This window comes from Trachemys scripta, chromosome 1, assembly GCF_013100865.1.
Source record: "Trachemys scripta elegans isolate TJP31775 chromosome 1, CAS_Tse_1.0, whole genome shotgun sequence".
Taxonomy (NCBI): domain Eukaryota; kingdom Metazoa; phylum Chordata; order Testudines; family Emydidae; genus Trachemys; species Trachemys scripta.
In genome coordinates this window covers 233,962,548-234,031,649 of record NC_048298.1, presented here as the reverse complement: position 1 = coordinate 234,031,649, position 69,102 = coordinate 233,962,548, and the positions used below count along the sequence as shown (strand labels likewise).

The 69,102-nt window shown below is 40.1% G+C and overlaps 1 protein-coding gene across 1 annotated transcript; it reads right to left on the bottom strand.

Annotated features, from left to right (window-relative positions):
- Positions 1-8,462: 8,462 nt before the first annotated feature.
- Positions 8,463-52,854, bottom strand: MRPS9 (mitochondrial ribosomal protein S9). Its single transcript, XM_034758035.1, has 11 exons — positions 52,661-52,854; positions 44,229-44,408; positions 33,111-33,173; positions 32,998-33,028; positions 28,822-28,901; positions 21,163-21,248; positions 17,314-17,389; positions 14,520-14,688; positions 13,094-13,202; positions 12,076-12,245; positions 8,463-8,675 (listed from the first exon to the last, which is right to left on the bottom strand). Exons 1-11 carry the CDS (start codon positions 52,742-52,744, stop codon positions 8,584-8,586), a joined length of 1,140 nt encoding a protein of 379 aa, XP_034613926.1. The 5' UTR covers positions 52,745-52,854; the 3' UTR covers positions 8,463-8,583.
- Between the last annotated feature and the right edge of the window lie 16,248 nt (positions 52,855-69,102).

The window sequence follows — 69,102 nt, the reverse complement described above, 5'->3', positions numbered from 1 at the left end:
GTACCACTGCTCCAACATCAGGTTTCAAACATCAACCTACATATCTCTCAGAAGAGAAAGTGATTTCATGGGTTCAGGGACCTTTAAAGAAATTATTTATAAATGGAAATGAGTCTGCTGAAAACTAGCCTTATTGCACAACATTATTTCAACAATTAGGGAAAGTTACCTGCCAAAAGCCTTAGAAACAAAAACTGAATCAATCCATTAATATCTCCAAGAGATGTTTACATTTGCATTAATCTTTCATTGTACTTTCAGTAAGTGGAAAATTCATCATTATTTTCTTCCTGAATACTTAAACATTCCTTTTGGAAATGCCCTTGGTTTCATTAGGTTGTAAACTGCTCCATCTTGTGGCAAAAGAGTGGTACTAATGGAGAGCAAAAAATGTCTCATCCTCATACAGTTCTGTATTAGGAATCAGTACTTCCCTACAGAGAAATGTGAAAGTTACTGGAACTGGACTCTAATGAACATTCATTTTGTCTTGGAGTAAAGCTAATATTTGCTGTGTCAACATCTGTTTGTTTCCCCCCCCCCCACACCTTCTGAGGGTAGGTTCAGGAAGGGTTGGAAAAGGCTGTTTGTTACCGATACATTGTTAAGCAGAAGGCATGCCAAGCACATTTATATTTTTAGGCCCAGAGTCAGGAAAACCATCAGGCATATTCTTAAATTTAAGCAGCTGCTGAAGTACCTTTCCTGAATAAGGATGCTTTCCTGAATTAAAACTTCTCTTTTTCCCCATCAGTTTAAAATATTTTCACTCTGTGATTTCAGTTCAGCTAGCAAAAGACAGGCAGTGGCAGCAACACTGGCTCCATGGATTTGAAGGGGAGGGATTGAATACAGTGGGAAAGTTTAATGCTGAGTTACATAAACTGAGTAAATAGGCCTTTTTCTGAAGTGAAGGAGTTTTCCTCATTACCACAGATACGATTTTGTCACAGTAAAATTAGGCAAAATTCACAGAATAGTCATGGTAAAAACGTACAAAATCAAGGTATGGTCACAGTGGGGCTGAAGCCGGAGCCCGAGCAGGGCGGAAGCCAAAGCCGAAATAATTGCAGACATCTGTTAAAGTAATGGAATCCATGACCTCTATGAGCAAATCATATCCTTACCCATTACCTATGTGCATCTGTGCCAAAGGAAAAACAATAGTTACAGTAACTATGGCTCTTTAAAGGTTTGTGGCTGCATGGATCCCATTCTCAGTGTGCATGTGCCTCATACATATGGAACAGGAATCTTTTGAATAGCAGTGTCCATTGGGGCCATGCCTGTGGCCAACTTGTCCTCCTAGCCCCCCAAGGGCATAAAGAGCAGAGCAGGCACAAACATTCTTGTTCCTTCACCAATTCAGAATCCCAGGAGACACAGATTCCAAAGGCGCAAAGATGGAGGGTGTGTCTGATGCCTCCAGGGAGCCCAGGACTGAGACACACCTTATTACCCCCCTGCCTCCAGCAAAACGGATAATTGCTTGTGTTTAATTGGCTGTCAGCTCCCTGACATCACCAGCCTGTTAGCCACCCAAACACTCTCCTCTGGGCAATGCCAGCTCTGCCTTCGCTTTGCAAGTTAACAGTAGGTGTACCCCAGTCCCCGAGCCCTTTGAAGCGTTCCTCTGTAGTGTCCAACCCCTTCTCCACTGAACACTCACATATATGCCAGGTCTTGGACAACCTCTGGGAAGAGATTAACTGACTTTCACAGCCTTCCCCAATGCCACAAATAAATTTCCTGAATGGGTTTATCCTGTCTAAACACTAATGAAGGGGTCTTGAGCCAAAGTGTAGCCCTTAGATTTTCCCAGATTTGAGTGGGGTTTGGGGAAGAAAATGGACAGATTGATGGTTTGGTTTAAATGAAAATCAGACACCATCTTTGTCAGAAACTTAGCTTTGGGCCTCAGCATTACCTTATCTCCAGTGGTTAATTTGTGCCAGGACTTGCCAGGGCTGAGCCTGGCAGCTCAAGGCTTCGTAGTTCATAGCCCTGGCACTTATGGGCTTGTTACATCAGTTATGAATGTAAAAAATAATTACTTGAGCCCCAGCACCTCTTTCATTACAAGTTAAGCACTGCTTATCTCTGTGGCAGATAGTATAAAAAGAGTCTGCAATTAGTGCTTGAATTTTGCTAACCTTCCTAGCTGAGGAGATAGCTACCAGAAAGGTGGTTTTGAGTATGAGGTGGTGCAGAGAGCACATGGGTAAGTGTTTGTGGGGCGGGGAGGGGGAGATGGGGATGGGGAGAGGGGAGGTCCGTAAGAAAAACATTAAGGGGAAAGGGGAGACTCCCAAATTGGGAAACAAGCATGAACCCATCCTTTTAGAGTTCTTTAAATTGTGGGATAAGAGAACCCTGCATAAGTTTGAAGGGGTGTGTGAGACATGCTGAAATGGCAACCAAAGGACCCAGATAGAGCTGGTGGTGTGGCCTGATATCTTGAACTAGAATATTTAATCCAGAATTTTAGGAATAGAGGCGTGAAATGGGGTGAGACCATGCTGTGAAGCCCCGCTGGAAAATAGATTGATCTTGGAGAGGGCTTCCTTCACTCTATAAGGATTTCTGAGATGTCTGTGGAACAATCCCTGTCTGTTGTACTCAGCCAGCCAATTTCCAGGCAGTCAGGTGTAAAGATGTGGGATCTGAATGGAAAACCTGTAACCAGTTCTGGTAGACTGGGGAGAGAATCAGCAACTGTGTGGACAGACCAGGTCTGAGAGTCAATGTCTTACCCAGTAAGGGGCTACCTGACCGTCAGGGAGAAGGGGAAGAAAAATACAAAGATCTTCAGACTCTTTGAAGGACCGTATGCATCGAGTCTTTAGGTGGCTTATGTTGGCTCCCCAACCTGCTGTGAAGGCAACTATAATAAGTATCATCATGGGGCTAGGGGTGCAGAATGGTACCCCTTTGTAGACCATCTGGGGATTTGTCCAGCAGTCTAGGGAGGATAAAATAGGATTTGGTTTCATGAGATGAGTTGCCACATGGTGTTTGGTGGGCTGGTAAACAGACCTCAGTCAGCATTGGAGAAGGCAGAGGTGAAGTCTGGCAAGAGGTGTCACAATATCATGTGCCATAATAGTTTGAGGTATTTTCTTGCTATTGTTGCTGGGTTCTCCTTGACTATGGAGGCCAGGAACGTGATTGTCTGAAACCTGTCTAGACAGGGCTGGCTCTAGGTTTTTTGCCGCCCCCGGCAAAAAATTTGCCGCCCCAAGTGCCGAGAACGCAATTGCCAAAGCAAAAAAAAAAAAAAAAAAAAAAAGAATGGCCGGAATGCTGCCCCTGGAATTGTGCCGCCCCAAGCATGTGCTTGCTTTGCTGGTGCCTAGAGCCGGTCCTGTGTCTAGAGGAAGATATGCCTTTGCTGATTTGAAATGAGAAGAGCCCCTATAAATCCTCCGGCCTGGGTTGAAGTAAAGGGATGATTGACTCTCAATCCTAAGGCATGGAATAATTTGAGGACTGTAGACAGCACACTGGAAACTTCCTGTGTGGATTTCCCTCTCAGAAGCCATTCATCCAAGTATGAGTAGATGTGTCATCTCAGATGTGCCGCCACTATTGCCAAGCATTTTGTGAATATATTTGAGGCTTTAGACAGGCAGAAAGGCAGCACCTTGTATTTGGTAGTGTCCCACTAGAAATTGGCTGAATGAATAGCTAAAAGTGAAAATAAGCTTCCTGAAGGTCAAAAGCCATGGACTAATCCTTGAGCTTCTGTGAGCAGATGATGGAGGCTAGTGTCTATCATCCCCTGCCTCCATTTGAGTCAGTGTATAAATTTGTTTAGTTCCCTCAAGTCAAGGATAGGGTACATTTCCCCTTTTCTTTTGCGAATAAGGGAGTAGTGACAATAGAAACCTTCCCTCTGAACTCCTGAGGTACTTCATCTAAGAACCACAAAAAATGTAAGCTACCCATTTCTCCCCTCAACTGTCCCTCATGAGATGGGGTCCTTTGGTGCCAGAAGGGACTTAGCTCCACACAAAGCAGGTGAGCCAAAGAATCAGTCCCACCGCTCTGTCAACAGTGATCAGGCTTCAGGACTTGCGGTTTAAAAGAATCAGAAGGCCTGTGGCTCTCTTTAAAACTTTTGTTCTTTCTAGTTCTGGGGAAGAGGATTGGTGCCGTGAATCACCCTTAGAGCACAGCTTAGATTTTCCCTGCCACAGTATGGTGGAGGCAGCACCAGACTTTGGCACTGAACTCCCAGTCAAGGCCAAATTCAGTTTGGAGGCATAAGGACAGCTGCCTAAAGAAGTTGCTGGCCCCTTCTCAGTACCGGCAACAGGAGAGGCCCTTCCTGCAGAAGCATTGAAGGAATGGTGTCACTGGGAAGAGAGTCCTTTTGGAGTCAGAAACATCTTTTGGAATCTGATGCTTCCCTCATGGACTGCTCCAGTAGGTAGAGCTTTAGCAAAGTATCTCCAGGGCAGCAAGTTGTGGTGGAGAAGGGCTGGTATACAAAGCAACTGCAATTTGTGCAATTCAATATAGATATTTTGTCTAGTCACTCGTCTCTGATTTTGACTAAATATGTCCCATTTATTATTGAGCCCAACTGGTTAATCTTAGATCTATACACTCAGAAAGGCTAATGTATTGGTAACTGGTTAAAAGATAGGAAACAAATCGTAGGTATAAATGGTTAGTTTTCAGAATGGAGAGAGGTAAATAGTGGTGTCCCCCAGGCGTCTGTTCTGGGACCAGTGCTATTCAACATATTCATAAATGATCTGGAAAAAGGGGTAAACAGTGAGGTAGCAAAGTTTCCAGATGATACAAAATTACTAAAGATAGTTAAGATCCAGGCAGACTGCGAAGAGCTACAAAAGGATCTCTCAAAACTGGGTGACTGGGCAACAAAATGGCAGATTAAATTTAATGTTGATAAATGCAAAGTAATGCACATTGGAAAGCATAATCCCAACTATACATATAAAATGATGGGGTCTAAATTAGCTGTCACCACTCAAGAAAGATCTTGGAGTCATTGTGGAAAGTTCTCTGAAAACATCCACTCAATGTGCAGCAGCAGTCAAAAAAAGTGAACAGAATGTTGGGAATCATTAAGAAAGGGATAGATAATAAGACAGAAAATATCATGTTGCCTCTATAGAAATCCATGGTACACCTACATCTTGAATACTGTGTGCAGATGTTGTCACCCTATCTCAAAAAAAGATATATTGGAATTGGAAAAGGTTCAGAAAAGGGCAACAAAAATTATTAGGGGTATGGAACAGCTTCCATATGAGGAGAGATTAATATGACTGGGACTTTCCAGTTTGGAAAAGAGATGGCTAAGGGGAGATATGATTGAGGTCTATGAAATCATGACTGGTGTAGAGAAAGTAGATAAGGAAGTGTTGTTTACTCCTTCTCATAACACAAGAACTAGAGGTCACCAACTGAAATTAATAGCAAGTTTAAAACAAATAAAAGGAAGTATTTCTTCCACAGACTGTGCATTGTGTGAACTCCTTGCCAGAGGATGTTGTGAAGGCCAAGACCATAACTGGGTTCAAAAAAGAACTAGATAAATTCATGGAGGATAGGTCCATCAATAGCTATTAGTCAAGATGGGCAGGAATGGTGTCCCTATCCTCTGTTTGCCAGAAGCTGGGAATGAGCAACAGGGGATGGATCACTTGATGATTATCTGTTGTTCATTCCCTCTGGGGCACCTGACATTGGCCACTGTTGGTAGACAGGATACTGGGCTAGATGGACCTTTGGTCTGACCTAGTAGGGCCGTTCTTATGTTCTACTGAGCTGAGATTTAGAAGTGGCTGCTCTTCCTGATGTTGCATGTTCTTGTGAGAGGGATCTCTGAAAAGAGACAGGGAAGGTGGATGATGGTTGGGGAAGGTTTGGAATTGGAGGTAATATTTCATCTCTATGATTTCCAGGGCCCAGAAGTCTTTAGTGGTGGTGCTCCAAACATCATAGAAATTGTGTGTGTGTGTGTGTGTGTGTGGGGGGGGGGGGGGGGAACACAAAAAGGTTACTTACTTGTACAGTAACAGTTGTTCCTCAATATGTGTTGTGCACTGCAGGTGTGTGGGCACCCAATGTACTCGAAGTGGACTTTTGCCAGCAATACCAATGGATAGCACATGTCCCTACTCTTTTTGTGTGCTGAGTTGAGGACATAAAAGCAACCTCCCTCTGTTTAATTGTATATCTCATGGTAAGTGTTTGAGATGGTTCCCAGATTGAAGAACCTCTTCCACTTTGCTACAATATGCAGCTCTAGTGTATTGTTTTCTGCTGCTCATTAAGATGGCTTAGATATTTTGGAAGCATGACCTTTCCTGAGTATTCAACAGAGATCATCTGTTCAGAGAGGTGGAAAGATTGGAGGCTGGGAAACAGACTTGCCCTGGTTCTGAGTAGAACTCTAGGGGCAAAGATATTTGTGACTTGATGTAGGTCCGTGAACCGGTACTGTTTTGGCCAACCTAGTGCCATTGGAATGGTCTGCCTTATCCCTTTTCAGTCCTCTTGGGATGAACTGAGCTAGTGGGAATGTATATTGGAGGTAGAGTGGACTGGGGAGAAAGAAGGCATCTGTAATGGAACCCAGGCTGCAGATCAACCCGGAACAAAATCTCTGTTGTTCAGATTGGTTGCAAATAAATCTATTACTGTCTACTCCAACTGGTGGAAGATCTGGAAGAGTATTACCTTCCTGATTAACCTCTGAAACCTTCCTGATTGACCACACTTGTTGGTATATGAAATCCCTGCTGAAGATAGCTGCAGTTGTGTTTCTCACCCCTGGAAGGTGGAAAGTTTCAGAGATACCTCTTTTCTTATGTCTAATTTCTTAGGCTCCTTGGCTGAGTTGATTTTTGTTGACTTTACTAAGACCTCCCAATTGGTGACAACTAGTGACCCCAAGGTGGGGTGCGTATAAAGTTCCCCGAAGCCCTAGAAAGGCACTTGATAGTGACGATCTTCCCCTTTTGATGTTGGTGCCAAAGCAGCAGGCATCTGCCAGAGCAATTTAGCTGGCTCTAAATATCCCTTGGTGATGGGCATTTCAAGAGATCCAGGAACAAAGATGTACAGGATGTCTAGGAGCTTGTGTATTTTTCCTGGACCACCTCCACTGGAATCTCCAGTGTCCCAGCCCAATCAGGAGATGATATGGGAGCCAGCATGAGATTGTCCTCAGTCTGTGATTCCTCAGAAGAGCCATTACTAGTCTATTCAGCTGACAGAAAGAGCAGATTGGGCTGGCTGTAAAGCTCCCCTGTGAGGTGGTGGTGAAGGGGATCTAGCGCTAGATTGGAATGTAGACATTGGTCTTCTAACATGATGCAGCCCAATAAAGACCCAGGTGTTCATAAGTATAAGGGACAGATTAGTCAAGGGGGAAGATAGTAGAGAGAGTACTCTCCTTTAAGCTTCCACGTCCAGGGTAGTAAAACTCAGCCATCAGCTCCATCTCAAGTTTCTACTGACCTGAATACTTAGACCCCAGGGAACAAATTAGTGAAACCTTACTACTGCCCTCTGAACCGGAGGACTAGAATGAATAATGCTGCCCCAGACTGCCCGTGTGCTGCTTCTGGTCAGTACTGCTGATGTGCTCAGTATCAGTGTAAGGCCAGCAATCAGTACTGAAGGATGTACCTTTATTACTGCAAATAGTGAGGAATCTGGTAGATATCAGTAGGTCTTTGGACTCCATATAGGATTTCGGTACTGAATCAGTTGGTGCTGAAGTCAGACAGGAAGATAGCATTGGTACCAGAATTGACAGTACTGGGGATCTTAGTACTTGGCAACTTTCGCAGTACCAAGGAAGTTGGTTTAGAGGCATGGTAACTGCTACCTGTCTGTATGCCAAAGGGATCCTTTTGGGACCTTGTACTAACCTTTTCAGTTGAGGATTGAGAGGATTTGTGGCTCCTAGAGGAAGGACCTGGTGAAAGAAACTTAGATTTGTTCTGTGTGCGCGCTCAGTGCTCTCTCCTTCCCATCCCCCCGAGATTTTACTGGAGGAGGAGGATAGGTTTTTAGGAGCAACTCTTTCTACTTCTTAAGTAGAAGAGCTAGCGGGCATGCTTTTTGATGATGAGTGCTTAGAAATTTCTGCCCCAGGCATTCTGGGGTCTAAAGAGGGATGCACTGATCTCTCCATCAAGAACATTTTCAGAGAAGACTCAGTAGCTCTCTGGATTCTCTTAGAAAAGGCTCTACATATGGCATCTCTCTCTCTGTTATGTGCTCCTCACTCAGGCACAGTAAGCATCTGGTATGTCCATCATTTAGGGTATGTCTACACAGCAGCTGGGAGGTGTAACTATTTTGGCCTCATAACTCAGACAAAAGACTTTACAATTTGCAACTTTTAAAATCTTTTAACAACTGACTGCAACTTAAAAGAAATTCGTTTTTTTAAAAGAGGAAAAACACAGTAATTAGAAACCAAAAAATGTATTACCAGATATATTTACACAACAATGATTGTAAAGAAATCATACAGTTGGTGATGTTTTGAAACTGTTGTAACACAACTTTTAACATCTGCTCCAGTTAGATTCAGCGTTTTTTCCAGGTGAACTTCCTGCGGGCTCCCTCTTGACCAGGCTTCTTTCGTTCCTTGATACGTGGATCAGGTGTCAGTAGTCCAACTACAGGACAATATGAAGACAGTCATTTCATGAAGTACAACATACACTAATTGTGTGTGTGTGCGCTTCAGAACAATTGGTGACTTTGCATACCACATGAATTGCAACATCTAGGCCCAAAAGGAGGACAAAGGTACAGCTTGAAACCAACAAAATGGAATTTAGTTTAGTCAAACCCCATAGAATTTTAACACTATTACAGTATTTGAATTTTGTACATTACAAATCTTATAAAAATCACCCCAGTGATGTAAAGGACATGTTATTTGTTCAAATATTTGAATTCACTTTTAGACAGCTGTAAAAAATTATATAACAAATGGAAGAAAGAGGAAGTTGATTGTAATGAATATAAATCAGAAGTTAGGAATTGTAAAAAAAAAAAAAAAAAAAAATCAGTAAGGGAAGCAAAGGGACACCAGGAGAAATCTATGGCTAGCAGAGTTAAGGACAATAAGAAGGAGCTTTTAAATATTTTAGGAACAAAAAGAATCCTGACAATGGTATTGGGAGAATTATCAATAATAATAATAATAATAATAATATAGAAAAGGCAGAAGTGTTCAATAAATATTTCTGTTCTGTATTTGGAGAAAAACAAATGATATAGACTCATCATATAGTGATGATAATACTCCTTCCATTCTACCAGCATCTCTGGAGGATGTTAAACAGAAGCTACTAAAGTTAGACAATTTTTAAATTAGCAGGTACAGATAACATGCATCCAAGAGTTTTAAAAGAGCTGGATGAAGAGCTCACTGTACCCCATTAATGTTAATTTTCAACAAGTCTTGGAGAAATGAGGAAGTTCCAGAATACTGGAAGAAAGCTAACGTGCCAATTTTTAAAAAGGGTAAATGGAATGACCTGGCTAAATCTAGGCCTGTAAGCTTGACATAGATCCCAGGCAAGATAATAGAGTGGCTGATATGGGACTGGATTAATAAAGAATTAAAGGAGGGTAATGTAATTAATGCAAATCAACATGGGTTTATGAAAAATAGATCCTGTCAAACTAACTTGACATCTTTTTTTTATGAGATTACAAGTTTGGTTGATAAAGGCAATAGCGTTGATGTAAAATACTTAGACTTCTGTAAGGCATTTGACTTGGTATAGCATGACATTCTGATTAAAAAAACCAAGAACGATATAAAATTAACATGGCACATATTAAATTAATTAAAAACTGACTAATAAGGTCTCAAAATGTAATTGTAAGTGGGGAATCATCATGCGGGTATGTTTCCAGTGGGGTCCTGTAGGGATTGGTTCTTGGCCTTACACCTTTTAATATTTTTATCAATAACTTGGAAGAAAACATAAAATCATCTCTGATAAAGTTTGCAGATGACAAAAATTGTGGAGTGGTAAATAATGAAGAGGACAATTCATGGATACAGAAAGATCAGGATTGCTTGGAAACGTGGGTGTAAGCAATATGCATTTTAATATGGCTAAATGTGTGTATACATCGAGGAACAAAGAATGTAGGCTGTACTTATAGAATGGGGGACTAACCTAGGAAGCAGTGATTCTCATCGGCGCCGACTCTGTGGGTGGTCCAGGGCTGGAGCAACCACGGGGGAAAAATGGTTGGTGCTGAGCATGCACCATCAGAACCTCCCACCAGTGGGACCTGATGATCAGTGCCAACCCTTCCCTCCCTGCGCTTCCCGTCTGCTGCAATCAGCTGTTTCGCAGGGCGTGGGAGACTTGGGAGGGGGAAGGAGTGAGGATGTGGTGCGCTCGAGGAAGGGGGCAGAACGGAGCGGGAAAAGGCGGGGCAGGGCAGGGATGGGAAGAGGTGGGTGGGATTGGGGCCTTAGGGGAAGGGATGGAGTGGGGACGGAGCCTGGGGTAGAGCTGAGGGTTGACCCCCGGCCCCATCCCCGGCACACTGAAAAGTGGGCACTGGTGGTGACTCTGAAAAAGATTTGGGGGTCATGCGGGATAATCAGCTGAACATGACCTTCCAATGTGACACTCTGGCCAAAAGAGCTAATGCAATCCTGGGATATATAAACAGGGATTTCCTGAGTAGGAGTAGAGAGGTTATTTATTTTACCTCTGTATTTGGCACTGGTGAAACCACAAGTCAAGAAGGATGTTAGTTAATTAGAGAGGGTTCATAGAAGAGCCATGAGAAAGATTTAAGGATTAGAAAACACGCCTTCTCATGGTAGACTCTAATAGCACAATCTAGTTAGCTTAACAAAGAGAAGATTGAGGGGTGACTTGATTACAGTCTGTAAGTACCTACATGGGGAACAAATATTTAATACTGGGCTCTTCAATCTGGCAAAGAAAAGGGTAGCACAATCCAATGGCTGGAGGCTGAAGCTAGACACATTCAGACTGGAAATAAAGCATAAATTTTGAATGATGGGGGTAACTAACCATGGGAACAATTTATTAGGGTTGTGGTGGATTCTCCATCACTGGCATTTTTAAAATCAAGATTGTTTTTCTAAAAGATATGTGCTACAAATTATTTTAAAGAAGTTTTGTGGCCTGTGTTAAACAGAGGGTCAAACTAGATGATCCAAATGGTCCCTTCTGGGCTTGGAATCTAGGAATAAGTAATTCAAAAGCACGTTAAGCAAGACAAAAGCTTGCTTAGAATTATGCTGCCTTCATTATTATTAGGAGTTTTCAACATATTTCCCTCTAGTCTATTTAAAAACTCAGTGTTTAATTCTGTATTGTTGCAATAGTGTGGTATCTTCTACATATAGGAAAATATCAGTTACTGCAGCTACCTAGGGTGCTGGTGGTTTTATTGGTGCCTTCTGAATAAGGAAAAGAGGAGGAACCTCTAATCTGGCCTATTTAAAGTAGCCTACTTATACTTATGCTCCTTGTCATCCCTTCAGATCAAGTTGAAACTAATCTACTGGTAGCCCTAACATTTGGTGCTTGAATACAGGAACAAGAACCTTTAGAATATAGGAGATGTGTTTCTATTCAACTGATTAGCAATCTTGGAATCTTTTCCTCCCACAAAATTTGGACTCAAGGTTTTTCTCTGACTTGATATATTACTACATATTGTGTTTCTGCACTGACAGGATGCAGCCTAAGCAGGTTCTCAGGCTGGGATTGTGACCCTAACATCTCATGAACAGGTGCAGAGACTATTCAAACAGGAAATACAGTTGGGTCATTTGAAAGATGTCAGGAAGACTGACTATTAAAACTATTCATGACTAAAGTCTGGGTCCTGAAAATACTTGTGCACATGAGTAGTCCCACTGATTTCAATGGAATTACTCACTTCTGTGTTTTCGGAGAGTCAGGCCCTTAACAATCTTATTAATCTTCGTCAGTTACTGGAAAAGTGTGTAAATACATATTACTATTGGAATTATGCATTCTTTCCTACTTATGTTCATACCTTGCCTCATAAATTCCACTTCATTTTCACTGATGAAACTACATAGGGCTCTCGCAGAGGCTAAACGGATCGCTCCAGCCTGTGAGGACCTCCCTCCACCAGAGACGGTACAGACCATATCATGTATTCCAAGTCTATCAAGGAACTGGAACGGGAACATTAACTGTTCTCTGGAAAAAATATAAGATACACACAGTATTTAATTTTTATAAATTACAGATTATATATAACATTGCTAGTTTATGAGACAGTTAAATGATGACTTGACATATGTAATCTAAAGAAATGCAAGCTTCCCTGTACTGCTTGGTCAATGCATTAAACCAGATGTGAAAGGACTATTATGCATTTAGATTATTGGAATATACAAGGTGTTTGAATTGTATAGCCAACATTAGGAATAAAATAACGCCACATTGGCTTGTTCTAAGAAAACTTTTTATAACTTATCTTCAGAAATCTTATCAGTGTAAGATGAACTGAAATTGTGTGTGCAGTCCGTGCAGTCTGAAATTTTAGGTGAAGTGTCTTGAACTACATTGTTTGTACTCTACTGATATATGTTGGAGTACGACGGTGTCACTACTGCCCCGGGACACTCAGGAAACAGGTGTATTGCATTCCAGTAAACACAAGATTTTCTTTAAGGTGAGCAGATCCCATAACTGAAGTACCAAAATGATCTGTGTTCTTATTCTTTGCAATCCTCCTTGGAAAAAAAAAGGCAGATGACAGACAGCTCTCAGCTGATACACTTTGAGTTCTCATAATCATGAGGAAAAATGGAAACAAGGTGAAGTCTTCTTAAACTAGATACTTATACAGGAACAGGAGACAGTGTCAGCTTCATAGAGCTAAAGATCCACGCAGAAACATCAAGAAAAAAAATCAGTGATCAAGTTATAATAATAAATAATATTAGCTCTTTTTGATGTTTTGAATACTTGAAATGCTCTACCAAAGCACAATGGTTTCTGTTTAGGTTGTTAATGTTAAAACAGATACATGGTGCTCTCACCTGTCTTGCATCACTGGAAAATAACATAAATAATCTACTCCGTTCACTGTAATTTTTCCGCTTCCATGGTCATAAACTACTGCAGTTGCTCGCGAAGTCTTTCTTTTGCCTTAAAATAAACAAAGCACCCTTTTGTTATTGTGGGTTCGTTATTTTTCAGCATATCAAATGCAAAAAAGCCAAGTAGATCTTATATTTTCATACAGCAGCAATGATTTTCTTTTTGGAGGTAAAGGGGGTAGGGTGGGGGATAAACATAAGCAACATTCAGCATGCTACTGCACTAAATAGATTTTATCATTTTGTTAATGTTCATGGAAATAAGAGAAAAAGGACAAAACCCATCAGTATATCCCACACAGTACAACTTTGAACAGGTTTTACTTTAGAAGATGAAAAGTAACTGTGAAAGATGACTGAATGCGGTAATGATACACGAAGTGCTAAAGCAGTTTGTTGCACTTGTGCATGTTCCGTATCTACCACCTCATATGAAGCATCATTGCAGGAGCTAATAATAAACAAGATAAGATACTTTGTTAAAAAATGTACCATAGAACATCAGTTTAATAAAGAATGTTCATATGAAACTGAATGTACAAATTAATTATACTGGGATGAACAGTGCTGCTACAATTTTTTGTCCACATTTAGTAAGATTTCATCGTAAACTACAGGGCCGGGTCCAGGCACTAGCCCTCCAAGCATGTGCTTGGGGCGGCACCTGGAGGGGGAGGGGGCCGGGCTCGCCGCCCTCCCTCCGGCGCTCCAGCCGGCTGGGGAGAGCAGGGCCCCGGCCGGGCTCGCTGCCCTCCTGCGGCGCTCCGGCCGGGGGGCGGCTTTTTTGCCTGGGGCAGCAAAAAAGCCAGAGCCCGCCCTGGTAAACTATCTACAGAGTTTTATATCTCTGAAAACATTAGCTCTGACCTAAAATAGGACATACAAAATCTCAGCCCAGAAGAAATAGTCTGGTTTACATCTCTGAGCTCCGGTAATGTTAAAAAGGTTCTTTGATAAATGAATTTTGAAACCTGTTAGCCTGTGAAACAGATCTGTGCTTTTGTGTATTTAAAAGGGAAAATAAGATAGTTATTGAACTTATGAAAACTGGCTATAATGCCTTTTCTTAAGCAATGCCGAGTACCCATATCTACTAATTTCAACAATTAGTGATTTACTATTATTTTAAAGGCTCTATCGTAGATCATCATGGATCATTAGATAATGGCATTTGTGCCATACACTTCCATTTTGATACCAAAACATCCATGAAAGGATTGTAAAATATCAATACAAGTGTATGAAATAAAGAAATGCACCAACCAATACAAGACTTTGCTGAGTGTTGGGGTTACCAAAGAAATTTCTGAGTCTCAGCTGGAGACCTTCACCACTTCAACCAGACAGACAAACGTGAAATTATTACCTTCCCCAGTGCTGAAGGCGACTCCTTGCTCATCATATTGCAGGGGCTCAATCACCATCTTTTTTAATTGTATAGCTAGTTCTTTGCGAAACTTTAGCACATACTCTTCTTCGATGCCACAACATGGCAACGTCACTAATCTTTCTAGCAGCTGTATACACGTTGAATACTGCAGAGAATAAAAATTCATTAAGAGATGCAGGTGAAATTGCATTTGCTAAAACTTTCTATTTTTATATACTTGATCTTTTCTTCTTTGCTTTTATTGATGATTTTTGACAAGATGACACTTTTGCATCCACATGCTGCTTCAAAAACAGCATGCAAATGCATCATTTTCTGTGTGACTAAAGACATCTAATCCTTTCTTCAGGCAGCAATGAATCTTGAATTCAGAATACACCCAACCTCTTTGTAATACAGGATTATTATATTAGAATTAAGTTCATCTCAATTTTAAAAGAAAACGTCTACTGGGCCTTAGATCTGAATTTTTTTGTTATTAGAATAGAGGAGAAAAAGCTTTCCCACTCATTTCCAATATGTCTATAGAAATGGGAATAATTTTATTTTACTAAACTGCACCTCAATGATTATATTTCATAATACATAAGGGAAACGTATCTCTTCGGCTGTTCAAGCTGAGTTACTTTAATGTTTATGATTTCCTTTAAAACTGAACAATCAAGATATTTAAAAATTCAAGAGACACTTGACTTAAAGGGCAACCTCTTGAAATAAATTATCCTTTGCTCCTGTGTGCTTTTTTCCTAGTTCTTGAACATGTGATTAGAAAGTAAACACCTCAGCATTAACCCCTTTGTGCTGAAAGCTGGGATGGCCTGCTATAAGGCATTACTTGCAGGAGTTTTGGACCACCGGTAACAAAGAAATAAGGATGCCATTGTGTATAAGAAAATTTTTACCCTATAAGTAGGAAAAAGTAGATTTTTAAAATTACTTTTGAGAATTCTTTTTACCTATGCTGTATTTCTAGCATCTTTTGCAGTGGGCTACTTTCTTATAAATAAATTAGCAAATAAATTTTGATATCACTCGGTTTTATGTTTTATTTCAGTCCAATGTTCTAATGCAGATTTCTGTGGCAACGCTTTTTGGGAAAAAAAACCGCATTAGCATAACACGTATGCGCCAAATGCCTTTAAAAGTGTGTGTGTGTGGGAAATCAAATCGTGGAAGCTGTACATGAGGAAAACCTCCGACAGTTCTCTGAGCATGTAGGAAAAAAAAAAAAAAAAAAAAAAAAAAGATCAATTGCTTCCATTTTGTTTAGTACCCTTAATGCAAGCACCACAGAAAGCTTTGCTGCAAAACAAAACATAAGATAAATGGAGCAGGCAAAAGAGTACAGTGAATATCTAAAGGACTCAATATAGTACATGCAAACATTTCAATTTATTTCCAGAGGCTGAGCTTTTGTGCTTTTTTGTATTTATCCAATCCCTAGTATTGTATTTTCTAGCCCACTGATATTTCATAGAAGTGTGAGGTACGGTAGAAAGACAAGCTGTGAGGAACACTAAAATGTCTGGGTATGCTTGTGAATGCGGAACAATTCCTGGGGCTTTGGGAAAATAAACAGGAAAATCCATACCGACCACCATAGTATTACAAGAGATAGCGAAATTGAGGACTGCTTCCATTGCTAGGGAGATGGTCTGTAGTCTGAATCTCTAAGGGATGGTGGAATACACAGCAATGAAGGATGTAGAGAACAACATATCTAGAATGGTTAGACAAAAGGTTGTCAACCCTGTCTGGTGCAGCCCAATTCGAAATTCAAATTCCACTGGGAAATTAAGGTTCCACAGGTAAGGTGTAACTTAGATGGTCATACAGGCAGACTGGATCTGGATTTTTGGACCTCTGTTCTTATTTGGAAAACCTCAGTGTAATAGAAACATCAGCATTATTCCTCACCCATGGAAACCAGCTGCAATAGCGAGTTAATGGACTTGTTCTTGGAGATGCAAGTAGTAAGGTGCCAGATGCAGAGTTCTTCAGAATCAATTTCATATGACGCAAGCATATTGCAGATAATAGTCTGTCTTGTCTATAGTAGGGAAATTTTGCAAAAATTTTCCACCATCACTACCATCAGTTCAACTTCATCAATAATAGTAACATTGGGAGTCCTATAGATGAGCCCTACTCATCAGTGCCAATGGGGTTTTAAGCACTGTGTTAATTAGACCGTCTCTGAGCAGGGTTATATGACCCAGCAATGGCACATCTACACAAGAGCTCCCAATGACGTTACCACTGATGGAAATGGATCATGTTAACAATGGTGGGAAATTTTTGTAGCATGCACGAGATAACATGCCAATATGACAAACATTTACTTAGGGCAGGTCTTCACTACAGGAGGGGGTCTATTTAAGATACGCAAATTCAGCTACGCGAATAGCATAGCTGAATTCGACCTATTGGAGCCGACTTACCCCGCTGTGAGGACGGCGGCAAAATCGACCTCCATGGCTCCCAGTCGACGGCGCTTACTTCCACCTCCGCTGGTGGAGTAAGAGCGTCGATTCGGGGATTGATTGTCGCGTCCTGATGAGACGCGATAATTCGATCCCCGAGAGATCGATTTCTACCCACCGATTCAGGCGGGTAGTGTAAACCTAGCCTTAGGTGAGGAGCTGGAGGGGGGAAAATGGATGATATTTAAAAAAAAGCACCTGCCTCCAAGACATACTTTTTCAGGATGCAGCCAGAGTCTGTATTCTTAAGATACAGGTCCCTTAAATTAAAAAGATTAATTACTCACATCGTGATCTGACAGTTTTTCCACTAACATGTCTTCCAATTCCTGCTTAATCAGCCATCTGCTGCCAATCAGGTTTCTGTTTAAAATATCACATATATTCTCTTTTTAATTAACCATGCAATTAGAGTTATATCACAAAGGACCATACATACAGTGAGGCTTGTATTTGGAAATGTATTTTCTACTGCAAAACAGTATGATATTCACTATGTAAATACGATTTATAATGTTTAAGTTAGTTATAAAAGCTGTTTCTTATGAAAGGAATGGTAACTACACTTATTAAATTCATTGCATCAAGAGTTAATTATGAATTTTACTTAAGTGTCACTCATTATTGCTACTGAAGTTAAAAGCCAATCAGCAGTTCCACGATAAGCTAATTTTCCACAGATTTATAACTCAGTTCTAAAAACTTGGCCCACAAGGTTTCAGCAAAACAAAATGCACACAAAACTAGATTCAAGACAACAACAAGTCCTTGTCTACACCAGATCTTCCCCTGTTAATCCTTGCTCTTACAGGTGCAGCTCTGCTGGTGGCAGCAATGTGGGGGTGCTCATATAGGAAGGGAACTAGTAGCCACTGGCATTTTAACCATGTCATCTAGAACTACTCTGAGCTAGGTTAGACAACGTGACAATGCTGGACTCTGTATCAGCACTCCCACTGTCGCTACCAATGGAGGAAGTGCGCTAGTGGTAGTAATGGTGGAAATTTTAAAGAAAACAGTCCAGTGTAGAGAAACAGCCTTAAGGTCTGAATTAAGTTAAACCAATAAAAGAAAGGAAATTCAAAGCACTGTCCCAAATATGCCCTTTTCATGTAGGTATTATATAAAAAGTGTTCAAACACTGGCTGTTGAAACAGCATACTTCATATAGTAATGGGGGTGAAATTACAAGGTGACCTACAAAAGCAAAAAAATAAGAGTTAAGGCTTCATCCTTAGATTTGTTAGAAACAATAAATGTCAATTAATATTTTTAGTGTCACAATTAAAGGTCCCAATTCCAGGAAGCATCATTATTCAGGAATATACTTAACTTTAGCATGTGTTTAAGTGCTTTCCTGAATCCTAAAATGACCTCCCCTACTGCCTGACAACATTACTGTTTTCACTGGCAGCTGAAGTCAGGATTCTGCAAAGATTTCAATACATGCTTATCTTTATACATGAATAACCTCAATGAAGTCAATGGGATTACTCACATGTGTAAAGTTATGTGTGTGCTTAAGTCTCTGTAGGATCAGGGCTAACCTTGCAGGTATGATTGCAAAATGTCTGTATAACAGCCCGTTTTCAGATGCTCAATTCTCTGAAAAAAAGTATTTCTTCTTCATTTTAGAGTTAAACTATCTATTCTGGTCCCAGAGGAAGAGGCACATGTTTTTGGAAAACTTGAAAAAAAATCCTTCCAACCACTTGGTTTTTAAAACATGAAAGAAATGTCGACCACCATTATTCACATGAGTAAATCAATTGGCAAAATTCTGGAAGGAATCACATTACATCAGATTATTTTTCAGCAGCATCCACTATGAACTCCAACCCCATTCTCCCCTTGCCTGCTCAGGTTTAGGTATGTCTATGTAGCATTTTGGAGCTAGCAGGACTGAGCCATCTGGCCCGGGTGGACAGACTTGAGCTAGCAGGGATTCACGCTAGTGCTCTAAAACTAGCTATGTAGACAGCACTTTGAAGTTGCAGCTTTGGTTGGAGCTTCTGATTCCAAGCCACAACTTCAAAGCTTTTTCTACACAGCTATTTTTAGAATGCCAGCCTGAGTCTGTCCACCTGGGCAGGAAGGCTCACTCCTGCAGGCTGCAAAAGGCTGTGCAGATATAGCCTAAAGGGCCTCTCCTCGAAAGGCATGATGAATAAACGCTACATGCCATAGGAAACTTTAATCATAAAGGAATGTGAACTTCAGTCAACTAAGAAACAAAGATAAAAAACTAGTGTACCACTGCTAAAGACAAATGTCTCATGCTAACACAACTGTCCCAGCTACCAAAATAGAAAAGCATAGCAAGGTACACTGAAGTAGTTATAACCCTAAACCACAGTGCTGAAAACATTTTTTTTATATATATTTATGCGCTCTTCATTGCAATTTACCCATGAAAAAACAAACAAACACAAAATTAACAGCTAAAATAGAAAAAATTGCAGATCATTATGGAGCATTGGAACACTACATAATGCTGGATTGAAGACACATAGCAGGAACATCATGAAAGAACCGCAGCCCTGAAAAAGCAACCATTTAACTGGGAGAAAAAGGAGTGCACCGTGAGAATATGACACAGATTCCTTGGTTTCAATGAAACCTCTCCAACCCTATAAGCCTTCTCTGAATCCTCACTGCCCACTCAGTCTATGGAGGAATTACTACAAAAAATTCTCAAAACACAACTGGGCTACTGCATCCTAGTTTCTGGATTCCTCAAAAGGAAGCGAACTGCACCCAGGTCTTATAATATTGATTAATTTCAAAGACTGACAAGCAATCTTGACTGCAGCTATTAAAAAGGCTCATTAACAGACAAATGATCATTATGGTCTTCCAGGAATTTTCCGTTGACTTTCAATAGAAATGAGTAACCAATAACCCAGTCAGTAAAATCCTCAAGGAAAATGGCATCGAACATAGAACTATCTACCGTGAAAACCTTCTGTGGGGAAAAAAAAAAAAAAAAAAAAAGAAAAAAAAAAAAAAACTCAAAACACCTTCACCCAACAAGAGTATTTAAATATTGTTCTCCATCCTCTTCTAGTCTCAGTTATGTGCTAAACAAAGGCAAGAAATTAAGAGAGAGGAGGGGGAAATTGTCTCTCTTTTCCCTTTTGGAAGAGAAAGAAGAAAAGGGGTAACGGAAAGTAAAACTACTTAAATATGTTGGCACTGGGAAGAGAAAAAGGAGGAAGTTAAAAATGGAATGGTTAATATAAACACAATAAGGAACCTATTAGATTCCTTGAGTGTTGAATCACTTATCCATAATTAGGAATTATGATCAGAAATGATTGCTCTTATGACTGAAATGTTAACTGTATTGCCAACTCTTATGAATTAATCACGAGTCATGGGATTTTGGCACCTGCAGGACAAGCTCTCATGACATGAGACACTCCTCCATTCCTGCTATCTCCAGGGCTAAACTCCCAGGCAGAACCTAATGCAAGAGCTTGTGGGGCTGACGACACACACCTGGCCTTGCCATTGAGCCCTGCCTTCATGTATGGATTGGCCCACCATCTCAGCAGCATCTCCTGTCTTTGTAGCTCATATAAATCTTTACTGAACAATAATTGAAACACTTGATCTACAGTCAGAATGCTTTGTGTTTCTTGGATGTTCATTGCTTTCTGAGCTCCATTTTATAGCCCTTGTGCAGGAAGGAATATGGTGGGGAAGGTGGGAAACTAAGAAGGAGAGACACTAATAGGAAATGGATGGCAGTTCCCCTATTTTAGGAATGAGGAGAAGCTAAGTGGAGTCTCCATCTGAGCAGTCAGGGAGAGGTGTGCATTTTTTGTGACTTAAGGTTGATGTTCCAACTAGAAATGATCACGCACACATTGGCAGAGAAGTAGATGAGTATACAGGTGTTATAAAGACTAAAAAACATTCTTTTTTTTAATCATCTCATGTTCTTTTGGAGTCTGGTTTTTGATCTCCTGAGGATGGCAATACTGTGTTCTTTCACATGAATTATTTCAAAATTGTATCTCCAAAAATCAAATAAAAAATGTTTGAAACCGAGATTGAAGGAAGTGCTAAAATAATATATTAAAGCAATTTAAGAAAACTGATATCAATATTAGTGCAAGCCGGAAACTCACATTTTTTTTCTGTTCTCAGCAAGTAAGCCTTGGGCTCTCAAGTGGTCTTGGTATTTCTGAATGTCTAGCAGTTTCCCATATATTTCCTAAAATATATAGAAATATGCATTAAAGGGTACAGATATTTTATTTATATGGTTTTAAATAACAAAATATTCACACATTACTTATCTATGTATGTGTATTATCCAAACATCCTGAAGTGTACAAAAAGATGATTGTAAAAATGGTTACAGTATTTAACAGTTAAAAGTACACTGCAGGTTCAAAATGTATACAAGACCTTGATCCTGCACTGACTACTGCTCATAGCAGTTAAACATGTGCGTAACTGTTTGAAGGATTGGTGCTTAAGTCATTCTTAAAACGAAAAAGGAGGTGGACAATATATCTATATAAAAAACAATTACTGGCTTGAACTTTGAACTGCCTTTTTAGAAAAAGTAAGTATTTATATAGTGTATTCCATGAAACTCTGTTAATTTTGGTGATGATATTTATTATATTTGTATTACGTAGCACTTATAGGCCCCAACTGAGATCACAGCTTCCTTGTGCTTGGGGAAGTGCATAAACAAATCTGCTTTTTTAAAATACTAGTCTGTCAAAAACTCAGCAAGCAACACACACAGTATAGCAAGTACATTTTTGTCACTGGTGTATTTTCAAACATGTGTAATAATGAATCTGTTAGAAGTTTCGGTTAATATCAATATATACAAAAATGGTATTGCAAGGGTGAAAGAATTCAAAACTGTTTTAGTTTCAGTGCTACTATGTACGTAGAGTTTAGCCCTTTTGTTTGTTGGAATACTATATGCTTATCTAGAGATTCCTTGCACAGATAAAATGAGGGATTGAGGATACACATTTAGATAGGTTTTTAACTTTCCTTAATTGATTTCTTACCCATTTAGTAAAACTTCTACATAAGCCCTGTCTACATTAGGAAAATTTTGTAAAAAATTCCCACCATTGTTAACACCGGTTCACCTGCAGCAATAGATAGTTTGAGTCAGAGTCCCTTCTCCTTTCCTCCCAGAGCATACCCATAGGAGCAGAGTTAAGGCTGTCTGGTTGCCATAGCTGTGCATTTCCATACTTGCAAATGTTAGGGTTAACTTTAATTCTGAATTTCCCCGAGTTTCTAGTGTTTGTTTTTTGATAATTTAACATTTTTGTAATTCTTTTTAAACCCTGAGATTATTGGTACGTACTCTCAATCTTAATTGTTTTCTTCAAGAATCTAGCTTTCGGATGAAGCTAAATTACCCATAAGTTTAGTGTTCACGCTAAAAAGAAACATCAAAATACTTTGAGTTACAGCAGCAACTTAATCCTAAGTAAAACAAGTAATATTTATAAGAAAAACAGAAGTGGTGGTACTACAACTAAATACTGCATATTCCAAAGAACCCATTTAGATTAGCAAGTGCTGACAACAAAAGCCTTATGGATGAGCACTGTGTACTCCCTTCAATTATTTTATGAAATACAATGGGTGCTAGTAAAAACCTCAACATTCACAGCCCCAGCTATCTGCAGCATCAACAGTATCTTCCTATACTTAGAACAGGAGATACTATAGTGCTGCAATTACTGTGGAGTTGCAAGGATTACATTTTTACATTTTACAGACTACTTTACAAAAAGCAAAAAATTTAAAACAGTGAAACAGATGAAATGTAGGAAAGCCTATGAGTTTTTATTAATAACCACTGTACGAAGTGCTAATTGTTAAAATACGCAATATCATAATTTGAAATAAGTGACAAAGATGCTGATGCAACACTTAAATACCACTTAACACTTAAATAATAAAGAACTCCTTACAGTAGTAAGCACCCAATCATGATTTTAAAAGTTTCTTTATCTATAAATATACATTCCCAGTAGGGTAATAATAATAAAATATTAAATAAATAATATACAGATATTTAAAAGTATCAGAATAAGTTAACCATAGGGTTACTGATTTTCTAAAGTTGTTGCACTCACAGCACTTAAATGGTTGTGGAATCAGTTTAAAAGGAATCTGTGATGCAGGCTGGTGCTGAGATTTATAATAATGTAATAAGCAAATTAAATATTTTTAGAACAGCAACATAAGTGTATAGAACCTCTGAAGTACAAAAAAACCCCAGTTGCTTTATAAACAGCACAGACCAGACTGAACCGTAGCGGTAAGCCTTCCAGTAACTTTAATTTTGGGAAGGCATACTAGAAATCAACTAAGTATGATCAAATCTGTGTAGAATTTTCTCCCAATCTGTGGCATTTGTGTGTGTACTTCTATATTTTAACGTCTGATATCCTAAGACACAGGAAACATTATTCAAAATATCTGTAAAACTGAAATAAACTGCTCCTACATCGCAATACCTAGTGAGATACCTCGGTGTGATTACCTGGTCTGGTCTCTCACTTTGTAGGGTAGTGAGGTATGGAAAGTGCTATTCAGAGAGCAAGCATCTCATGCCACTCTGAAGTAACTCGTGCATTTCAGTTAGGAATGGGGTTAAAAGGCAGTCAAACCCGTCAAGAAAACCATTCACAGAGTAGGGTTGGATGGTGTGAGGTTTACCGGAGAATAGATAGAAAATGTTTGCATCTATGGGGTAGAAGTGTCAGGTAAAAGCAAGAAAGCTTAGGTTCTTCTCTGGGGCTAAATGTTTTCCTGATAGCAGGTCAGGTGACTGAGGATATGATTACACTGCAAAGAAAAACCCACGGAACCAAGTCTGAGAGCTTGGGTCAACTGACTCACAGGGCTCAGGCTGCAGGGCTAAAAATAGCAATGTAGACGTTCCTGCTCAGGCTGGAGCCCAGACCCCAAGACGCTCTCCCCTCCGCTAGGTTCCAGAGCACAGGCCACAGCCTAAGTGGGAACATCTACACTGCTATAGCCTCACAGTCTGAGCCCCAAGAGCCCAAGTCAATTGACCTGGGCTGTGAGACTCAATGCTGTGGGGTTGTCTCTGCAGTGTAGACACACGTTATGAGGCTTGTCCCAATAGAATAGAGGGCATGAAGAAGTGGGTTCCTATGAGTGGCCTAAAACTTCTGGAAGTAGAATGAATAAAGCTGGGAATGCACAAGAGATTTTTGGCCATTGAAAGGTTTGACCTAGATAGAGCTTGTCAATTAGGAAAGGGGCTGGATTGGCAGCCCTTGTAAATATATGGGAAGGCTGTTTGCTTGACTCCTGACTCTACGGCTTCTTCTCTTCTCCTGTATAGGCATGCAGTATCTTCGTATCTGGTGAGAAAGCAGATGCACTGAGGCAGCTGGGACACCTATCTACCTCCCTACTGAGCCAAGAGCAAAGTGGATTCTGGAGCACATCAGACCCTGAAGTGAGATTATTAGAGAACCACCCAGGATTTGGAATGCCTTACTCACTGTATCCTAATGTGCACATAATTTATTGGGAAGGTTAGCAGATATTACTAGAATCCTGGGCTAAGTACAAAGACAATTGGGATGAGAGCTGCTGTAAGGAAAGAAAGGGAGTAAATATAGTTGTAAGTTTACTGTAAACTGGCCTTAGTCTGAAGTGATTTTAAATTATAATTAAAATTGCTTTGAGTAATATGCAACAAGTGTAGAGGGAGACCTTGAATAATCATTAGGCTCAGAAGCTCTACTGAGATGAATGAGTGCAGTTCATACTTCTTTTGTTTCACCCTGCCCGTTCGTAGACTTGGAAGTTCATGTCACAACTAAAAATCATTAGAAATAACTTTTCTTTTCTTTTTTTTTTTTTGAAGGAAACTTCAAATTTGCATAAAAAAAGTAGGATTTTCCTGAGAATTTCTGAAAATGCCAGATCCCCTCAATGTATTGAAATTCCATGTATGTGCATTTCTAGTGATTAGAAAGAGTTCCTATTTTCTGGAATGGTTTTATCAGAGTGACTTACTGTCTGCATGAAAAAAAATCTAGACTAGGGAAAAAATGGAATGCCATATAAAAAGTACTTCTCCTACAATTAGTGTACGTCTTACAGTAGGAGAGGTCTTCTCATCGAATACAATTGCCAATACCTTTCGGTTTTGCTTCCAACTTTCATTTCTCTCATGGAGTGAAATTTAGGTTACAAAACTTTATGGACAGGAGTAGTTCTACTACTTCATAGGACTACTCATGCGTAAAGTTAAGAACACATATAAGACTTTGCAAGATTCAGGACTTAAGAGGGTAAGATGCAATCATGATGTTAAATATGATTATTTTGCAAAATAATCATATATAATGCCAAACAATTACATCTAAATCCTCATTTCCCAAAAATTATAGGAAACTACTGTAGAGACTCACTTTTCAGAAGATTTTATCAAGATGCAATAGTCAAACTCATGAATGTACATGTCTGTTGTCTTGTAATATCAGCTATTTTGTTTGCATAATAGCTGAGTTTACAAGACACTAGGCAGCCATAAATGCTCCCACATCTAGTGGAAGGCTCAAATCCTTAATCTGCACTAGGATGCACTCTTTTAAAGAAGGATTTATTCTTATTACTAAATAAATTGAGGACAGGAATGAGTGAGAACTGGATCTTTGAAAAGTATCCTCAAAGTACAAAGCAGCTTATGAAAAACATCTTTGTATATTTTTTGATCTAGTTTTTTTTGGGGGTGGGGAGGGGGGGGAAGAGGGCATGTTTTAAATGCCTGGAGGACCCAGAACATCATGCATTAAATTCTTTAGGTCACTTGCCTACCTTGAAAGTGAATATTTTTTGACTGATATATATATTTTTAGGTTTTTTTAATCAAAAACACTCAATATACTTAAAATGCCCTGAGATGTAAAATGATTTTCATTGAATACAATTTTGATAAAAGTAGCATAAGGCTACAATGATGTTTCCATTCACTGAGATTTCTGGAAGGGAATAATAATCAGAACTACGTACGCTACAAAATTTGTCCAACAAAAAAAAAAAATGTATAAAATAGGACACTGTCTTGTTGATCACATTACAAAACCTGACTATATTACTTGCAAACAATGCAATTTTCCATGTCGTATTCAAAGTGCAACATTTTGAATGAGATGAATAGCCACAACACATGTGAAGGGGTTAAATTCTCTCAATGTACGTTAGAGTTACATGCAACAAATCCCTTGTGCATCAAGAGGTGAATAAACTGCCCCGTCCCCAAGACTAAACTATATTCAACAAGCAGAACAAAGAGAGCAATGTGAATACAAAGGATATTCAAGTTTTATAGAAGTCTTAGTTAATATTCAAGTCATACATTCACATATAAACTGGATCTTATAAGATGTACGGTGAATATATGTATTCACTACTTTTAACAGATGTCTAACATTTTTGATTAGCATTACCTAAACAAATGGCACTGCTGTGACTGGTTGTCTCAACTGCAATTAATAAAATCTGAGATCCCTGTCAGTAAATGCAGTTGTGACTGACAAACATTTAGGCCAAATAATCATTTCTTTATCCTACTTATCACTCTTTATGTAGCAATTTTTTTTTATTTAAATCCATACAATATATTGTCATTCATGCAAATACTGCATTAACATGCAATCTTTTCTTTCTCCCAGCTGTATGAATTACAGTTTTGGTAGTTTAAAAGAAATCAATCTATAATTCTTATACAACACATTTAGCCTGATGAGAGATTAAAACTATGTTAAGCATTGTATACAGATTTCACCTTTTTTTGCAGCTGCTTAACTAAAAGGATGTTAAATCCGGTTTAATTAATTCAGCTTTATATAATTCTATTTAATGGACACATTTAGAAATGTCCCAAGAACACTCAAGTACTTTAAAATATCCTACAGTAATGAAATCTGTTTGTCAAGCAGATTTCATTTGAAGAAGATTTAATCAAGTGGTATCGTAACAGGATACACACTATCCTTTGTAAGACTATTTCTCAGGCAATCTTACATACCTTTTTTTAAAAGGCTAGGAAGAGCTAAAAATAAAATTGTGCTCCTTGTAAAATTTGTAATTTCTTCATTATGATGGAACACAACAAAACATCTTGCCCTTGGGTTGCTCTGTTTCAGCCAAAATAAATGCAAATGGCTTGTCAGATGACAGCTGTTTGATAAGGCTCCTCTACAAGACCTGCATGCTTTACTTTTTTCCGTGAAACTTGGGATGAAAGGCAGAAGGCAGGAAGAGAATTAATGTAGCATACAGTCTAAAGGCAATGCTACAACCGTGATTAAGTAGAAAAGTTAAAAGGCACAGATTTTCCACAGCCTCGCTGCGTGCAACCCATCCGTGTAACAAGTTGACAGGCCTAGCGCGTCAGCTCCATCATCCTCTCCGACAGCTAAAACGCAGCATTGCATCCCTTTTCAGAGAAAATTTGCGTCTGCACCATGAAGCGTTGTACATTATTTCTTAGCACTGCAGGGGGCTCAAGTCCATATGGAACCTTCACAAATATTACCACAGATCAAACCAGCGGCGTTTCGAGGCAGATTTGACATACCTATTTAAATGAACAGCAGGGGTCCTCGGGCTGCCTCAGGCTGTGCAGGAGAAAACCTCTGTGGAAAGCCTATGCTGCAGCTCCATTACTCAGCAAAGACACACTCTACATTTATCATTCATTTCATTTCTGCCAGGGCAAGAAGCTCATTTGCCCAAGGTCAACAAAAAACGAAAAAAGGGTTTTTTTCCAAGAAATAAATGTACCTGACAAGTGGGGATTTTGTCCTTTGGGTTTGTAGAGCACAAACACACACCAGATAATTCTCAAAAATAAAGAAAACCTATGCACAGAATTTGATTTTTGGGAAGTCCAATAAATGTTGTTCTAACTTTTTCAAGAGTACATAATGAGGAAAACAGAATCTGACAGGAGCATCAAATTGAAAGTACCAGACTACAAAAGTGGGTCTTTTTTTGGTCTTACATTAACCATACATTAAAATACTACACGTTTCTCTATAAGGCTCTTCTAGGGAGTCAAAGAATTTATGTGCTACTAATGGGCATATTTATAAAAGGGCTCTTCATAACACACAATAAAGAAGTCGGGACCAGCAGTGTTCTATCAGATGTAGTTTTTATCGTAAAGGTAAATGACAGAGATCCCATGGTCTTGCAACCATACTAACCTAAGTGCACATTAAGTTTACATGAAAAAAACAAACAAACAATCTTTAAAAATTTTTAAAAAAATATAAATATATTGAGCTACTTAATACAAATTTCTTTCACATTAAAGATCAGCACATTTCTGCAATTCTTCTCTTTAAGACGAAAACCATGTATTTTAAATATGATCATGAATAATCCTAAATCTGGTCATCTCTGTTGGATGGACATTCATCACCGCTAACTCTTACTGATACTAAATTAAACTACAGTATAAAATGAAATGTTCAGAATATTCATACCTAATTCATAATCAAAACCAAACAGAAAAAAGAAAAACAAACCATTCGCTTTTAAATTAGGCAACAACTTCTCTCTAAATGAAAGAATAAATATTATCACTTAACAAAACACATTATGTTTCACCTCTGGTAGTGTTATTATGGTCCATTCTGAAATCACTAGGTAAATTCAGAAGTTTCTGAAATGTAGTTCTGATGTAATGATTTACTTGACTTAGAGTCAACATTATTTATCATAGACTATAATGTACTTACATGCATTAATGAATAAAATGACTGCTTGCCAGTATAAAAGAGAAAGTGAAATGGACGGCGATCTTCTCCCCATTGGATTGCTAATCAAAAGCAAAATCAGACAAAAAAGCAATAATATACAGCAACTAAATAACTGTATTTAAATTGCAGTTCTAAACCTCTTTTATAATACTAATTACCTTTTAAAATACCAGAGAGTAGAGACATTCAACCAGTATTCAACCAGTCTGGAGTGCTAATATTTTAACATACCTTGTTATAACCTACCTCAATCAGCTAATATAACCAGATATTTTTAATATAACATTCTAAATCTCTCATTACATAATGGAAGCCCTGCTGTACATCTTAAATAAAATCTCAAGGAATCTATGTAATAGGAATACAGCAAAAGGTGCCAAATTTAGACTAGACAGAAATGCACACTAAAAGATAATTATATGCTATATCATGATTATGAAAGGTGCCAGATTGACAGCTCCAGAAAATAAAGTCTTCTAGAAATAGTAGTACTACTATATGGGCAGCTTCTGAATAAACTTTCTAACATTGCCTTGATAATATATCTCAACTATGTTCTAGAGGGAACAGTGTGCAGAACGCAGATATTTTTAGGCAAAACAGTTAAAACAATTTCATCTGTCTAATCACAGGAGCCAAAACAGGTGATGCTTTGGCAATATAAAAATTATGAACAGATTTATACTTTAATCTAATAAAAATTTCCTTTATTTTAAAATTAAACTTTTCTGTCATTTTACCTCCTACAGTGACACGTCATCTTAATCTACAAATTGAATCTGAAGCAATTACCAGTGCAACTGCTGGGCACAGAAGATGTACAGAAGATATTATAGTTAGGCTTGGAAGGATTAGATTTTTATGGGTGAATGTCAATTTCACAAACGAACAAAAATATTTTCTTCAAATCAGCGAAGTAAGGAAAATGCAGCCTCAGAACTTAGAGTTTGATTTAAATATATTTACTTTGTATATTTTGATATGTGATGTTGACAATTTGTATTTTAACTATTATAAAGCTTTAACTTTTTGAATTTCAATGTCTACTTTCATTAAATAATTATTTTCCAACCCCCCCATAATTACCTACAACTGCAAACATTTAAATAGATAAACTAAAAAACAATGCTTAAAATCCATAATTTTGTGCAGCTGTGAAAATCAGTTCTCTTGATTCGAGGGTCTTCTTAAGTAGCACAACACTACGCTAACTTTACAGAAGATAACTAAAATGTACAAGCAACAGGTTCAGAACTGTAAGCAGCTTTAGAGAAAGTATTTAGTAAAATACATTTAGCATATTATTTGTATTAAATTCTGCTGGTTTTAATAGTAGAAATTCAAATCTAACAGGTATATATAGGGTGAAATCTTTCTAGAGTGAGAACACTCTCACTGACTTCAACGGAACCAAGATTTCACTGATATCAATTTCAAGCACTGACAATATTTATCAGTCATTTTTTGTCAAATATTCTTCAATAGGAGTACCTGACTTAGTGAGTTGATTTATTTGAGGTATTAAACCCGGACACCAAAGCTATACCTGGTTTAGGTAACGTGTTAGATTAATTTAGTAAAGTCAAAGCCAGATTCTTGTAGACATTTGCACACATTACAAAACTTCCAAGTAATTTGGTATGCCCAGTCTATACTAAAAAATGGCTAAGATGGGATGCTGCAGATAAAACAGGTGAGTAGACGCTTATTTAATGCTGGCCTGCACTAATAAATCCTATCTTATAAACTGAAACAACATTTTTGTTTCCTCTCTGCCCTCACCATGTTCATAGAAAAAGCAGCAGGAATAGGAAACTGACGTTGCTTTTTTTATGAACTGAAAAAGTTAATAAATCCCAACCATCTCCTCACCAATGAAGAAGAAACAGTCTGTAAAAGATCAGAGGCAGATGAAAACAAGTTCTGACAGACCTGATAAGCACAATATGCATTACAAAGAAAAGTTAAGGGAGGGAAATGGCAGAGGCAGTAGTGGTAGGAAAAGAACTAAGCTGACAGACAGAAGGAACACTGGTAAAAACGGTGCCAAATTCAGACATCACATAAGCAACTGCAACTAAAACAACCAAGTGGCTTCTGTTTTCACCATGGTCAATTTCTTTTAAAACACAGGTTTCAGAGAGGTAGCCGTGTTAGTCTGTATCAGCAAAAACGAGGAGTACTTGTGGCACCTTAGAGACCAACAAATTTATCTAGGCATAAGTTTTCGTGGCCTAAAACCCACTTCATCACATTGTCTTGACCCCCCACTTGGTAAGGCAACGCCCATCTTTTCATGTACTGTTATATAAATCTTCCTACTGTATTTTCCACTCCATGCATCTGAAGAAGTGGGTTTTAGCCCACAAAAGCTTATGCCCAAATACATTTATTAGTCTAAGGTGTCACAAGTACTCCTCGTTTTTTTTTTGTTTGTTTGTTTTTAAAAACAGTCAGTCAATGTGAAAGTTAGACTCAACTTTTATTAAAAAATGCAGTTAGTTATTGACCAAATTTATGATAGTGTTTGTGTATTTGAGTCTGTAAAACTAAAACTGGAAAAAAAAAAAAAAAATAGGGTGAGAAGTATATGTTCATGTTGCTGCCTGATACTATATTGGCTGGTAATGGTATAGCTGCTCAGTGATTATGGCTAAAGGACCATTTTGAAGTACAAATTCGTATTTTTGCACTTCAGAGTTCTTAAAGACGTAACTTTTAGAGAGTTGAACGACTTCCTTGAAAAATGGTGATCATTTCTGACAAGGCTATTTTTGGATATAAATACAAAAACACTCCACAATCACTAGGATTAGACCAGTGTCTGAAAGAGTTCATAAGTCCTGAAAGCACATGTACTAGTAGTCTAATAGGAAATGGCCATCAGACTTTTAAATCACATTTATTATTTCCATCTTGCCGCCTCTTCAATTCCAACATGATTTTAGCTTATATTTCACAATGCACTGAAGTTAGAAATTAATGTTTTATACCATTTGAAAGCTGATGTTCCAAAATTTCAGATGATATAAAAAGTTGTTTTTTAGCTTTAAAGGTTTTCAGGATAGCAGCTGCTAATATATGAGCATTCACATGAGGGAGAAAATAAGATATTACTGAGGATCAGAATTGTGTTTTTTGGGGGACTCAGTGGCTCTGGGGATGCAGAGCCTTTCAAACACTAGTTCAATTCAAGCTCAGGACAGTAGCAACCGAAAGTTGTTGCAATGTTTGTTTAGTGTTCCATATAAAATGATTTTGGTAGTTTAAATAGTTTCCACTGAACAGATGTCCAAACAAACAAAAAACACTACTAGGAATGAGACCAAAGACTGCACAGGCACGGAAACTGCAGAGTTGATCCTGCCAGATCAAGACTAAGGGCACATAATAGTCTGCACGTACTGTGCCCATTCTTTGGATAAAGAGATCTCTTCAGTTTCCAAGGCTGTCAATCTGCTATTCTTCACAAGCACTGAGTTTACCTGTTTTTATTTTTTAAATTATATTTTATACCAAATACTAAAAAAGCAATGCTTTATGGTCAATCCAAAGCCACTGAAGGACTCCCATGGACTTCAGTGGCTCGCGATCAGATTCTAGGTCATTAAAAATCTTTCCCAATGGCAGAAAACATTTCTTTCTAGCCATGGTGGTTCACAAGACATCTTCTCTTAAAAAAGGTCACTGGTGCCTTGGGGTATGTCTACACGGCCATTAAAAATCCTTGGTCACAGACTCGGGTTCGTGCTGTGGGGCTAACTGCAGCGTAAACATCCAGGCCTGAGCTGGAGTGTGGGCTCTAGAGGGTCCCAGAGCTCAGGCTGTAGTCCAAGTTGGAATGTCTACATTGCAATTAAACAGTGCTGTAGCCCCTGCCCAAGTCAGCTGGCACAGGCCAAACATTGGATTCCAATTGTAATGTAGATATACCCTCACTCTAGCAGTACTTTTTTCCACTTGTACAGGTCCTCAGATCAGTAAAGTTTCATATTACATTTGAAAGGTTTGTGTTTTTATTACTCGGGTGCCTCATTAGCAGCTATAAAAAACATTAATAAAGGAAATGTAAATGGGTTGCAGGAAAGAAAACAACATAGAGGCTCGTAATAAAAACGTTGTTATAGCCTGGAAAGAATAGCTATGTACACTTACCTCTTTGTTTTGGAAAAATTTCAGTGGGATGCTGTAGAAAAAACAACAACAACAAAAAGGGTTAGTATGCCATGCTAAAAGTACTCAGACAATTCACTGAACGTTGTTCTTACCTTCATCATAGGCCTGGCCCTTTTCTCAAATAAGCCAGAGGGAAAGAGGTAGGCAATAGCTTTCTGCAAACAAACACACAAAGATCAGATACATATTTGTTCTGTAACAACAAAATAATCAAATTCCTTACAGATATTTTTACTATGAGCATGCTATAAAAACCTAGACAGCACAGAGAGAGAGAGACAAATCAACAACAAAAAAAATGGCATGTGCCTATATGCTGTTGGGAGAATAAAAGCAACTGTAAATTTATCAGGATTCTTCTTTACACAGAATGAAAGAATAAGAAAAATCTAATTCTGTAGTTTGTAATCTAGTGGGTCTACAATAAGTGAACTGTTTTCTTTACTTTAAAGATTAACTTTAAATTCAGACAATTTATTACAAGAAATACTCAGTTGCAAGGTTCAAGTAATATACAACCTCCATTTTATTTAACCTAAACAGTGATTTTAAAAAAAGAGTAATTCTCACCCATCTCAAAAATACCTAATGTTGTAATTTAGAATGGATTTCATGTCATTTATCAAAATTATCATTTTCTTAATTTTCTTCCTGCAATCAGTGTTTGTGAAAGGTGCCAGTTTGATAGCTCTTGAGAATAAGTTCTCTATTTTTTTCAAAGAATATTATTCCTGGGGGAATTCTGTACCAAAAAATTAAAAATTCTGCATATTTTATTTGTCAAAATAATACAATACAATTACACCAGTTTCAATTATTTTGGTAATGTATTTCAAAATACTTGTCAGTAAGTAGGTCTGTAACAAAACAGACAATGAAAAAAATTCAGGAAATGTTTCTATCACATAGATTCTTTACTAGGCATGTAAATACAGAACTTTGCGTAATTCATTTAAACTACTATACAGAAACGTTTCCTGCACCCCTCAGTGCAGGGCAAAGGCTTGGGGGAGTTAGGGGTAAAGGAGGAGCTGAGGAAAGGGGAGGAGCCTGGGCGTGAACCTGGAAGGTTGTTGGATGTGGGTGGGAAAAATATGGAATAGGTTTTTGGGGGGCCAGGGAGGGATTATTAGGGAACCTCCCCCATGCAGACCCTGGCTGACAACTAGCAGTCAGGCACACCTGTCCCCATGTATCCCTGCACCCTCAGACACCCACTCCCCCCATCCCCATGTGTCCCTGCACCTGCCTCCCCATCCCCATGTGTCTCTGTGCCCCCACTCAGCCACCCCCCTTTCCCCATGTGGCCCTGCACCCCTTCCCCCTGTCCTCATGTGTCTGTGTCCCCTAGCCACCCCCCCCGATGTGGCCCTGCACCCCTTCCCCCCCATTGCCATGTGGCCCAGTGCCTCCAATTCCATTCAGCCCCTGCCCCAGTCTGTCCTTCCCCAATAGCCATTAGGAACCCCACTGTGACCCCCCCCCCCAACACTGTATGTCCCCCCCATACCCTCTGTCTCCTGACTGGGCCCCACAGGCACAGCACTGGCAGGCAGGCAACCTCTTCCCCTCCCTATTGGCAGGGGGAGATAGCTCAGTGGTTTGAGCATTGGCCTGCTAAATCCAGGCTTGTGAGTTCAATCCTCGAGGTGGCCATTTAGGGATCTGGGACAAAATTGGTACTTGGTCCTGCTAGTGAAGGCAGGGGCCTGGACTCAATGACTTTTCAAGGTCTCTTCCAGTTCTATGAGATAGCTGGGGCTGCTCCCGCCTGGGAGGGGCTGCTCTGTTCTAGTGCCACTGCAGCCTCTGGTGAGCAAAAGGCAGAACTGCAGCAACTTTCTGGCAGAAATTATTTTCTGTGGGAAAAAAAATTATGTGTGGCACATTAATTATGTGTGCACACAGTGGTGTAGAATTCCCCTAGGAATAGAATATAGACAAAATGGAAAGAGGCAGCACAAGCTTCCCGACACTGTTTTGCCACAGAGTGCCAATCTGCACAGGAGATAACTAAGGGTTTGCAGGCCACTGAGAATCTCCATTCCACCTAGATCCAGCACTTTTTCAGGAATGTCAAGAGTGAAGATTGTTGTCATGGAAATTTATATATGCAGGCTTCTGAACAACAACAACATGGGAACATGGTAGTCGCTATAACCTAAGCTCAATTTGAACCAGCAACCTAACCTGTAGGTGAAAAACTCTATTCCAATTACTAAACCTTAAACAATGAAGTCTCCCTTTAAAGATATTTAAAGGTCTGTCAATAAGACACTTACAAGTCAGGAAACCATTAGAATGTGCATTTTTGCAAACCATGGTTTATCATTAAGATTATTGTTATATGCAGTACATGATACTTATTCTTCATCCACTCAACCAATATTTTAATGTGGTGTGTGTTCCCTGTTAATAAGTAACATAATTTACTCTACAAGCAGATTAAAGACTATAAACCATTTCTGGCACTACTGTAAGACAAAATAGCTTGCAGTAATATTAAATCCAACAGGATGTAATTCCTATTCAGCAATTTATTACTATGGCACTTTTTTTCAAAAATGGTTGAAAAAATGTTGATTAATGAAGCAAAAATAATGTATTAGATCAGAAATCCAATTTTTCCAAATTAAAAAAAAATGTTTTGGTAAATGTGGGACTAAATATGGCCAATTTCAGTCATGACACAAAATTAACAACAGTATGAGCCTACTGATTTTAGAACAATACAATATATTTGTACAATAGCACTAATAACAGAACAAAATACTGCAGTAGATTTGCTTGCATTTTTAGTGGACAGTGAAGAAAAATGAAATTACAAGAATTTTAGTTAAAATCTTCTCAAGAATTATGCCTCTTTCTTGATTAGGTTACCTTAAGGCTATTACTTGCTGATAATTTTTTCTATGGACATGGATTGGTTTGTCAGTGCTTCAACCTACTTAATATGCATGGAGTGTAAAAAGACCTAGCCTATTATTTTCATTAATCCCCTACTGGTATTCCAAACAGAAATTTTGAGAATTCTGAAGCAAACAAAAGGATTAACTTGATTTTATGAAATAGTAATTTTGTTTCTCTTAGTGACTGCTGAATTCCCATTTGTTAGTAGATGGGCATTTTATGCACAGAGAGAGTAGGTGAACACCTATTTATGAACAAATGGGGATTAATTAAGATGACAATAGAGAAATCTGCTGTGAGCCAACTGATGTTAAACAAACACCTTATATAACAACATATTAAAGGAATAGATTATGGGTTACAGAGACTGACAGTGTGTATACTTAAAAGGTATCCTGTATATTAGCTCTCAAGGATTTGACTCAACCAGTAACTATTAGTATGACACTGAAAACTCAATGTAAACGTGACATTCTGTTTTGCTGCAACTTCAGAGGTTTTGAAATTTGTTTTCCTTCTAATGTGAATAAAACCAATCGATGTTGCATGTTTTCATGAAAAATGGAATTATGTCAGGGGAAGACGTGTGTCTGCCTCTATCCCCTAGTAGTAGTTAGGGTATTGGCCTGGGACATGGAATACTCTGGTTCAAACTCCTACTCTGCCTGATTCAGAGCAGAATTTTTCATCACAGTTCACTCCAAATTAGACAGAGACCCAAACCTGAGTCTCCCACATCCCATGCCAGCATCCTAACCATCCAGCTACAGAATCTCTCCCTCCCTCTCGGAAAGCTTCAAAGAAACAAATGCATCTTCACAAAATGTTTCAACTTTGATGAAACAGCATATTTTGGGGGAAATGTTCTGACCAGCTCTTGCGCTCAAGTTTCATATTTATTAGTAACAGAAACAGAAGGTGGACCAGCCTCTAGACTGCCAGGATAACAAATCTCTCTGAAAACTGAAACTAGAGCATTTTAGTGTAGTTCAAGAGAAGGCTTCATTAACTGAATATGGATTTCCTTCAAACTTGCAACACTGAGTTTCAATGCAAGAATCCCTTCAGGAATCAGACCAAGATCTAGAAGACTATATTTTCTGGGATATACAGAATATAATTAACGCAAACCAATGAATTCTAAGATATTCCATTACCAAGCTCGAAATAGTTGTGGTAGAGAGCACTACACACAAAAGGTTCCATACAGACTTTTCCAGACCAAATTGCAAAGTTTTCTTTAGGACTGGGATTCTCAAGTTGAGGGTCGTGAACAGGTATTTGGGAGTCATGACCAATTTGTCCTTCCCCTAATGCTAAATGGGAGGGAGACTGACTGGATGGGAAGCGAAATCCAGCGGGAAGTGGAGCCCAGTTTGAATAAGGCTGAGAACAGCATCTTGAGGATAACATCAGAGTCTAGTGACAAATATGTTAAGATATCTGATAGCTATAACCTCCGCCACTGAACTTCTATAGATAGCAGGTAAATATTTCACAACCCTATTAAATTTTCCTTGGGAACAGGCCTTATAATTGTTCCTGGGAATAGAATACAGCTCTTTAATATATGACAGACAAAGTTTCATCCCCCTCCACCACATTACTTTTCAGAATAACTGCACCCAAAGAATCCTGAAACCCAACATCCCACTTCTGTCTCACAAATAATTCTGTAACCCACTGCCAAAGAGACTCTAGAGAGAGCTCCATCTAGAGGAGAACAGCCTTCTTTTGCTATGAGTTACTCCTTTAGCTCAAGTTGCAGAGCGGTCTCTCTTATGGATCTGAAAGTCCTGGGTTCAAACGGCTGATGGCCCATGTGGGAAAAAATATAATGTGATCACATAATTAAAGAACAAATCATAACGCAGATACTCAAGAGTTGCATTTAATTCTAAAATTCTTTAAAAAAGTGCTTGAGTTGGTAACCCTAATGTTCCTTCAGCACACTTATATATGGGACACACTTTTAAAGTTATTACTTGGGGAGATACTGGATACCTTTAAACATTCCTAGTGGGCTTTTCACTAGTAGGTTACCAGTTTCAATCCACCCTAGCTCAAAAGGGACTGAAACTTGTTCCCATCATATCCAGTAGATGTTTGGTGGCCCCTCAAACCAATTACCTGCAAAAATGCAGAATAGTTCAGACATGGAGCTGCACAAAAAACTTAGCAGCTATGCTGCACCCTCATTTACAGTATTATCCGTCTTCTGTAGTCTGGGTTTAAAGCACATTTTCCCTCCATTTGCAACCCAAAGATTCTCGTCCCTTCATTTTCCCAACGGCCAGAGAAAATCTGGCCTCAATTTTTACCTCAGATGGCCCAGTTTATTGCCATCTGATGCACATTTAATTGTATCTTCAGGCATTTAGAAATCCATGCCTTAATTCAAACTGGATTGGCAAAAAATATTAGGTCAGACTCATAAGTCAGCAAAGGAAGAGAGGGGAGGCAGTTTGTCTGCTGTCTTCAGGATCTACAAAGCCAATAGAGCTCCCCAGCAGAGGCCAGGGAGCCCTTAAGCTGTCCTACTGCCTCAATAGTCCTATGGAGCTTTGTTATGGTGCAAGTCCACCCTGGCCATGCTTCCTCCTGCTCCAATTCACCCACACCTCGCCTCCATTATACCCATGGCCTACTCTGGAATGCTTCCTGTGCTTAAACCATTTATGGAGGTGGCACAGGGCTAGCGGAGAAGCCTCCAGCAATGGGGGTATTTTCTAGGGGAGTCTTAAATCTTCCCTATGGCTCCTTTGCTACAGCACAGTTGGCACGAAAGGTCCCTAGCACATTGAAGAATCAGACACAACGATGCTTATACTCTACTTTTACATACATAAAGCTTTAAGCACTGAGTACTAAACCAGTTCAGTTCTGAGACTATACTTCAGGGCATAAAATTTGAAACATTTCAGTAGGGCCCCTGGCTCCCTAGTTGATGTTACTGAATCAACTCCCTCTGCTCTCCAGCCTCCTCAGCTGGATTCCCACTTCCCTTTCCAACTCTGTTATGCTGGGAAATCTACAGTTCTTGAACCAGACTCCAATACCAACTCCAGCTCAGACAGTTTTCAATACTATATTCTTTTGGGCTAAAATGTTTAATGGATTGATTGCTCTCACTGAGTCAGCAATGACTAAGAATGTTAATAATGGTGGTTGTTTCCAATATCTTTAAAAAAAAAAAAAAACTTCCACACAAGTTTCTTTAGTGGAGATTTATGTGCAGTGAAAGTTTGAAGTGTTAAATAAAAGGAACTTTAAAAAGTTACAAACCCCTTCCAAAAACAAAAAATATCTCAGATGTTTGGTCAAATCACTTAACTTTCCTCAAAAAATTCTGCTAAACCCTACTCTAATTTGAGGACAACAAACTCTTATTCAAAGCTAAAGGGATACGTGAAGACAAAGTCAAGTAATCTCATCTATGGGATTGCTGTAATTTTACGCAAATAAATACGTTAACGTCTCTGATAAAAAATAATCTACTGGGGCAAGCATCTCTTAAAATCAACATTATGTCTATAAAACTGGTACCATATATGGAAAAATGTATACATAGTGTCCTATGAGAAAAAATAACTATTTGCATAGTAACTTCTCGAAATATTAAATAGCTTATTTTTTATATTAGAAAAGGAGGCGAAAAAACAAAACCAAACAAACAGAAGTCACCAGTCCAAGTGGACTTCTCTGGGGATTTTGCTTAAGTAAGGAAGATTTGACTCCCTTGGGACTAGCATTTTACACAGAATAACACTCACAGTTTTTAAGAGTTTCTTTAGGTAAAATCTGAATATCCTCTAAAAGTTAAATGTGCTGGATTGTTTTTAAAAACCAATCTAACTCCAACATACATTTTTCACTATTATAGGACTAAAAATGTCTTACTCCTTACCCAAAGGAGAACTTACGTGGCACACAAATAGCATATTATTGTGAGCCAGGGGTTTCTCATTTAATCAATATGCTTTAGGCCACAAAATTCTTTGTGGGGAACAACTCTCCTACCCTTGTACAAAGACATTTGCAAGTGAAACTAGTTTCCTTAAAACATTTGTTTTACATTTAAACATAAGTCAGTCTGTATGTCAATTATCATTTAAGACCTATGCCCTACTCACCAAAGGATGCTTAACATTTATCTATAGATCAAATACAAGAGCTGCTCTACATTTTCTTTTTACTAACTCTACTGAAAGACAGCAGCTTTATATTGTGCTCAGATATCTGGAACAGCATTTAGTAAGGCCATGAAAGGAAAAATAAAAATACTAGGATATAAATAGATCACAGGGTTTAAGGTGCTTTTCTTATATTAATCTTGCTTAGATTTTTGGCTTTAAACTAGAATATTAGTGATCTGACAGTTTGAAATGAAGGCAGACTATTTACTATGTCTATAAGTTAAAGGTAAATCACAAAATAAAAGGATTACAGACTTGACCAGGGAAAAAGCACTGGGTCAGGACTGCAATCTCTATTAATTAGGTATCCCAGCTGGGCAGTGGGTATGCAGCTGTTAACTTGATCAATGACTTACCTAAATGTCATCTCTACTGATTCGCTTATAAATTACCAGCAAGTGAGACTAATGTACAGGTGCTAATTTATTTAAACTGTTCTCTGCAGTTCTACATAGCTTTATAAACTGCATCTGGCACCTAATGTTAGCTGTCAGTTGTACTTAGACATGCCTGTCCTAACGACTCTGTTCATTAGAAATGAGCACAAATTATGAAATATTGTGAAAAATGATACATCAAATGGAATGGGCAAAGCAAATCAATTAGAGAAACTTCATACCACATATTCACACATAGGAGAATAAAATATCCTGGTTCCAGAGCAAGGTCTATAATACCAATTAAAAAGCAATTGGTAGACTTCTGCAGTTATATATCAATTTGCTGGACTTTTTTCCCCCCAGTAATTTAGTTGTAATATACAGCTTAACTTCCTAAATAAAAGCCTCTGTAAGAGGCAATTCTGCATCCAAAACATCCAACAAGAGGATTAAAACATAGTAAACTTATTTCCCTGTAGCACCTGTTTTAAAATTCACAAGGTTTAACTTTTAATAAAATACACATAAATTGCCAAAGAAAGACAGAGTCTCATGTCTACTTTTGAAATGCACTGTACAGACTGATTAACAGTAGAAGACATGGAGGTACGTAAGCTCTCATCAGAAGGAATTATTACTATTCTAAGTGTAAAGCCTTATAATTCTGCTGCCAGTGCTAAGCAGCTTTTATATTTTTATAACAGAAATTTAATTATGCATAGCAGACATCATTACGCACTCAAAGTATTTTCAACATATGATGGTATGTGAGCAACATGCACAGTAGATACTCTGTAATAAAAATAAAAGCGCCGCATTTTATTTAGTTCCATCTTTGCAGAAATAAAATTGGTGAATTGGTCCCATACTTGTCACCTGCACTTCAGTAAGGAAAAGCGTAACGCCGACATTCCCCAGTCGTCAGTGGGCAGGATTGAACTGGGGACCTCTAGGAGCTTAGTGCATGAGCCTTTACTGCATGAGCTAAAAGCCAACTGGCTCTTAGCTAAGACTGTAAAGCAGACCCATTTTATCTCTCTCTTTAAGTGGTCTCAGTGCCACTGGATAGGACAGAACACCACACCCAGGAAGCGTGTGGGTTACATACTTCCCCTAGCTGAGGAACCACCACCCGAGCTTCAGCATCTTCTCAGTTGAAATCCCGGACGAGCCCCCACTTGTAACGCCGACCAACCCCGGTTGTCGGTGGGCAGGACTGAACGGGGGACTTCTGGAGCTTAGTGCATGAGCCTCTACTGCATGAGCTAAAAACCAACTGGCTGTTAGGTAAGTCTGTAGAGCCGACTCATTTTAATTCTCTCTCTAAGTGGTCTTGGTGCCACTAGATGGGACAGAACACCACACCCAGAAGGTAAATGGGTTACAAAAGCTCATTTCCAGAATGAGCCTACTTTTCTTTATGGTGGAGCTCAGTCATTTTGTACAAATCGCCAGAGTATCCCTTGGGGATCTGTGCGCAGAGGAATCTTCCGTCTTCCACATGTGTATTTATGGCATGCATGCATGGGAAGAGAACCCACGCCCCAATCAAACGGTCCTGCTGCCCACTTCCTGGGCTCCTATAGAGGCCTGTCCTCAAAAAACAGGCCCACATGTGGAAAGGAAACCTGGACTGCAGGGAGGGAGCTGAATTGTGGGTGAACGCACAGCCTCCTACTTCCAATCCTTGCAGGCAATCAACACAGAAGTTAATACAACCTCCACACTGTGTGAGCTGTACTAACAGGTTTTTACTAGTCTGTGCGTACACGTCATGCAAATAAACAAAGACAAGCTCTGTTATGGGTGAAGAGAACTGTTTGCCAAATTGAGATAAAATATTTAGGGAAAGGAAATTTTATCGTTTAATAAAAGCCAGAACAAGCAAAGTAAAGTAAGTCATCTGTTAATCATTAAGGCCTCAGTCCTGCAAATTGATTCACCAGTGCACACCTTTACCTCGATAGAGTCCTACCGAAGTCAATAAGACTACATACAGGTGTAAGGGTCTGCAATGGTATTTCTATCTCCAGGGGTACTATCAGGATATCAATATCAAAACATGCCTATCTAGTACTTCAAATGCAACTAAAATGTAAACTATAAAATGTAAACCATGAAAATAAATACAAATATTAAATTCTCACTGTCTCAAATCTAAGCCTCAATATGGATTCAGAGTGCTACTGTCCTTAAAAAATAAAATAAAAAGAGCTCGTCTCTGCTGTAAGCATATGACAGCTCAGAGCTCAAGACTTATAACCTTACTGGCAAAGAGTAAGTCCCCTTTGTTTGCTCAGGCCTTTGCCTGAGGTGAGCTGGATGTGAAGTGTGTGCTGTCCAAGAGATTAGCTGGGAACATTGCTTTTTGAGTTTGTGATCTTTAGAATAGAAGTTGGACTGTCATTTGTTGAGAGACCCAACCGTTGGCAGCATGCTGTTCATTTTTATATTAATTGTTTTTACCGAGGAAAATTCACACAGAATCAAGCATTGAGTGCATATTTTTTATAAATATAAATTAAAATAAGTCAAAACTATTGTATGTCCTGTGTGAAAATCAGCTATTACATAAACAGTAGCTTATTTTACCAGGCATGCAATGAGTGAGCAAAATCAAGTTTAAAATAGATGGGACTAGAATTTATTTGGCAATATGTTCTAATTAATGTCTTTTTGAACATAAAATTTTGCCTAGTATTGGATTTTAACTTGTTGGAAGATTAAAAAGGTGGGACTATTCTTTGTTGGTTGCAACTACTTGTAAATCTAGACATTTGTTTACACAGAAATAACTTTTTTTATGATTAAGTAGTCAAAAACAGTTCCCAATCTTTTACAATACACTTAGCACCTATAGCAGCCTAAATAGTTTATATTAGCAGAGAAGAGGTAAGAAAATATCCAACAAAGTATTTTAACCAGTGCTTCTCAAACTGAAGGACAGAAAAAGCTGCCTAACCTTAAGTCTTCCTGCTTTCCAACTGCAAGTCTGCTACAGGTAAAGTAGTGGGCATTTCCTCAAAAACCATCTTATTTCCCTGTTCCCACAGTGGCCATAATGCAGTTAGCTCAATTTTCTCTTCTTTGGTACCATGACATGCTGCTCCGTCATGAGACTTCATGCAGCCTCACCACACAAGGCCACCCAAAAGGACATTTCTCCCCACCATCAATCTGGGAAGTGGTGGAACAAGAGTGGAGCCACAAAGAAAGGGAGAATGGAGTTTGTGTGGGGGGGAGGAGGTTATATTAAAATAACTAAGTAAAACTGAACCAAGTACTGGTTGTGAAATATCCTGTAAAATTTAAATTTGCATCATCAACTGCTGTGGTATCATGCAGGAAAACCTGACCTAAATATACACAGCAGGTCAAATGATGAGTAAATGTTTTCAAGTGCTATATAAACCTTTATAGTGGTTCCTATGGCCTCAGATCAAGGGGATTATCCATTAGTAGCTTTAAAAAGAACCTACTGTGCTTTAGCGGGATATGGGTATACAGTTCTACACTGTGATGTCTGACCTCGCACACATAGCAGGGGTAGAATCTCTATTCACAGCCACAGTTGCAATGTTTGCAACGTATAGTAGTATTCTTTCTTATTCTGACAGTTTGATTAAAATTCACAGAGAGCTGAGGGACTCATGCTGAAGTAAAGTGCTTTCAATATCTGAAACTCTATAGTAAATTACTTCTCCAACAGAGCAACTGTACTTACATCAATATCCTCTTGGGTAAAAGTTTCTGGATCTTCCCCCATCATGTTGGCTAAATGTCTTTTTCCTAGGTTGAACTCTTCAATCTGGTTTTTAATAAAAGCCTCTGTATACTTTTCAGGTCCTAAGGCTGCAACATTTCTCTTCTGCACTGCTGTAGTAGTATAGATTAGTCTTAATGTCTAACCAAAAACAAACAAAAAAGAATATTAAAAAAAGAATTTGTACAGCAAACTCTAAGCAAAATTATTGGCATAAAAAGGGAACTGTGCCTTGTGCACAGTAGTGTAGAAACTAAGGGCTGGTCCACACTAAGCCCCCAATTCGAACTAAGATACGCAACTTCAGCTACGTGAATAACGTAGCTGAAGTTGAAGTATCTTAGTTTGAACTTAAAGGTACTTACTGCGGGTCCACACGCGGCAGGCAGGCTCCCCCGTCGATTTCACCTACTCCACTCGCGGAGCAGGATTACCAGCGTTGACGGCGAGCACTTCCGGGATCGATTTATTGCGTCTAGACAAGACGCGATAAATCGATCCCAGAAGATCGATTGCTTGCCGCCGAACCAGCAGGTAAGTATAGACGTACCCTAAGAAAAGGCACTCTTATTCAGAAAGTTGATTTCTTCTAGCTGCCGAAGACCTTTTACAGATGTGTTGAAACAGTTTAAAGTAACTTTTTACATGAGAAAAGCCATTGGTCACAATTTATTGTCTTTTTATCAAATTTATGCACCTATGTTTAAAAATGTTAAATCAATTTCAGTTTGTTTTCTGTAACATACACTCAGATTTCATTAACAGAATGAAATGTAATATTACATGTGAAGAAGTCACTGATGAAAACAAAACAACAAATTTTAGGCAAATAAACCACTTAGGCATTGCACGTAAACAGTGCCTGTATTCTTTTACCTCTCCGCACACAAATAATCTCAAAGAGTTTATATATATGTTCACAAAGAAAGAACTTCTAAATGAAGCATGAAAAGAACTGCAAACTTAATTCTGCTATCCCAAGTGCAATACAACAGTGTAATGAAACTACTAAGGTATAAAGTTTCCATGTTGCCCTGTCAAAGAAACAAAGAAAAGGAAATTAGGCACAATGCATTTTTGGGACAGTGAAATAGTCTAGGACCCATTCTTGCATTGAGAACCATACAGGGGCACCCCAGAGCCCACCAGTTACTTTAATTTTATACACACAGGCTCAGGGGTGCACTCACATGTTTTTCATTGTAGGATTGGAGTTAAAAATCTGTGTCCTACAGAACTCTTTCTTGTCCTAGTGTTGATAACAGAATTGTACAGACTATAAATGCTTCAGGACCACATCTTTATTGTGTTTCTCTACAACACCCAGCACAACTGGGTCCCAACCCAAACTGAAGCTTCTGTGCGCTACTGTAATACAAATGTCAATATTACAAATGTCAAACGTACTTGGTCCTGTCCCTTCCCTACAACAGAGATATGCAGATATGAAGGCAGATGAAGCAATATTTCAAGCAGATATTAAAAACTGTTTGATGCAACAGGCTTTATACTGGAGACTAGAAAGTTACTAAAGTCTTCAGTTTCTCCCCTCACCTCAAGACAAAAATCTTTAGAACTTCTAGAAGAGAAAATCTTTACTAGCCTAATGGGTAATTACAGTCTGCCTACCAAAAATCTAGCTGAAGTTTCAACTGGATATCATGTTATTTTCTGTGCTAAACCTTTGATGTGTGATGCAAAATAGCTACTACAATTGGCATGGTATCACTCCATATAAATCGGTTACTTTGGAACCAGTCTCTTTGTTATATCCATCCCATATCTCCCCCCTAAACACATAAAATCATGGCATGAGGTGACTGCTACTGCAATCCTTATCCTCAAACCAGTGTCCGTAGATCTAGATGGAGTTTAACAGTAGAGAAGTTTAACAGTTCACCATCTACAGAATGCTATCACAAAAGAGTACATAGAGACTAACAAATTTATTTGGGCATAAGCTTTCGTGGGCCAAATAAATTAGGAGCTGAATTAGTACCCAGGCACACATTGTACACCTCTACCCCGATAGAACACAAATTCAGATATAATGCGGTAAAGCAGTGCTGGGGGGGGGGAGGGGGGGAGGGCTGCGCACTCCAGTGGATCAAATCAAGTTCGATATAACGCGGTTCACCTATAACGTGGTAAGATTTTTTGGCTCCTGAAGACAGCGTTATATCGGGGTAGAGGTATATGTCCTAATGCACCATGCAGGACAAGAATTATGCTAAGAACACTAAAATGAATGTTTAGGTATAGTCAATCATTCTAGAGGCAAAAAGCTACTAAATTCATTAATTTACACAAGGTTGCTGTTTTGATGAAAATAAAATAAAAATGAATATTCAGAGTCTGTAGAGGACATTGCGCCCCATTGTAAGATATTATCTGCACTTCCTAAGAAATCTTATTAGGACTTCTTCGATACTTAGGTTTGAACACCGACCATATTTTGACTGAACAATTAATCCCTTTGCCTCTTACAACCCTCTAGGGGAATTCCTATCAACAAATAGTAGCGAACATGGTTCCAGGTCATAATCCAAGGAACACTTGTCTTTGGCTTTTGTGGAAGACTTTAAGATATGGCTAGACTGATTTGTTTTTCTTTCACCAAGATAATCAGTGGGTAAGACAACTGTAATTTCAATCAAGCATTCTGCCAGAGAAACAGAAGCATCATTGACAGAGCAGGAACGTCCCAATTTTGGCTTAATGCCAATTTTTATGCACTACTTTACATGTCCTATGTCAGTATTAACAAAGCCTTGCTACAGTCAAATTATTCCATAAACTAAACTGAGAATTGATGACTGGAGTTGTCTCTGTGGGAAGAAAGAAGTCACAAGAATAAAAAAGATCAGAGTGGGAACATTTTGGAATGGAGAAAATATCAGAGTTCTATTCAATAGGCCACACTCAACATTGACCTGAAGCAGTTATCATCTGATGGCTGGTCAATGGCCTACTGTGTGAATTTGTGGTCTCACTGTACCTTCTGGTGTATATGTGACCACAGTAAAAAATAATAATAAACAAACTGACAAAAACTTAAAGGTAGCTAGTTAGCAGCCTTATTGCCAGCTGTAGAAGAGAAACCAAAGAATGAATGGACTTGTCCTCTCGCTTCTAGGAGTCTTCTCTCCAGGTCAGGGTTTAAAAATCTACATTTTGAGTTAAAAACATATATGAACTAGAAAATATATGACTAGATACAGCTTAAACATTTCAGATATAACTGGCAACTACAAACCCAACACAAACACATGTGCGTAGTCCCACTGAAATAATGAGACTACATACATACATTTATTTGCAAAATTGGAACCTAAAGGCTATTCTAGCTTTCACTGGCTGCTAATGGCAGCAACAGGCTGAAACTACAAATGGCTATTAGCATAGAGTAGGGATCTACTAGTCATGTTCTTTTTCCGCTGGCCATACCACTTTTCCCTGCAATGCTGACAACAGGAAGTGGGATTGGAATAGGAGCATCTATACCAGCTCAATACCACTTTGCATTGGAGTAATACTCACAGGATCATATGGTGCTAGCATTGTGGTACAAAATGCTGCACCAGATGGAAGGTTTCAGAGAGGTAGCCGTGTTAGTCTGTATCAGCAAAGCAACGAGGAGTCCTTGTGGCACCTTAGAGACTAACAAATTTATTTGGCCCACGAAAGCTTATGCCCAAATAAATTTGTTAGTCTCTATGGTGCCACAAGGACTCCTCGTTGCTTTCATCAGATGGAAGAATCTGTCCTTCTGTTACATTTTTTGCAGCACTGTTAACCCAAGCCAAATTCTAACTAGGGTAATTACAGTCTGCCTACCCAAAATCTACTTGCAATTTCAACTGGATATAATATTCTTTATTTCCTGTGCTAAACCTTTGCGTAGCGTTGCTGTGTGATTCAAAATAGCTACTGCAATTCAGCCCAGGTCCAATAAAATAGGTCAGCAGCGCTCAAATTGTGAGCCGCGACCCTGTTTTAATAGGGTCGCAAGGGCTGGCTTAGACTTGCTGGGGCCAGGGGCCAAAGCCAAAGCCCGAGCCCCACTGTCTGGGGCCGAAGCCTGAGGGCTTCAGCCTTGGGCAATGGGGCTGAGATTACAGGCCCCCTGCCTGGGGCTGAAGCCCTTTGGCTTGGCCCCCCTACCCAGGGTCTCAGGGATCGGCTGGGCTCAGACTTTGGTTCCCCACTCCTCGGAATGTGTAGTAATTTTTGTTGTCAGAAGGAGGTCATGGTGCAGTGAAGTTTGAGAACCCCTGAAATAGGTAAATTAATCTTTGTATATAATGCATAAGATGAAAAGGATGATATGAATGTAAGTATTTGGTTGTTTTTTAAACTGAGGTATATGAACATGGTTTCTTATAAAATCTCTGCCAACAATAAGATGATAAAACAGGAGTTAGAGACAAGCACTGAATTTTAGTGCTGGAAATCCTGCTTATTCCCAGTTTCTGCTCTCTGTTTCAAGCTCTAGTGAATGTCTGGGAGAGAGAAACACTATGAAGTATCTCTACACATTATCGCCTAGACACTTACTTCAGGAGAAAATGATATTCACTCAGTCTTATTTTCCACGTATATTCGTTATTTGTAATTCTTTTTAATGAACATAAGAATCCCCATTACTAGGCCCAAGATTGCTTTCTCTCTGCCATACTTTAAACAGGATACTTTTGTATTATGCCTGTCTTTTATTGTAATTTTTCCATTTTTCCTTTTCCCCTCAAGCTATTCATATTCTTCTTGTTTAAGTTCATCACTAATCAAAAGTCCCTGGACACAAACTGTTCAGAATTAGAAAACAGCCTCTTATGGAAATTAATACCTATTGTATAGGGTACCTCTTCTGGGATAAGAGTACAATTTCATGGGTCATCTGGGTAAGAACTACTAAGTGAAGTTAAATGCTTCTGGTATTTAAGCCAAACTAGAAAATACTCCTCTACAATATAAAGGAAATCAGAGGTTGTATTCATTATATACTTCATAAAGCGTTCTTGTAGATAGTATTTTTACCATTTTTAAAAACATAACTGTTGTTAAGAAACTCCTGAAACAATAGAATATTCCACCAGAAAAGAAACAGCCTTTCCTCCAGCCTAGCACAATTCCTTAGCACTAAGAAAGTGATTGCTTTTAGATTATTTTCATTTAGAAAGTAATAGCACAGAGGCCTAAGTATCAGGTTTGAAATACCTATGGCCTGTTTATTTACTGTTAAATCAATTTTCACCTATCGAACTCCACTCAAGTCATGGTCAGAGTTGACTTACTCCAGACTTCAAAAGTCAATACTGTCCATTTTACCAGGGTGTCTATGGGGGTATCAATACCAAGGCTTCGTTTCTGATATGTATTTTGTAAAGCACTTTAGGATCCTTCACAATGAGTCAACAAATAATTTTATATTAATTTTCAAATTGGCTGTTCCAAGCCACTTCACAGAAAGCGGTATTTACTTAAGTGAAGTGCTTCTCTGAAAGGTGACTAAAAATGGTACCCGCTCACCCAGTCTATCTGCTTCTTGTGTGTATTTTGTCACATCTGCTTAAGTCAGTGAGAAAAGAAAAAAATATTACTTTTCATTACTGTAAGCCCTTTGGAAACAACACACCACTGAAGTGAATTGTTTTTTTTTCTCCAAACAGAACTGTTAACTAAGTTCCAATTGCAGGGCTACCTAGACAGCAATTGACACCTGGGTTTTGGAACCAGTGGTTGTGAATTCTACTCCTCATGTTCTATATACAGTTAGTCCATGTACATATATGTCTGTCTGTAATAGGCAATTAGTTAATGGTTGGCTTCAGCAATAAGGCAGGAGGGTTTATATCGCTTATACTTTTTTAAACTTATCAAATATAATGGAAGATTGGGATCACATAAACATCTGAATCTTTTTTTGATCCTGCTAAGCTTTTAGACTCACCATCTTGTGTCTGGTTACTTTAAAATAACTATGTATTGTGTGTGGTGGTGTTAATCAATTTAAATGCACTGCTTCTCATTTTAACAAGCAGTCTTCTCATTCTTGTATTAAGAGAAAGAGTAAATAAGAGCACCATACTTACTTTTTTATATTACTGACTGGGCTGCATCCTTAGCTGGTGTAGCTCCACCAAAATCAGTTGTGTTATGTCAACTTACACAGGGATCTGACCCATTATTTCTGTGTTGATATCAGGTACCCTCTTCGAGCCCCACTCTAAACTGAACAGTCCTAATCTTTTCAATCTCTCCTCATACATAAATCTATCCAGACCTGTAATTATTCTCAGTACCTGTCACTTGGCCCCTCTACATTTTTGAGATGGGCTGACCAGCACCAGACACTATATTCAAACTAAGAGCGTACCATCATTATAATAGTGTTACAATATTCTGAGTATTAGTTTTATTCCATTCTCTGTCCCGTACACCTTAATATTTTGTTTGTTTCTAACCACTGCTGCACACTGAAGTGTCCACAAGGACACCAAGTCTTTTTCCTGAATGGATACGGTTAATTTAGAAACCAGCAATGTGTGTAAATAGATCCAATTGCTCTTTTCAATGTACATTACCTTGCATTTGCCTACTCTGAATCATCTGCCATCTGTTGCCTAATTGCTTGGCTTTGTTAGGTCACTCAGGAGTTCCTCAGTTTCACTATCCTAAATTATTTTGTCATTTGAAAATTTTGTCACTTCCAACCTCTTTCTAGATCATTAGTGAGCATATTATATGTTTTAATATATCTATAATACAGTATTCAACACCACTCCTAAAACACATCTCAAGGTTGATTTATACTTGCTTTTCAAACTGGAAATGCAAATTAGAAATAAGTCTACTTTTTAACAATGAAAAGATTATCAACTCATCATCACTGAAGTCTTTCAATCAAAGATTTGGGCATCTTTAAAGAGATGCTCTAGTTTGCCCCAACTTCTTGGGCTGGTCAGCAGTCGCTTACATAATAGAGAAGAATAACTCCTTCTCCACTGCATGAAACCCTGGGTGAAGCTCTTTGGCTCACATTTTGCAGGAGGCCAAACCAGACCATTATACTAGTCCTCCCAGACTTAAAATCAACAGTCTTAGGCTATGTCTACACTATGGACCTTACAGCGACGCAGCTGTACCGCTGTAAGGTTTTCCATGTAGCCGCTCTTTGCCAGCGGAAAGAGCTCTCCTGCCAGCATAATTAAACCATCCCCCACAAGAGGCATTAGCCATGTCAGCAGGAGAATCTCTCCTGTCAACATAGCGCTGTTCACAACATTGTGTGTGTGTGTGTTTGTTTTTTTTAGTGATGAAAGTGGTAGTGTAGACAAAGCCTTAGGCTAGGTCTACACTGTGCACCTTACAACGGCTCTGCTGTTACAGCCACACCCTTGTAAGGTAAGCAGCGAGCTGCTCTTTGTCACAAGGAAAGAGCTCTTCTGACAACAAAATAGAACCACCCCCACCAAGGGGTCGCAACTTCATTGCCAGAGGAGCATCTCCTGCAGAGCACTGTCCACACCGTGTTTTTCATCATTAAAAGTTTTGTCATTCAGAGGTGTGGGTTTTCTTTTTTTACACTGCTGAGCAACAAAAGTTTTAACAACAAAAGACATAACCATAGTTGCATATCACAAAGGGACTGAAGATGATGTGCAAAGCCTGGTATACAGACGGAGACAGACTGGCTTATATTGAATTACTCAAACCAGCGCCACTGTTGTGCACACGCCTATTAGTTTAAAGCAAGCTGACAGCGGTTTAACCTGCATCAGTAAATTCCCAGACCCAAGCCAAGGGCACTACAGCGGCACGGCTACTGCACTGTGGGGCTCCCTAGGACACATACCGCTTCTGTCGCTGTAGGAGGTTTTACCATCCGTGTACTCAATCCACCCGTCCACGGCAGTTACTAGGTCGACAGAGGAATTCCCGGCCGTGTCTACACCAGGGGTTAGGGTGACCGAACCACGGCGCTCAGGGATGTGAACGGCTCACGCTCCCTCCCCCGCAGCTGGGTGGATCTAACTGCTCCGTGTAGCCCGGGGCTGGGCCGGCCTGAAGCCAGCAAGCCCCCGCGCCCCAGCGAGCCCGATGCTGGAACCGTCCGCCGGGAACACAGCGATCCCCGCCCAAGGGCCCAAAACAGCGGCCAGGCCGGCTGCCCTCCCGCCAGACCCCTGAGCCCCCCTGCAGCGATGCCTCACGGAGGCGGGATGGGCGGGGGCGGCTCCGGCTCCTGCCCCCCCCGCGCAGAGCAGGCCGGCGGGCTCGGCTCCCCCGGCAAGGCTGGGTCTCGCGAATACGAGCCAAACACGGACCCCTTAGCTCGCGTTTAAACGGCCCGGGGGGCGGGGCCGCTCGGTTCCTCCCTCCCGCGCTCTCACCTGGGCGCCCGGTGCCTCCCGGGCTCTCAGCGCCGCGCTCCAGGCGCGGCTCGCTCGCAGCACGCGCCCAACGGCGGCCGCCATGTTTGCGGCCCGAGCCTGTCAGCGTCGCTGAGCCGTGCTGATCATGGGGGGAGGGGCCGCAGGAAGGGGAGAGAAAACAGCTGGAATTGGGGCAGGCGCACTGGAACACTTGACACTTGTAGGGGGAGGAGCTTGGCCCAGGAACAGCCGCCCTCGCGCTGAGGATTGGCTATCGGGGAAAGGCGGGATTTGTTAGTCTCACGTGATCCTGGCGGTGGCGCAAGCAGGCGGGCCGCGCGCCTGTCCGCGACTTTCCCTTTGTGAGACGCTATCGCTGTCAAGCTGCGGTGTTCGTTCTGAATGGAATGTGCGTGCGCATGCGGAGTGGGCTTGGCTTTAAAAGGGCAGGGTCAAGGTTAATGCTCCCTGGAAAGACTCTGCTGTACATACAGTTCACCTCGCTCTCCTTAAAGTAAGTGGGGGCCTGGCTGGTGTGGCAGTGGGAGAGGGCACCAGCTGGTGCATTGTTGCTTGTCCCTTATGTTATCTCCAGCCCTATATCTGGTGCTTGATGTCCCACCTCAACAATAATCATGTGGAGCGTCGGATGGGTTGCAGACTGTAACATGCATGTCACTTACTCATTCCTCTAGGCTTTCCCAGTTCCAGTTATTAGGCCCCCAATCCTGCAAACAAGTAGCATATAACTACTCTGACACAAAGGGATTTGGGCATAAAGTTACTCCTGTGCATAAATCTGCTCAGGATTGTGGCCTCACGTTGCAAAGGCCTTAGGGCATGGATTCTCGTAATCTTGTGCCTTCATGGTATGGAGCATGTTGTAAGTGCTTCACAAACAATAGTAAGTTCACAAACAATCAACTCCGGTTTGAATAAGGACTGGGAATGGCTGAGCCATTACAAACATTGAATCTATCTCCCCTTGTAAGTATTCTCACACTTCTTAACTGTCTGTACTGGGCTAGCTTGATTATCACTTCAAAAGGTTTTTTTCTCTTAATTAATTGGCCTCTCAGAGTTGGTAAGACAACTCCCACCTGTTTATGCTCTCTGTATGTGTGTATATATATCTCCTCAATATATGTTCCATTCTATATGCATCCGAAGAAGTGGGCTGTAGTCCACGAAAGCTTATGCTCTAATAAATTTGTTAGTCTCTAAGGTGCCACAAGTACTCCTGTTCTTCTTTTAATAGTAAGCTGCTGTCATGACCATAAGAATGGCCATAGTGGGTCAGACCAAAGGTCCATCTAGCTCAGTACCCTGTCCTCTGACAGCGGTCAATGCCAGGTGCTTCAGAGGGAATGAACAGAACAGGCAATCATCAAGTGATCCATCTTTCTGGCAAACAGAGGCTAGGGAAAACATCCCTGCCCATCCTGACTAATAGCCATTGATGAACCTATCCTCCATGACCTTACCTAGTTCTTTTTTGAACCCCTGATATAGTCTTGGCCTTCACAACGTCCTCTGGCAAGGATTTCCACAGGTTGACTGTACGTTGTGTGAAAAAATACTTCCTTTTGTTTGTTTTAAACCAGCTGCCTATTAATTTCATTTGGTGACCCTAGGGTGACCAGACGTCCCGATTTTATCGGGACTGTCCGATATTTGCTTGTTTGTCCCGCGTCCCGACCAATGTTAGGTCGGGGCACTGGACAAACAAGCAAAGGCTCTGGAGGCCAGAAGGGCTCGCGCCCCCCCGCCCCGACTCCGCCCCCTCTTTCCCCCATTGGCTCCCTCCCCAAATCCCCGCCTCTTCCCCAAGCACGCCATTCCTCCTCCCTCCACAAGCTCTGGGGTGAGTGAGAGTCCGGCCTGGCCCCGAGCGCAGGCAGGACTCAGTCGGGCGGTACCTGGAGGGAGAGTAGGGGGGCGGCCAGCGGGGCCAGGCGATGGCTGTTCTTCCCACCTGGGCAGCGGGACTCGGGAGCAGCCGCTGCTGCAGCTCCTACTGCCGCGCCCGGGCCTGAACCCCCCGAGCCCAGGCCTGTTGCGGGGACCCAGCAGCTCACACGCTGTGCCCAGCCCCTGGCCAGTCGCGTCTGGGCTGGCTGCCCAGCTGGTGCAATCCCGCGGCGGACCCGGGGCGGAGGCATCGGCAGTCCAGCCCCGTTTGTTCCCCTGCGGGACCCGACAACTTCTTCAAGGTCTCATTACTCCTATGCTCCCTGAAACTCTGTAAAGCACTGTACCAACCAGGAAGTACATCTCCAATGCCACCCCAACACAGGGTATTTCTTTAGGGCATGATTTGTGTTTTCTGAAGTTGGTAGGTGTGCATGTAAGAAAAAAGAATACATGTTTTTAAGTGGAGCAGGTTTAAAACAAACAAAAGGAAGTATTTTTTTCATACAACGCACAGTCCACCTGTGGAAATCCTTGCCAGAGGATGCTGTGAAGGCCAAGGCTATAACAGGGTTCAAAAAAGAACTAGATTCAGGCAGTTTTCGGACTTACGACACAATTGGTTCCTGAAAATTGCGTCGTAAGTCGAAATGTCATAACTCGGAACTGCAATCCACTCCAGTGTGGGACCAAACATCGTAAAGTCGAAACCTATTGTCGTAAGTCAAATCAGAGTGTCAATTCAGAAACGTCGTAAGTACCATTTGTCATAAGTTGAACGTCATAGAGTCAAGGACTGCCTGTAAATTCATGGAGGATAGGTCCATCAATGGCTATGAGCCAGAATGGGCAGGGATGATGTCCCTAGCCTCTGTTTGCCAGAAGATGGGAATGGACAACAGGGGATTGATCATTTGATGATTACCTGTTCTGTTCATTCCCTCTGGGGCACCTGGCATTGGCCACTGTCAGAAGACAGGATACTGGGCTAGATGGACCTTTGGTCTGATTCAGTATGGCCATTCTTATGTTCTTATGTTCTTAAACTCTGTTCCACTGAGGCATTTTTCAAACATTTTACAACATATATGTACCTTTTGGCATATATTCTGTTCTGTACTGATTATTTTCTCATGATTATTAAAAGGAATGAATTTATTATAGCCCACAAGATATGTTGTCCCAACAATGCGCATACAACACATAGTATATTAATCTGCTTTGTAACAAATAATTAGAACAACTATCTTCCTCCAGTGGGTCTCACTGTCCTCAAATGTGGACCATACAATACTATTTGCAGGCTGCACATGTGAGGGTTGTCAGTTATGTCTGCTATAAAAGGCTCAGCACTTAGGGGGCTGACAATCAAGTCTGTTGTGAGAGAGATTTCAAGAATCATTACTCCAACAGTACTTATCAAATGCAAAAATAAAACAAATTTACATGAAAACACCAAATGCAGACTGATCACATCATTTTATTTTATGGTGAAAGGGTTTTGAAATGAGCACATAAACTATAAAGGCGACTCAAACAGGCCAAGAGGTCTGTAAAAACATCTTACTAGAAACAGTGCTCTGTTTTGTGTGTTCTCTCACACAGCTTTTCTTCCTCCTCAAGCTTGTGACCTAAAGCCCATTGAAATCAATGCAAATCTTTGGATCACGCCCATAATCTCAATCTCATTTTTTTCAAAATATCTTTTCCCCTCGTCTGTTTTTTTTCAATATTTTTTAATTCGGTAACTCGCTTGGGGATAGTAATTACTTTTTCAGTACTAGGTCCTCAGGACTGCACCAGGTTTATGCACATGGGTAGTCCTGTCTGAACCCATGAAGTTCATCAACAAATGAGAATTTGTAGATATATGGGGAGAATTTGCTGTTATTTGAAGTCATTTGCTGTGCTTCACATAGATCCAAATGCAGTATCTGGGCCTTATTTTAGAAAGTGAGCATTTTGGGATTATGGAATTTGGCGACTCTTCATTTTTCTGCCCTAAACTTCTCCCCCATATATTTATGACGATTGCTATTGCTGGTGCAGATTCACCAGTGGTAGCAACAGTTGGAGTTCTAGCGTAGACAAAAGGTTTGCACCAGGGTTTTGCAAGGGTGTAGCTAGACCGGGGATGGCAACCTTTCAGAAGTGGGGTGCCGAGTCTTCATTTATTCACTCTAATTTAAGGTTTTGTGTGCCAATAATACATTTTAACGTTTTTAGAAGGTCTCTTTCTAAAAGTCTGTAATATATAACTAAACTATTGTTGTATGTAAAGTAAATAAGGTTTTTAAAATGTTTAAGAAGCTTCATTTAAAATTAAATTAAAATGCAGAGCCCCCCGGACCGGTGGCCAGGACCCGGGCAGTGTGAGTGCCACTGAAAATCAGCATGTGTGCCACCTTTGGCACATGTGCCATAGGTTGCCTACTCCTGAGCTAGACTGTTGTAGCAGCACCAGTGCCAAATCCTAGTGTAGATATGTTGCAGTTGTGTAAAAGGGATTTGCACCAATGTGACTTACCCTGTTTTCAACCCAGTGGAGTGCATGTATGGTAGGGGTTTCCAACTGTGCGCCACTGAAGGAGGTCCTTTAGTATAGTCACACCAGTACAAAAATCCCCACTGAGACAAACCTAAGGTGCGAGTGATAGATGGTATTATTACTAGACCTGTTCTGAAGCGGATTAGATAAAACAATAATTAAAATCCTGTTAAGTAACCTTTGTGTGGAACAGGTCTAGATGACCTGTTGGTAAGAACACCAAATCAGAATGGCAGTGTTTTACATCCAACTTGTTCCGGTGTAAATGATGTCACAACGTGTGGGGCAACCATGAATATGGACCAACAGCAGCTACAAGGCTGTAAGAGAGAAAGTGGGGAGTAACTTGATCAAGAAGACAGTGAAAGTCCCAGATGACAGGAGTAGTTAGACGTGTGCATGCACACACAGCTCTCAACAAGTATTTGATTCTCTCTTATTTTAAAACCTGTTCCATTTGCTTGCTATTCACTTTTCTTCATCAGCTCCTAATTAAAACATGGAATCCCTATATGCTAGTAAAGTGCATCTAACATAGTGGAGGTTTCCTTTCAGTACACACATAAATTATATTTTAAATGAAGTGTTTTTGGTATCCTGATTTTAATTTCTATGAAATTTTGACTTGTCCACTTCAAAGCATTGGGATAAAACATGCATTTGTTTATATTGTGCAATAAGTTTGAATACAATATCATTTACAGATTTTAAAAAGTGCTGCTGAAACATGGGGGGCATTTTGTTTTGTCTTCTGATATTTTAAGTTTTGGATTTGGAAGTTTGCCATTTGGGGAATGCTGTATCAGACTTGGCTGCATCGGTTCTCTGTCCCAACTCCAGCTAAGCCCTACTGTGCACTGATTCTGTCATGCAAATCTCGCTAGTTAACCAAGTTAGAGAGAAAGCACTGCTTAGTGGTGAGAGCAGAAGACCAAGACTTAGCAGCTCCAAGTTCTGCTCTTGGCTCTGGAACTAGCTTGCTGTGTATCATTGAGCACGTCAGTTAATCTATCTGTGCCTCAGTTACCATCACTGTAAAAAGGAAGGTATAATACTTACCTACTATATAGGACATATAAGATTAATTAATGAGTATAGAGTGCTTGGAGATCCTAGGAAGAAAGATGCCAAATAAATCAAGAGCATTATTAAGGTCATTGAATTTCCCATTTCCTTGTTGTTGTTTTTTTCTCATTTAAATTTGGTTCTATAACTTCTGGTGTTACCTACACAATTTAGGGCTTTCACTCCCCTACCCTCTCTTTTGGGTACTCAGGAAGTGAGGGATCCAACATGACCCCTGTATGGGCTCAGGGCTAATATCCCTTCCTGGTGGACTCAGGGCGTTATGGGTCTGCAGGACCCTTTCCCAATGAAAGAGCCTTACACAGTAATATCCTTAACCTATATTTATTACAACTAATCAACAGAATACACTTGCTAAGCATACAATGCTCAGCACTCCCAATAAAGCAGATAAACTTCTCTTGATGGCCAGTCAAGATTAGACCGTCTGGGGACTCCAGCTTATGCACGGTGTGATTGGGAGAGTGTTGAGGTCTGGCAGCTTTGATCTTGGGCTGTGTCCTGGAGTTAAGTTTCAAAGATCTTCATTTTGGACCCCAGTTTATATAGTTAAAACTTGGGTCCTACTTAGCTATACCTTAACCAATAATTTTAAACAAAAGTATTACAAAACAGTTGATACCAGTCAGCTCTGTGTTCTTGGGGAACCAGGGCGCAGTATCCAGCCTGTCTGACTCATGAAAGATTCTCTCTCCCCTCCCCCCCCAGCAGCCTCTGCTTAAACCAAAACCTATCAGAGAGAAGACTTGCAGAGAGCAATGAGGGGCGTTGGGAGACACACCTAGACCCCTCCTGACAAGGGTGACAAGATTAAGACATCTCCATTAGCATACAGAATGAAGAACAGAGACAACTCCCCTAGCCACATCTGCATGAAAGATGGGACAGGGAGACATCTCAATTTGCATACAGAATGGAGAACAGAGAACCGCACTGAACTCTGGGACCAGAAAAAGCAGGGAAGCACTGCATCATGGGAATCTCTGCTCCAGATGTTAATGAACGTATGCCTGCCCACACCCAGCTCAGCAGTTATCAGACCAATTCTAGTAATGAATCCCTGGTTGATATCCAAAATACTGAAGCAGCCTAGTTGCATTGTGGGCTCCCTGGAAGAAAACATCACCTGTAGCCAAGAGTGATCAGCTCCTATTGCCTAGCCTAAAGAAAACCCTTGAGTCATCAGTTTACCCATAAACAAATCTAGTGTTCTCCCTTGAATCATTGTATTTTCTCTACAAAAATCCCTAATGACCCTCCAGTCAGTGTTCTGATGCTTAGATCCAAACTATGCCTCAGTTCCACTGGGACTACATCTTCTCCTGACTGATCATGCTGGGGGCTCTGCCTGTCTCCAGCACTCAGGACCCTGAGCTACCACCTGGGAATCCCGACCAGTTCAAGCCTCATAGAGTGGGTGAGATCCCCCTTTTTTCTCTCTCTCTGTTTTCCTTTCTACCTTAGGTATTAACCTTTCATAATGTATGTTATGTTGGTTTAGCTCTCCTTGTATAGTTATCACTATTATTCAATAAATAACTTTTATGGTTGAGCTAGTTGCTTCCCTCTCTCTTGCTGAACTTTACTCTTTTGTGTTTTTAGCTTCCCCCATTCACTCTACAGCAATGCTTCTTTTACCTAAGCTAAAGATACCTGCAGCACCCAAAATACTGTGGGGTTTGCTCATCAAGTAGGTTACTGCCAGTCGGGGGTGAAAGTAACTTACAGGACTTACCGGTACTGCTGGAGTCCTGAGGGGGGCGTGGCCTCATCCAGAAGAGGCGTGGCCTCAACCAGAAGAGGCGGGACCTCTCGAGATTTAAAGGCCCTGGGGCACCGGCTGTGGCTGGGAGCCCCAGGGCCTTTAAATCAACCTGGGGCTCCCAGCTGCAGAGGTGGCTGGGAGCCCCCGAGGCTTAGGGGCAAATTAAAGGGCCCGGGGCTCCAGCTGCCATGGAGCTCTGGGCCCTTTAAATCCTCCCTGCAGCTCTGGCAGACAGGCTGGGACCGGGATTTAAAGGGCTCAGAGCTCCCGTGGCTGCAGGGAGCTCTGAGCCCTTTAAATCCTGGCCCCAGCCCGGCTGCCGGAGCTGCGGGGGGGATTTAAAGGGCTCTGGGCTCCCCGCAGCGGCGGGGAGCCCAGAGCCCTTTAAATCCCCGCCGCAGAAGGCAGTGCAGTCCGGCACGGCGTCTGGCTCTTGCTCCGTACCGTACCATACCGGCTTACTTTCATCTCTGCTCCCAGTACAATTGTGATGTGAGAGTGGGGATAGAGATGTGCTGAATCTGGGACAAATAAGGGTGACAGCTTGAAAGTGCTGCTTCATCCAGCCCATTGAGTCCAGAGACATATAAGGGGTCAGCTTGAAAGTGCTGATTGACCCGGTCCACTCAGACTTGTTCTGTTAATGTGTGTGTGTGTGTGTTCATCTGGTTCTGGAGGAACCCAGCCCTGGGGAACCTAGGTCCTGCAGGATAGCTCCATTGGGAGGAGACTTGCAGCAGGGAGAAGTAGAGCTCCATATGAGAACACAAGTGACACAAGCAGTACACTGATAGAATTACAGAAACCCCCTCCCCAGAAGAGTAACCCGAATAAATGAGCATACCCCAAAGTAACGGCCAAATCTGGTAACAGTATTTTTAACCAATCTTAGCATATTACGAAACAATTCTTTAACCAATCCTAGAACATTATGCAACACTTCTTTAACCAATCATGCTCCACCACTGTAATTGATTCAAATCTTGCAAAATTAGTTATGCAACAGACAGAAACAATTAAAGAATCAGACAGAGGCCATACACATAATTTTAAACAACAGAGAAGAAGAACCATAAAGGCAAAACAATACAGAAGTATAGATTTCACAATCACAACTGGTTTCTTGCCAGAATGTTATCATACAAAGTTTTCTTCAAACATCTTGAGATCTGTTTCTTTATCTGGTGATGGTGGGTACTATTAGGACAGGAGTGCCTTCTTAATAGCCTGATATTACACTCTTTTGGTGCAATTTAGATGGAAGCAAGGATGTGACTCTGCAACTTAGCTCATGGCTGCTGTTTTTACTGCAAAAAGGCCTCACACCTTACACTGGGGGAAAAATAACCTCTCACTTAGATACTCAGACCAGTAGTAGGTTTATCTCTTTATCACACAGAGAGCAGTTTATAGCTATTCCTTTACTGAATCTATTCAGATTTATAAACTTTTCCTTATTGATTTAAAAGTATTGGAGACACGCATACATTCAGTGTAAAAAGGGGGGAAACTGTACTTTTTCACATACTGTCTTCATTTTTCCAGAGAATTGTTTATGGATATGGAGTAGTCATTGTAAGCACTGTAAACAACCAATTCGCTTAACCATAAAAGACAGTTCAGAGTGTGCCCCGTCCTCTGCATAGCAAACCCATTCATAATTTTGAAAACTTTTTATATTCCCTTCAGTATAGATTAAGGCTAAATGTGGCCCAGATTGATAAAATGCATGGGCCCCTAAGACCATTCTCTAGAAATCATGTTGCTGATGCACATGGGGAAAAAAAAGCCATGAGTGATGGGAGAGGAAGGAGTGGTGCTGCTGGACAACGACAGCTCAAAGGGAATGGAGTGCTGCTGGGACTCAGAAATTCACATATCTATTCAGTAAGTGGAGGATTTTTGCTTCGTAACATTTTACATCCTTTTGGGACTCACTCTGCTGTAATCTGCCATTAATCAACTCAAGCAGTTTTTTCCCCAGTGAATATAAACATAAACTATATAGATTTCTCCTTAGATATCTGTTATAAATCGTGAAGCTGAAATATGATCAACAGACATACCAATGATGAGGTACGTTGCCTGTTTTGCTGGCAGTTGTATTTTCAGGAGTACTTTTAGATGAGTACTTGGCCCTAATTACCCACTGGTTTGCACATTGTGCAGTAATTTATAATTCTGTAAGAAGTAGTTTGCAAGTAGCAGTAATAATAGTTTGTGTAAAATGGGTGAAAAATGCTATGTCTGGTGAATGTGAGTGGAGAATTGTAACATTTTACATCCTTTTTTGGTTCACTCTCCCAGGTTTAAATAATTGTGCAAGGAGAGTTAGGCCCCCTTCTGTTCTTGAAATTAGAATTATGCCAAAATAGGGACACAGATCAAAGCTCACTGAAGTCAAAAAGAGTCTTCTCTTTGATTTTAATAGGCTTTGGATCAGTTCCTAAAACAATAAGGCAGAAGAAGGTATGATTTGAAAGATTTGGGAGTATAAAACAACAGCAACAGCATTTCTTGAGCTCTCAGCAATTCCAAAATAACATTTTTTATAAAACTATTAAAGTGTAACATATTTTCCAGGGATATGGCAAATGAAGGTGAACAACAAATATTAACATGGGATGTGTATCAAAAAAGCTTGTGAGTAAGGCAGCAACAAATACTTTGCCATTAAGAACTAAATTTAAAATTTAAAAAAAATCTGTCCAATTTTCCACTACAGAAGTCTTTGCAGTGCAGCCAGATAGTGTGATTTTACTGAATCTGGGTAAAATATTTTGGGAGTATTAATTTTAATTTTTGATATCACAGCTAAATAAGGGAGACAATTATTTTGTTATATCCTAATTATTCCTAATTATTTTTAGCTACTGAATCTTTGAATGTAAAAGCTTTAAAGCATCCAGCAACAACTATATCTAACATGAAGAGAGAATTTTTCCCCAGCTGGTCCGATAGAAGGTGATGCTGTTTGCCTTCTACAATATTATATCAACACAGAACTACTTGCAATCTACCCTGCAGGTGGCAGTGCCAACATCTGAAGAAGTGATCCACATGACACATGGAAGTGATCCTTTTCCAAGGCTCTACTACTTAAGGGCTAAACTCTGGTTTGTTCTATGAGGATGTGCATAGGGGTGAAGTAAGCACAGGAAACCTCTTTCCTCTGCATTGATGCGTCTGTGCAGGAACTAGGTCAAATGCTGATCTAGTGCTCCCCATTAGCTAGGAGTTGTCTAATGTACCTGGTGGCAAGTAATATCCCTCGGAAGGCACAGTCAGCCAGGTGGAGCATGTGGCCAGGTCTCCACCTTTCCTGTCTCCAGGAGCTGGTCCTTGTGGACAGCATGCAACACTTTTCTCCAGCAGCTTTTAGGTCTGAAGTTGAGTGCATTCTCCTCAGGTCCCGCATGCAGAAAAAGTCTGAAAACCTCTGTATGGCTTCTACAGATTTTATTCCTCTTACCACCAATCAGAGTAGTTCAGAGGGTAAATGACTGAATTTGACTCTAACACCAGACATAAACCTTGTAAATTAGATGTGTCAATAGAAATTGTCTGAAACATCACTCCCTCTAGAGGTGGGAAGCTGGTGATACATGACAACCAGAACACGCACATCAAGCGTGCGCACACACACACAGTAGTAGCAGGCATCTGCATCTCCCCACATTGTGGTAGAAGTTTTTCAAACTTGGTGGGGTAAAAAAATAACACAAACACACAAAAGAAAAATTAAAAACAAAAAAACAGAGTTTGTGGGAAAAGAAAAAAAATCAAAGAATTTCTAATTTCTGCAGGCACTGACAAACTGACTGACATCCTGATTACACAAGAACTGAGTGATTTGTAATGCACCACTAAGCATACAATTGAATGTGGAGAGATGAAAATACATTATCTAGAGCCCAGCAGAGATAGCTAGGCGCCATCTTTCTTTAAGGGATGCCAGACATTTTGTCTCTTTGGCCATGCTTCCCATATCATTTATCATTTGAAAAGGTCAGACTATACTTAGATTTAAAATACAGTTAAAATAAATCACATTAAACCATTTTAGTTTATTTAAATACAAAATTACAAAGCATTTCCTAGAAGAGCATTTCACAAGGCCTCAGTAAGCAAGATGTGATGGCCAAGTGTGTCTACTCACTTTCTCAGCTTCCTCTCTTCTCAAATCATTGGACAGAGCAGAGTCAAAAAGGTGTCTCTAGTGGTTCCCACAGGGGACCATGGGTTCTCAACTGTGTAAAATAATACACGTGAAGAAACTTTTGTTTCACAAAAGAAAATTCCAGACAATACATTGTTTAATACAATTTTATAGATTTAAACATTCTAAATACTAAAAAGCAAGACAAGAGCCAACTAACTAATTTTTCTACACATCCCTGCCTACTGGGTAGAGAACATTTACTTTTGCCCACCCTCTATGTTTTAAATATGAATCACATATCCTTCTATTCCCACTCACACTCCATATACCCATATCCCCTAACCATGAGCCAGTGCTCAATTCTCCTCTATCCCACTCTACAGGTCAGAGGCATCTTACCTTTCACATAGTCCAAGAACAACTCCCTGCCTTAATTAGCTTCCCTGTGGGCTAGATCAAACTCCCATTGAAATTAATGGAAGGCCTCCCCTTAATTTCAATGGGCATTGGATTGTGTCCTATATGGAATGACTTTCATAGGTTCTTTTCTTAGACTTTTGCCCTGTCAGAATCGGAGAACAAAAGAGAAGATGTGGTCTTGAGATGTTTAACCTTTACTGGATCAGTGCCGAAAGGACAGGATTCCACATTCACAGCTGCTGGCAAATATCACTCTGTACATAAGAACTAAACAATAGAATTATTAAGGATGGTTATTTTTATTTTTAAAAGTACTTTCCTGCCAAGGTGCTGCGCAACCATTTAAAATGAAATACAATTAAAAACATATAAAAATAGGTGGCTACCAGTAGCCACATATGGTAGTACAGTTAAAATATGTGTAGGGTTCTTTATAGGGACCAAACATTACAACAGGAAATACGCCTGTAAAAATAGTATTTTCAGCTTTTTTTTTAACGTGGGGAGGGATGAGCTGAGCCAGATGTCTGAGGGGATTAAGTTCCACATCTAGAAATTGGTTCAGTAGAAGCAGGATCACTGACTGACCTCAGGCACAATGTTGAGCTCATAGGTGGCTGATGCTGCAAGAGGGTAGATACCGCTTAAGACAAGACTCAAGGAGGAAGTCAAATTTGGTGCAGGAAAAATACTAAGTTTTAGCTTCCACTGTGGTTTTATTAAAACTAACTAAATAAATGAGTTTCAAGAATCTGAAGACGACTTATCCCCTGTACTTTAACAAATGATGTGGAACTTTGTGTGCGTACAGTATATCCAGGTACTGATTTATACTGGGAGTGACTCGCGTTATTGATTTCGAAATGTTTCTCATGTAGAGCCTGATCCTGCAAATACTCGGTGATGGTCTGTATCCCTTGTGTTCATCTCTTGCACACTATTGTGCAAAGTATGCCTTGTGAGGTATCACTTGAAAAATCATAATATGCTGGTCAATATTGTCCTGATAAAATGTGTGTGGCAAGATTGTATGTGAAGTGATAAGATTCCACTACATAGTGTTATTAACACATGTTCCGAACCACAGCCCTACCCAAACAGAAGTTGGCAATCAGGTCTGTCTCAAACAAAAGAATAGGAGTACTTGTGGCACCTTAGAGACTAACAAATTTGTTAGTCTCTAAGGTGCCACAAGTACTCCTGTTCTTTTTGCGGATACAGATTAACACGGCTGCTACTCTGAAACAAAAGAATGTGTGCTCTGCTTAATTTGCATGGAAGCAGTAAGCAAAGTTATCAAGCACACAGGGAGTTTTAACAGGTGAGAAAACCAGCAGGAGATATCCTCCCATGTAAACCTTTTGTCTCCTGAATTCAGCTGGAAATGTTTTCCAAGGGAGGGACTGACACTATAAAAATTAGAGATAAACACCTCGTGGGACCCCTCCTCCTCCTCTATCTCTCTGTCCATCTATTGACTGTACCAGAAGGAACAAAGGAAGCAGCCATTACATGGAAAAAGGGGGTTTGGCCTAGAAGTTTGGCCAGTAAGACTGTTGAGAGCATGTGGTGAGAGAAACTTTGCTTTGAATTTAACACACTTTTTTAAATTAGGCATTAGCTGCATTTTATCTTTATTTCTCTGACCTCTGACTTTTATGCCTCATTACTTGTATTCACTTCAAATCCCTCTCTTTGGAGTTAATAAACCTGTTTCATTGTTTTATCTAAACCAGTGTGCTTGGGTTGAAGTGTTTGGGAAACTCCATTTGGGATATGTGCATGTCATTTTCTATTAATAAAATGACAAACTTTATATGAGCTTGTATGAGGAAAGGACTGGGCAGTACAAGCCATATATTTCTGAGGAAAAGTCTGGGACTAGGAGTATGCTGGAGTCACCCTGAAGTGTAATTCAGGCTAGTGGCAGACTGCAGCTCACATACAGACATAGCTGGGATTGATTTACATGCTGGAGGCTGCTTGTGAGCCATCCAGACTGCAGGCTACAGCAGCAAAGCAGTGCAAAGGGCACCTCGCATAAGAGGGCTGGGATGACACAGCCCTTCATCAGTCTAGATTTGTACCCTGGGTATGTCACACACTCAAGCATGTAACTTTATTCCTGTGAGTAGTTCCACTGAAAAGTGTTTGCAGGACTGGGCCCTTAGGTATTCCTCCTACATTAGAAGGGCTTTTGCTTGACATTTGAGTAAGGACTGAGCTGTGTACTCAGCACGGATATTCCCTACACGTCCCCATCTATCCTCTTCTCACGACATTTCTTGATAGGGCTATTACTCTTGTCTTGATATGGGCATTTTCCCTCCTATCTTGGCAGGGCTATTCCTTCATCTTTACCTGATGATATCTCTTGCTCAAGCTGATATAGTGTTTACGTTTAAGAAATACAGATGTGTACTTTACTCATAAATCAGTAGCTGGTCTATAGTAGCACTTTGTCCCAGTGCCATTTCATCCATTGGGGTTAGACACTGGAGTGAATGAAGTTAAACTGATGATTAATTTGGCCAAATGTTTTTGAAGCATGGACACTGCTTCTGGACACATTTTTATACGTTCTGACTCTGAAAATAGTGGGCATTATGGAAACTAGAGTTATGGAAGGAAGATTAATTATGCATTATTATTGGCCATTGGGGCAAGATGTGGCAGAAGGGGGGCAGACAGGATTCTCTCCTCTCCCTCCCCAGGCGGCGGCGGCACCTATCTCTGGAGCCTGGTCCAAAAGCCAGCCGCTGCTCTACTGTTTACGCCTGACAGAGCAGCGGCTGGCTTTTGGACCAGGCTCCAAGAGATAGGTGCCGCCGCCGCCTGGGGAGGGAGAGGAGAGAATCCTGTCTGCCCCCCTTCTGCCACGTGGCTCCAGCTGCTGCTCTTCTCGCCCCGCAGTGATGAAGGCCGGTTACTGCGGCCAACCAGACTTTTAGCGTCCAGTCGGCTGTGCTGACCGGACACTGCCAGGTCACCTTTTTGAGTGGTCGTTCCAGCAGAAAACCAGACACCTGGCAACCCTAGATATTTATACATCCATCACTGTAGTTCCTTATATTTTTTCCTTAACATTTTTTGCAAGTATATCTTAGTCTTCAGATTTTTTGTGAGAAGTTTGTTGCAAATATTTGATGTTCAAAATTTGAGCCGTTGAAAAATATTTGTAGCAAGCATATTTTTAATTTGTAAATATGAGTGTTCATGCTAGAAACCTGATCATCAAGTCTAGGAACAGAAATGTAACACATGAACTATGGGTCCAGACAAAACTAATCAACACAACTGAGAGATTAATCAGTCCATTTTCAAATATTAGAAGTAACATCACCAATTTCACTATTTTTTCTTTGCAATCTTCAATAAAATATATTAATTGATCAAAGTCATAAAAGATACGAATTATTATTATATGAAACTAAGCATCAGCATGGGTAGGAGAAATTGTAACTAGTATTGAATAAGTGTATTGTAATTAAATGTAGTCTTTGTCAGGGATTCTCAACCTTTTTCTTTCTGAGGCTCCACCCAGAATGCTATAAAAACTCTGTGGCCCACCTGAGCCACAAAAAATGTTTTTCTGCATATCCAGTGGATTAAAAGCCAGGGCCAGTGTTAGGGGATAGCAAGCAGGGCAATTGTCCAAGGCCCCACACCACAGGGGGCTCCGCAAGCTAAGTTGGCTTCATCCCCATGCGACAGGGTTCAGTCTTCAGCTTTGGCCCTAGGCAGTGGGGCTTAGGCTTCGGCTTTCTTCCCTGGGTCCCAGTGACCCTAACGCCAGCCCTGCTTTCTGGTTCATTTTGGCGGATACCCTGAAACCTGCTCGTGCCTCCCCCTCACCCCCCCGGGGGCCTCATACCCCTGGTTGAGAACCATTGGTCTATGTGATATCTAGAAAAACATGCATTTTACCTCCCTTTAAAAGAGAATCTAAATGTTGATAAGACAAATTAGATAGCTTGAATGTCCAATGGGGGGAGTATAACAAAACTGACTGTAATCAACAAAATGTGTTTTTGAACAGGAAGATCTGAATTGTGAACAGAAACAGAAGCACAGCTACCTCCTGTGAGAGAAACTAATACAGGAGAGAATAATTGTGTTATATATATTGCAAAATGTGGAGATATTTTCTTCTATTTCTGAAATTTCTTTAAGCTGTTTACTAAGGGCTATATTCTAATACCATTACTCAAATTAAATAACACCTTATTTGCTGGACAGTTCCATTGACTTCAGTGGAACGACTTGTGAAGTAAGATGCTACTCAGTGCAAATAACGGTTTCAGAATTTGGCTCTAAACTTTTCAAGAAACAGTGTGTGATTTAATTCGCCCCAAAGGAATATTGAGAGATGTATATAATGAAGTTTTAAATATTTTAAATCCCCCTCAATTTTCTACACATGTAGAAAATGCAGCATCAACATGAATGATATTAGATGACTGAACCTGTAGAGATGCAATCTTATATTTCACTATTTTTTCCTTGAAGAAAACATACTGATTTCTCCTCATCAGAAACTCCTGTCTCAAGACCATTACAATTGATTT

What these genes read in the sequence shown, in the direction of transcription:
- MRPS9 (XM_034758035.1), bottom strand. Translation starts at nt 52,744, where the DNA reads ATGGCGGCCGCCGTTGGGCGCGTGCTGCGAGCGAGCCGCGCCTGGAGC. An exon ending in GCTGAGAACAGAAAAAAAAT is followed by an intron (nt 17,390 to 21,162) that starts GTGAGTTTCCGG and finishes TATTTTAAACAG; the next exon opens with AAACCTGATTGGCAGCAGAT. An exon ending in AAAAACTGTCAGATCACGAT is followed by an intron (nt 14,689 to 17,313) that starts GTGAGTAATTAA and finishes TATTCTCTGCAG; the next exon opens with TATTCAACGTGTATACAGCT.